The 60,948-nt window shown below is 26.3% G+C and overlaps 4 protein-coding genes across 7 annotated transcripts; 2 read left to right on the plus strand and 2 right to left on the minus strand.

The window, feature by feature from the left end:
- Positions 1-13,605: 13,605 nt before the first annotated feature.
- Positions 13,606-17,648, plus strand: LOC112685082 (UDP-glucose 4-epimerase-like). Its single transcript, XM_025556853.1, has 7 exons — positions 13,606-14,090; positions 15,601-16,105; positions 16,174-16,464; positions 16,556-16,736; positions 16,827-16,915; positions 17,219-17,411; positions 17,490-17,648. Exons 2-7 carry the CDS (start codon positions 15,869-15,871, stop codon positions 17,579-17,581), a joined length of 1,083 nt encoding a protein of 360 aa, XP_025412638.1. The 5' UTR covers positions 13,606-14,090; positions 15,601-15,868; the 3' UTR covers positions 17,582-17,648.
- Positions 15,947-25,157, minus strand: LOC112685081. 3 transcript variants are annotated; one of them, XM_025556850.1, is made up of 21 exons: positions 24,924-25,157; positions 24,777-24,842; positions 23,106-23,449; positions 22,880-23,042; positions 22,549-22,828; positions 22,344-22,481; positions 22,194-22,284; positions 21,842-22,115; positions 20,523-20,734; positions 20,263-20,457; positions 20,072-20,197; positions 19,884-20,014; positions 19,695-19,820; positions 19,325-19,635; positions 19,121-19,265; positions 18,922-19,055; positions 18,663-18,856; positions 18,438-18,564; positions 17,836-17,982; positions 17,602-17,768; positions 15,947-16,034 (listed from the first exon to the last, which is right to left on the minus strand). In XM_025556850.1, exons 1-20 carry the CDS (start codon positions 24,984-24,986, stop codon positions 17,616-17,618), a joined length of 3,420 nt encoding a protein of 1,139 aa, XP_025412635.1. In that variant the 5' UTR covers positions 24,987-25,157; the 3' UTR covers positions 15,947-16,034; positions 17,602-17,615. The 3 variants fall into 3 exon arrangements, with proteins under 3 accessions (XP_025412635.1, XP_025412636.1, XP_025412637.1); XM_025556851.1 differs by lacking the exons at positions 15,947-16,034; positions 17,602-17,768 and having other exon boundaries at positions 17,837-17,982; positions 18,485-18,564; XM_025556852.1 differs by lacking the exons at positions 15,947-16,034; positions 17,602-17,768 and having other exon boundaries at positions 17,905-17,982; positions 18,437-18,564.
- A 13,767-nt stretch (positions 25,158-38,924) lies between these two features.
- Positions 38,925-42,328, plus strand: LOC112685083. The gene is made up of 2 exons (XM_025556854.1): positions 38,925-39,990; positions 42,131-42,328. The coding sequence occupies exons 1-2, from the start codon at positions 39,075-39,077 to the stop codon at positions 42,301-42,303; spliced, it is 1,089 nt and encodes a 362-aa protein (XP_025412639.1). The 5' UTR covers positions 38,925-39,074; the 3' UTR covers positions 42,304-42,328.
- A 582-nt stretch (positions 42,329-42,910) lies between these two features.
- On the minus strand, positions 42,911-46,186 carry LOC112685084 (pleckstrin homology domain-containing family F member 2). 2 transcript variants are annotated; one of them, XM_025556856.1, is made up of 9 exons: positions 46,079-46,186; positions 45,970-46,006; positions 45,823-45,887; positions 44,601-44,738; positions 44,475-44,538; positions 44,138-44,370; positions 43,450-43,618; positions 43,302-43,387; positions 42,911-43,241 (listed from the first exon to the last, which is right to left on the minus strand). In XM_025556856.1, exons 2-9 carry the CDS (start codon positions 45,983-45,985, stop codon positions 43,227-43,229), a joined length of 786 nt encoding a protein of 261 aa, XP_025412641.1. In that variant the 5' UTR covers positions 45,986-46,006; positions 46,079-46,186; the 3' UTR covers positions 42,911-43,226. The 2 variants fall into 2 exon arrangements, with proteins under 2 accessions (XP_025412641.1, XP_025412640.1); XM_025556855.1 differs by having other exon boundaries at positions 45,970-46,009; positions 46,079-46,185.
- Between the last annotated feature and the right edge of the window lie 14,762 nt (positions 46,187-60,948).

Genomic DNA, 60,948 nt, shown 5'->3' on the forward strand with positions numbered 1-60,948 from the left:
TATGTATGATTTCATGACCATAATAATACAGAATTATTTATGTAACTAGTCTTTCATTATACATACTAGCAGTATTTAAAACAAAAACAATCATAATATAAATACGTTTCAAATGTGAAATGTAATTAAAATGTTTTAAATGTTTGTTAGTATTAAAAAACTAATTTTCATTTTCCTTGTTTGACGATAGTTTCAGGTGTAAAAAATGTTTTTCCATTGAATATCTCCGAAATAATAGTGAATTCAAATTTTTAAGTTAAATAGGTATACTTAGGTATTATTTTTTTTTTATAATATTATTTATTTTTCTTTAATTATATTTTTTATGGATTTAATAGTTACAAGTTTTTATGTTAGTTCTTCTCACTTCATTTTCTCAGCCAAATCAGATTCTATGCATAAAATTAATAAATTGGACATTTTTTCTTGTATTAATGACGATCTTAAATAATTTTTTTGAGACTATTTTATTTATGCCACCCCACTAAATTTGCCGCCCTGGAGCAAATGCTCCTAGGTTAATCCGGTCCTCCAACTAAGTAGTGGACGCATTCATCTAGACTGAAGTGGTCCTTGGTGTACCTATTTAACTCATGAGTCTTACCACATTTGACGTATCGAAATAGGTGATGATCGCAATTTTACGTGTGACCATAGTCTTAATACTTAAAACATTTCAGTGGACCGTACGTGACTTTATTTGGTTTTTTCTATTACAACTTTTATATTTAGTAATGAAGTGATGCTAAAGGTTTAGTTGTTTTTATCATTACATTCAAGGTCAACGACAATTATTGAAAGAAAATGGTTATTTTTTTTTAAATCGTGGACTTGCCTCACTATGATATACTCCGAAAATGCGACAGAAATATCATCACAGAAAGTGAAATGATAGAGATTTTTGATAATAATCCGAATAGGACTCCCAGAGTAAGAACGAAAAAAATTAAATCTGGCGTTGAATCTATCTATCTTCGTGAAACTATCACTCACGCTTCAGACGATAAAATGTCAAAAAGTAAACTTACATATAAGCCCGCTGGAAATTATGGTCTTAATAAATCGGATGCGGAGAATTTTAATATATTTTTTGTGTGAATATGCAGAGCATTACATTGAATCCGGTCCGTGAAATTAGGTGAATTTACTATAGTGTCATCATAGGAGAATGGAGCCGCATCTGATACGGTTTTGCCACTAATATCAATTGAAGAAAGAAAAGCGAAACGGTTTGGGGAGGTAAATATTATAGTTTTCTTTTCTCTAAAAAAAAAAGGTAGCTATAACCGATTTAATATTTTATCGAATTGAATATTTACAAAAAGAGATATTTCCTTGGCATTGATTACCAACGTACCCATGCGTTATTTTAGGAAAATTTAGTATGAAAACGCTAATTAAAACCAAAAGCTAGTATAGGAACTGAGTTGCCATGTGCACCACCCCCCCTCCCCCATCAATTCGAATATGTTATAGAGTAAATAGTAAATAAATATACCAAATGATGATTTTTTTCTCCGAAAAAATAATATAACCACTAATCATCGATAAACGAGGTCACGACATGGGGCTAACAACTACAAGGCTACATGTTTTTTATTTTTATGTATTATTAAAGGTCTTAGGTCAAAAAACAAATAAATTTTTTTAAAGAAAAAATATAAATAATAAACAAAATTAGTATAAGAGTATTAACAACAATTATTTATACAAAATGTTAAAAAAAATTAACAATTCTTCATTATTCACTCACACCATCTATTATAGTATGTTATTTAGTTAATATTTTTCAAATATTACTTATCATCGGGGTTCAAATTTTATCATAATATATTGATACATCTGAATTACCCGGTATCGTCTGGGATATATTTTACTATTTAGAATATTAGAGCAATTATTATTTCAATGTTTAAAATTATAAGTTGAATAAAAACACTATCTTCGTATTTATTCTTTTAACAGCCCAAAAGTTGGTTGGCAGAAATTTTCCACTCCTGAGGCGTCTCCGCTTTCTTATATTCCATCAAAATGATTTAGCTGATAATAAGACTTATGATGTCTAATGCCAATACGGACCCTACTTTCCTTATTTAACTATACGAGTATATAACTATAATATAAATATTACATTCATAATTTTTTATATTTTACATTTGTACTGTCACTTTTGTATATAATACAATTTTACTACTTTATTCTTATATATTTTATATAATTTATATGTCATATCTATAATTGTAATTCTATTTTAAGGGTTCAGCCCCTTAAAAATAAAATTAATATAGTTTTTGGTATAGTAGTATCGTTGCCAATTAGCTGATCATCGTTCAGTAAGTGAGTGGTATTTGAATTTTATATGTATATTTATAATATAAAATAGTTAGTACATTTATTAATTATAATTAAATATAATAATTGTTTTCTTATATAGTTCAGGAATTAAGTCATGCAATGAAAGTGTTACGTGAACATTATGTACAACATTGATTAGTTTCGCTGTAGCTTTAGCATAACAAAAACTTTCCGAGACATTTATTTTCTGTAACACCTCTTTTCACAATCCCTAAAAAAATTATATTTACAAAATTTATATTTTGTAACTTTTAGTCCTAATTTTGTACTGTCGAAATATATGCCATGAGTCAGGCGTATTCACGTAAACACGATAGGGAAATTAGGTCTTTGAAATTTTTTAAGAATAATAGAGGAACTCCTTAAATATGAGTCCTATCAGACTGCCAGACGTGTTGTACTTACCCTACCCTAAGCATTATTATATTTTGTACTTTTATGGACATTAATGTTTATTCATTTTCTTGAGTTCTAACCAAATTTTGTTTTGCTTCATCACCACAGTTTCCACATTACGTTTCGGAAAATGCATGTAGTTATTAAACAATTCCAGTAAACAAGATTGTCAATACAGATTATTTACTAAACCACAATCCGGTTACTTAAAACTACTCTGCCAAAACACGTTTATTATATTATAATAAATTATGCAATTTCTCACATGAACCAAAATAGGACAGTTAAAATGGGCAATACAATGATCGTTGTGTATTATAATTGCATAATACTTACATCTTCGGATTTACAATAACTATGGCGATAAATTTCACAGATGGTGAACTAAAATAATGCGTAAATAATATATATGTATAGGTTAGGATTTTTACGAAGGCATTTGTTTTCATAAATAATACGTTTCCAATCGTTTAATATCCGTGATCTATAATATTTCAATACCGTATGTAGTTATGCGCACGTGCTGAAATGCTCAAAAAATATATTAAATCTGGTTATCGTTATTTATTGAAATTTATATATTTTATGACGCGTCTATTTTATGTACATATGTTGTCTGTATACACGTAGGTACTGAAAATAAAAATAAATTAAAACATGATTTAATCGTGATAACGTAATCGACGTGTTGGTGCATTTATTAATATATACATACATAAGAATTATTTATTAATTTCAATACGTGATTAAAATTATTTTTTTTAGTCATTTGTCATATTAACGTTTGGAATATATTTGTATATACATATATATTACATTTAATACCGTTCACAAATAATTTGTGAATACAATTATTGTATTCAACAAGTCTTGAAAAAAACATTTCATAACGCAAACCATTATTTGATGCATTATAAATTCAGTAAACAAAATGAAAAATATAATATTAATAATAATAAACCATTGGCGAGATTTCGTTTTGTAAATCAAAAGCATGTACTAATAAAAAAAAGTAATTTAATGGCCAACGGGATAAGTACTCATCACTAATATTTTAACAATTGGATTATAAATATTAAAGGAACACATGTCGGAACACAGGTCGGTCGAAAATCTGCTTACGTCCCAAGTATGGTACACATCATTGCGGATGATTGATAACCCTGGTAGGTTGAGAATATTATTGATAATACCGCGAGTTTGGGGGCGTAGGTTGTTCAGAAGAATTCATATAGAAATAACATTTTGAGGCATAGCCGGAACTCCAGAATAAATAATATGTTTTACGGAGCATAACTATTATATGTTTTTCCAAGTTAACTATAACAAATTTATATTTTTATAGTTTTGCCGTTATTTTGACGATATTCTGCTTGACATTTATTTTATATTATTGAAACAATGGCCGTATACGTAAGTTATGTAAGTATACTACTATGAATACAAGCAGAGTTATTCGTGTGTATATATTTTATACAATATGAGACAAAATTGAATAGAAATTTCCGGCTCGAGTGTTCCACTTTTTTAGTTTCGTTATTAACTTCGTTAAATCTTCCATATTTACCAAGATGTATGTTTACCATGGGATGAAAATTTGAAATCACATTTAAAAAAAAACTTTATACTTAATAACATAAATTCAATAAAACAGTTTCTACCATACGTTTTAAGTGTAATATTATGAAAGACACTGCATAGGCGTGCGGACGGGTGTAGCACATGCAGCCTAGGCTGCATCTGCCATTTCTGGGATGACGATTTTAAAAATATAGTTATAGTTTATAAAAGGATTTATTTGTACATTATTGAAAAAAGTTTTTCTTTTTTACTTTTTTTTTTTTTTAATTTCTCATAAAGAATTTATTGCTGATATTATAATTTTAAAATGTATTACAAGTGTTCCAAATGACACATCAACAAAATCTAGATATATTGGCTAGATTTTTTTAAAAGAAAATTTAAAGGAAGACATTTTTCCAAATTTTAAAAAAGTCTTAATAGATTTTTCTACTGTACCTGTCACAAGCTGCAGCTGTGAGAGGGCATTTTCGAAGTTAATCATTGTAAAAACTAAACTCGGAAATACACTGAGGCAAGAAAGGCTGGAATCACTATTACTATTGTTTGTTGAACAAAATAATTTAAATAACATTAAAATTGGAACAGTAATAGACGAATTCAAAACAATGAATACTGGAGAACGCAGATTACAATTATAAATATAAAAGTGACACATATTAACATATTTCTATGCATATCAATACAATTATAATAAACATATTATTATTATTATTATGTATTATTATTACATTTTTAGTTTAAAATATAAATCATATATTACAGTAATATCAATTGATTTTTATATATTTTTTATATTATATTAGTATAAATATATTTTATTATGTGTACGTACGTCCCGCAAGTCATTTATGAAAAATTATGTGGCCTTCTGCCTAAAAAGTTGAAGATCCCTGCTATATACAGTAGTATACTCAATATATGTAATATATAATGAGTTTGCTACAAATGTTATCTTCTTAAAATAAAAGGTATCAAGACCGATAAAAATGTGTGCTGCACCTGACCAGGAACTCTGCGCACGCCTATGAGTCACTGTATGAGATACTTACACAACGCATTTTATTTTGAACTTACTCATGGGAAGCAACTAATGGACCTTGTTAGTCATCTTGCCTGTAGCACACCTTATTAACCGAAAAAATCATCTTCTCTCATTTACTTATGCGCAGTGGCGGACTGGCCCAAGTGGAGAATGGGAGAAATCCACCGGCGTCGCTGTCGTGAGAGGCCTCTTCGTCATGGTACACTTTTAATAAAAATATATTATATTATAATTTTATATTCAATTATGCTATAGTTAATAAATTAACAATAATAGATAATAACATACAAATACACAATCCTGGGGCACGAATTTTTTTACATAATATTATTTTATATATTTTATATATTTTATTATACATATAATTATTTAATTGTAATATCGTAGATATATCTACATTTTGCTCATATACCTAGTAATCTATAGCAAATATAAATCTTGTTCAATTAAAACTGGAATTTCAACATTGTTCAAAAGTCTACCCAAACATATCTAATCCAGTAGAGAAAAGAACAAAATTAATATACTCAGAGTCCGAAACCGAAGAGAAAAATGACATGGAAATCGAATTAGAAAACAATGAAGTTGATGGGATCTATAAAAATATGATTCCTTGTAAAATTGATAGAGTAAATATTCGTTTTATTTACAATGCTTATTTAATCATGATCAATAATATTTTTGTTTATGGTTTCAAGTAATGCAGTTTATAATAACCACGACAAAATAATTGCTTGCATTGTGTCTAAGTTTGATGTATAATTTAAATTTACATGTATCTGCTTATACTACACTATGCGTAGCGTATGCATTTTTTTTACTAACTTTATCAGTTACAAAAGTTATCTTTGAACATAAATTTAGTAAGCTAAAACTCATTAAAACTAGATTAAAATCCAATTAAAATCAGGAAAATTTGAAGTATCTGCTTTAAAAGTTAGTAAAAAACGAGCTGTTGGATGAAATAGATGTGTCGGAAGTCGTTAACTATTTAAAAGAATCATTATGCATCAAATGTTGAATTTATAAATTTAAATTTAAATAATAAGCATTTGATATTTCATTCATTCATTTATTACCTATTATACTCGTATTATTATTATAAACCATTTATGCGAAAATAAGGAATTCACTATTTTGTGGTAATAACTTATTTGATGAATTTTTGTGCTGCAATTATATTTGACGTAAAAGAAAACTAAATCTAGCCATCAAGGGTCGTTATAAATGTACGTAGAGGCTGTAAAATTTGCCAATCACAAACCTGTATTAAGGTGGGGGGGCATGGTCCCGGACCCACAACGTGATGGTGTGGCAAGTGCTCAATAATAATAGAGGGCTTGGCTTGTTCGCCGGTTAAATAAAAAGAATAAAACAATATAAATATTAAGGGAGTGTAATAAAAATAAATAATAATACAATAATATGGCCTGGTTGGCCCAACAATATAAATAAACAAATACAATAAATAATAATGAATTGCCTACAATGGCACACAGCAGTATTCAATAATGATAATAATAATAAATATAATTTGGCCCTACAGCGGAACAGTTAAATATATAAATAGTAATGTGTGGTTCACACGGCGCACACCAATAATAAATATAAAAAATAAATTCGTGTTAGCCCTACAACGGCACAACAAAATATAATAATAATAATAACGTGTGGCCCAACACGACTCACACTAATAAATAAATAACTCAAAATATCAACAAAATGTTGGTCACGAGATCCGTCGATCTCCACACAATAAAAATTAAATGGTGGTGCACCATCTACCTTGTACATTTATGATGTGCTACAATGCCGGAATCCGTAATTTAATAATAAAATTAATACAAATAACGACTGATTCACAACAAACCTGACAAGACAAAAAAACGTGGTATAACAAAAATGGCTGCAAACAGGAACAAAGTGACAACAGGTATTCACACTACGACGGACACGAACAGAGAGAGAATCGGTGCCGACGACATTTACCACGAAGGCTATGCCGCCGGTCACCACAAAATGAAGATAAATATCTCAGTGCCATCACACTAAAACTATAACACGAGAACTTATGAAACTTTGTGGCACTGAGAGCATGACATTGACTTTTACAGAAAACATAACTGAAAACTTGAAAATAACGGACACATTTACGCGCGACGATAACAACGCGATTACGTACCCGGCCGGTCGCACACGGAGGCTTATCACCGCCGCCGACGATGGCTACGGATACGCAACGCACCGCTATGCATCGCACGAAAATGGTAACATTCATTACAACAATCACACATAGTAACGATCTCACACGCGATAAGAATCGATACGAACAAATATACAAACATGCAATTAAACAGGGGTATTGGCACGAACACAACGAATGTCAAACAATAGTAGGCCCCTGGTGGATAATAGGTTTTTCCGTTTTTTTAACTCTTTATTTAGCTCGTATAAAAAACAAGTATAAAATAGTATATAGTTTTATGGTTTTGCGTTCAGAGATTAATGTTTTAGAGGTAATTAATACCGATGATATAATTAAAAGGTTTGCTTCCCAAAAAGAAAAAAAAATTATTTATATAAATAACATTTTTATTTTTTGTATTAAAAAAAGCATGAAATAAATTTATAAATTAGAATATAACTTTTTTTGTCTCTGAAATATATTTATTGCTTATGCGTACAGACTCTACATAAACTATTTGATTTTGCGTAAAAAAAAAAAAAAAAAAAAGAAAAAATAGAAATAAGGACACTACAAATATTACATTATACCATACACAAATTCTCACAGACGATATTATTACGATTTGACGATGAAAAAAAACAGGGAGTATACTTATCCACAAACAGTTTCTTTCTTCGTCGGAACAGTCGTTCATTCATCGTCCATATTGCACATTTACGATTTACGACATACGTTCACTTCTATATATTACAAAACAATGGTAAAATTATTATTTTTTTTTTTTCTGTAAATAATATGTGTTATAATTATTTATAAAATGTATATAAACGTCGTATTTATAGATAAAATATTGTTTCTATTAGTTCCGAACCTAATCTCTGTCACTTTATTACTGTGATTAAATTGCAAGATTTTTCATTTCAGATAAATATTATATACTTTTACTTTGTATATATTGTCTCAAATCAATTTGTACGAAAACATGTAATTTCTTTTTATAACTATCGTTAATATGTTTTATTTTCTTTATTTTCTTGTGTTCAAATATAATTACCATTTAGTAATACAGTTCATTGTTATTTTATAATACAAGACTGTAGGCAATGATTCGAACAAGGTTAGTTTTAATTCAACCAAAAGTTATAAAAATGTATGTTATTATGCCTTTTTATTTGTAAGACCACGAGTGATCATGTAGCAATATATACTTGGGGTTTTAGCAAATATTTTTCTTTTAATATAGATTTATAAGCGGAGAAATATAAACTAAGTGAAATAAACAACATGGTTCATGGAAATAAATAATTGTCTTGTACGGATATTTATCACAACTGAAAAATGTTGCAATAAATATAATGTTAAATGGCGAATTTCTTCAGATAAATATTTCAAACTGTTTTTATTTACTTTGCCTTAACATGTTTTAAAACATATAAAACGTACCAAATTTTTATAACAATTTTAATGTTTAAACGTTCGATGTATGAATCAAAAACTGTAGGTATAGGTATAGGTATTATACACTCAAAATATGTATTTTACGTTGAAATACCATTATTTAATAAACAGACGTATAGCCTCATTAAAATAAAAATTATAAAGTATAATATAGTATAGTTATATTATAGTTTGTGGCTATTTTTAATCTTTTTTTTTTTTTATTGTAATCTCATCATAATTTTATAGTAAAAGTTTCAGGCCATAATTGTATAATAAACTCAAATAATATCTATGGTGTTTTGTTCTACTTCATATCTGAAATTATATACGATACAGGGGTGAATTTATGGTGGTGGATGGTGAGGGGGTGATGTGTTTTACTTTTTGAACACAAGAAAGGAGCTTTCACTGTTTTGTGGTAGCGTATTCATTTTACGATATTTAAATTCGATAATCTAGCCGGATCATCACCAAAAATTTTTATGATATTAGTTGATTTATTACATGCTTACTGCCAAATAGTTTTTTATATAAACATATAAAGTTTAAGTATTTAAGGCACTGTTTGTAAGCGTCGTGTATTTGAAGTAGGTCTGTAATTAATTTGTAATAACAAATATAGTTGAAATTACTTTTGTTGCATTTTTAAATACATGTGTGTCAGTTAAGCTTATTGAAAATGCACAAACTACTCAACATTATACAACGCTCACCTCAATTGAAGAAAACCTCATTCCAGCGAAAATCTGAAACAACTTATTATAGTGACGTTATTTGTAAATCATGATAATATATAAATCGGTTGGATTAAAAATGAATTTTTCTACTCAATTAAATTTAATGTACAAATGTATACATTTCAATAAATTTACTGTTATTATAGGTTTTAACCAAAACCGAAGAGTTAATTATAATTAATCATAATTAATCATAATTAAGCGGTATAATATAAATAAATTATTTAAACTCCGAACTAAATAATACTATACCATTGATTTGTTTAACGATTTGCTTTTACTTTTAGGAAATTTCATATATAAACTTTTGAAAGAATTGGAAACTAAGTATAAAATATTTTTATGATTCCTATAGTTATTCCGAGAATGAATAGTAAATAAAATCTTAAAAAAATTAATTTTGTTATTATTATTTTCACTTAGTGTATGTAACTGTTTTAATATTGTTTTAAAGGATGCGCACTTTATGGAACACTCTTTATTTTATAATATATTTTTGTACTATTATACTTATTAGGTAAAATCAGCTATAAATAAATTTTAAATTTTTAACCATTCTAATATTCTGCCATCTTTAAACCTAATTCTAATATTGCCGCCAGGAACAACTACCATTTCAAACCCTCTCTTAAATACCGTTCTGACAATTTTTCATGAAACTACAAATTGAGGTGGTTTCTTAAAAATTACCATTGAAAAGTGTTTTAGAATTTGTCTTTCTTAAAATTAGTACATCCAACAATATATTTTATTTTAGTGAATTATATTACTATAGTATTACTATAGTACTAGAACACGAAAATTCGACATCATAAAGTTTACAAAATATTCTAAAAAACTTTATTCAGATTTATTGGACATAATATTACGATCTTATGAACTTGTTTTGTTACGAAATACATTAATACCCTTGAATTGCCTATACAAATAACCATATTACTTTCTGTTCTATTTTAAAATCCGTTCTCAAATGTTTCTTTTATATTATAATAATTTTTTGTTGGTCATGCTACGGACAACCATCACGGAATAAAATCAGTCTTGTTCTCGACTTATTATTTTATATTATATTTACATTATATTTTCTGAAAATCCTTGAAATCTTTCATCCATAAACCAACAACCATACTCAAATTACTTTTAATTACCACCAATAATGTTTATGTGAAACATTTTCTATCATTATTTTTCCATTGCGCTTTCATTACCATTATCATTATTGTTAATACCCCAACTATTTTTTTCTCATAATAACTTTTTACAACTTAAATTTATAGCATGGCAATTGCATCTGCTTATTATTTGCCAAATTTTAATTGTATTTTTTAAGAATGTAATTATTATGTGTACCTAATTGTTAATTTAAGCTACAAATATAAAAACAAATATTGTATGAAATTCGTGACAAACTATCGTTAAGTTAATAAGTTATTTCACCATAAAATGCACGTTAATGACGTAATTTTTGAAGAAAGTTGTTAATTAAATAGAAATAAAACTAACGATTTATTCAACAAATATAGAATGCTTATACATACCTACTTTTTTTTTTTTTTTAATTTACGTTCCATATAAATTTTAAGTTTGCTATAAATGTTATAATACATTAATATAAGATTAAAAATCCAAATAATTAACAGAAACTGTAAAGTTCTTTAAACTAAAAATATAAATTATTAACTACCTATATTAGGATATTCTCAATAAAAATATCTGATAGAAATTTTATGAAACAATTATAATCTACCCCAATTCTCCTCAGAATACGGAGATTTTTTCGGAAATGTTTTCATTGATACATGTTTGTTTATTTCAAAATTTTACTACGTGTGACCTTATACGGTTATTGATGATAACAACATTAATGCTATGATTACTATATATTTTTTTAATCAAGGAATGCTAGAAAAAAAATTATGTTGTTAAATAGCTATAAATTAGGCACTATGTATAAGTATTAACACAAATTATGTAACTTTATACATTTTAAAACTAAGAGTAAAAAAATTACAAGTAATAATTATAAAGAAATACCGAAAATGTATAGAATAACTTTCATAAATTCTGATACGCTCTTTAAAATAGAAGATTGCGTTTCTGCTATAAGATTGTTTTTGTACACTTATATGTGTGTACTATTCAAATTAAAAAATAAATTATCAAAGAAAAAAAAATTAATCAATAAAAAATACAAAATGATTTTAGTACTAAAATTTATATTCTAATATACTACTAAGAAACAACATTTAAGAATGCTCTCATTATTATTTATTAAAATAATGTATAGAACTTCTATTTAAAAATTGATTAAATCTAATTTATTTTTAAGTATATTGAATTAACTACTAAGCATAATATACTAGTAATAATTATAAAATGTTTATGGTAATTTGAAAATTCTCTTAAAAACTATTTCCGCTATATTAACTATTCTTATCCGAAAATATTTAATTTTTACGAGTCATTTTTCGGAATACTATAGTTGGAAATATTTACAGTCGTTAAATGTGAATGAATACACAACAAAATGTTATAATATTACCAACACTTTAATAATTACAAATTATTATTTAGATAATCAAAAAATAACAATTTGAGTAAACATTTAAAGATATAAGGTAAAGCTACCATATCATTTAAATACAAAAACATATGTCCTTCCTAAATATTTTAACTTAATGGGTGGTTTTTTAAACATAGTAAAATTGAAACAAGATTAAAATTGGATTTTCATTTTTTTTTGTTATAAAATTAGTTTTTCACATCACCTAGTTAAGAGTCTAAAGATAAATATAAGATATAGATACGGAAGTAGTTTAAGTGGTCTATGGATCATAAAAATTAATTTCCATAATTTTTTGTCCAATATATGTTATATATATACATACAATAAATGTTATGTTAAAGGACTTAGTGGACCTGAATTTGATAATATGGGTTTTATAAATTCCGATATAATGAGAGAAAAAAACTAAATTATACATTTTATTAAGTTAAACGTACCAATTATATTTATCAATAAAATACAAATTAATTAAATATTCATTTAATGTTCTCGCAAAATATTCCAATAAACTGTAATTATAATAGCGTTGGAAAATATGGTTGATTATTATATCCATCAATGATCAAAAATAGTCTGGGTAGAGTAGGATAAATTGTTTTTAGAATAGTTTACGAAATTTGTAGTGCCAACCAGGGGCGTATTTAGGGGAGAGGGGTGATATGGGTGTTAGAACACCCCCCATCGACCTTATTTTATAGTATTTCACCAAATTGTAAACTTACTTTGATTATTTGAAAAAACGTTGTATACAACTTGTAGGTTTTACATATGCTGTCTTAATGTAATAATTTTCGTTTATATAAATACATGGAATTTATTTAATACGGGGGAGGGGGCAGAGGCTCTTAATTTTAAAACACCCCCGTTAAATGAATCCTGAATACGCCACTGGTGCCAACTACACGTATCAATTTTTGTGACATGAAATTAAACGATATTAATCAGTGGCGGTTTTGGGGGTGAGGCAAGTGAGGCGCCGCCTAACCTACAATTTTAAGTAAAAAATACTATTAAAGTATATATTTTGGCCCACCGATAGCATATAAAAATTTGATATTAATTTTTAACGTTTTTATGATTTTATTTGAGAAAAAATCTTCTTTGCCAAGTTTAACAATATGAATTATCATTTATTATATTGTAAAATAATGGTAAATCATATCATTAGTGTTTATTACCAAAAATAGTGATAAACCGATAAGAAATGAATGAAAATATAAGTATTACGTAAACAAACGCTGGTGTTTCAACCGGCGGTAATGTTCCGATGACGTCAGAAGGCACCGTTCAACTCCGCCTCAGAGTATGTACTATTGTGTACATGAATTACACACACAAGCGTATGTACGCGAATGCACGCGACTATAAAATAACTAGAGTTGCGCATGCGTAATGATCATTGTGAGGCTCGACTTACATCGCCTATGAAATAAAAATAGACTCGGTATACAGGAATATATAGTCAGCCGGCATTTCAACGTAAAAACACATTATCAGTAAAGATGTTATTGTTACAATCGAGATTCGGGACAGTCCTAATTAAACCGTTGTCCGTTGTAATATCTATTGATAATAATTTTATATTTATCATTATTTATTCATTAGTCATTTCTGTCTTGACGTCTTGTACGAATATTCGCTTGTGTCTTACACTTTTTCCGTTTTCGGTGGTTTCGTCTTAACGTCTGCGTTAAAATATATGTGCGAGTGCTGCAGTTTATTGTAATAAACATTATTAAATTAATTACTGTTGGAGTTATGACGTATCCAGTGACAGACGTGGTAGTTTAATTTAGTTAATTAATAGTTTTAGAACTAGACATACTTAAAAGTCCTTTTCAGGACTAGACATACCTACTTGAAAAGTCCTTTTCAGGACTAGGCATACCTACTTAAAAAGTCCTATTCAGGACTAGGCATACCAACTTAAAAAGTAATTTTCAGGACTAGGCATACCTACTCAAAAGGTCCTTTTCAGGACCACCAAATTTTAAAATGCTCTGTTTATTACCTATCTATCACTTACTATACGAAACAAGTATATTATTAGCATTCATACAATTATAATTATTTTTGTTTTTAAATTACATTTATTGTGAATTCTAATTTTGTATGGAGGGAGGGGGGGTGATACATTATGTTGCCTCACCGAAAAAATACTACCAGAACCGCCACTGATATTAATATATACTTATAGTATAGGTATATAATATCATATATTATTAAGGTATACTTATAATATATATTCTTCTGCGATTAAATTTCAATAAAATACGATGGTAAGATACTAATGATCTCAATAGCCGTCAATGGTACCGTAAACAGTAACTATATCCGTTTCCATAAGACATAATTAATGGCTAACGTGACGACATGCATAATTCAATTACAACCACAATTTCCCACTTTTCACACTGCACTTTTTTATTTTATTAACGAATTTAAAATAATATTTAAAACAATTTAAAAAGATATACAAGGAAAAGACATGTCTATTATTATTATCAATTTATTGATTGTGTACCAAATTGTACTACATTATTTAATTTAATGATCAAATTTTATTTTATTTTTTTATGTAATATCTCATAAATATGGTACTAATACAATAACACTGATTCAGGTAAACATTGATAATTCTTTATTATTGAAAAGTTATAGTATACTTGCATGCAGATATTATATAGAACGTATTAAATTCCATACAACACCAACTCTTACACAATTTATAATAATAATTGCATCAAAGTTTAAGTCTCTAAAATTACTCACATGACATATATTAGTACATACAACAATTTATTATTATTGTTCTGTTTATTCAATTTATTCAATTATTTACTGATAAAACTGAAAATACCAGTATCTGTGCTCACATTCGTTAAAAAAGGAACGTTGAAATCCACATTTATTTTCTCATTAATTATTACTTATTACGTACCTATTATTTTTCATTAAAAATTAACGCATTTTAGTTTGTTATTTGTGTTAACATATACCACATAATCGTTATGCAACAAAAATATAACTTTAATCTTGATTTCAATAATATTAAATAATATTTTATGATATAAAAATCTTAAAATAAAATTGAGATAATGTAGTATTTTAATAATCTCATATGACGTGTTATGTACCTGTAATCTTGCATCGCACAACATGAATAACGAAGATAATCGCGTGGCATAAGGTAGAAACCAGTTCTGAGCTCAACATGAACTACTGTTAATCACAACTCTTAGATATTAGGTATACTCACTTCGACCATTGATTTTTATCGTCCCCACTTCAGATAGAATCATCTTCGGAGTACGGCCAAGGCCAAGGACAGTTATGTTAAGTTCCCATATCGAATACTACAATACGTGAGAGTACGTGTTTGTGGTGAGTCTTTTACCAAACGTGAAGTGTGTTGTATAAATGTACTTTGCGTAATAAGAAAAATATCGCTGTCTTTTACAAATTGAATAAAATATTATCTTTTTTTTAACGCATTCGTACATTAAATACAATTAATATTTATTAAATTAAAAAAATAAATAAAATAATTACAAATAATTATGACAATCATTAAAACGGTATTTGTTACCGGAGGAGCAGGATACATCGGTAGTCATTGTGTCTTATCTCTGCTAGACGCTGGATATGATGTAGTAGCCATCGATAACTTTGCCAACAGCGTTGGACAAAAGCAAGCCGCTAGTCTGGACAGGGTGCAAAAGATTACTGGAAAAGAAATCACATTCTATAAATGCGATCTACTGGATATTCAACAGCTGGACGAAATTTTCACTAAAGTAATATTTATGATTGTGATAAAAAAAAAAGGGTTAATGCATATTTGTTGTCCTAAATCAAAATATAGCATAAATTTGACTGTGTTATACACTTTGCTGCGATGAAATCTGTTGGTGAATCAATGAAACAGCCACTATTATACTACAAGAATAACATTATAGGCGCAATGAATCTTTTGGAAGTGATGGCTTCTCATAAATGTTATCGTTTGGTATTCTCAAGCTCATGTACTGTGTATGGAAATCCTACATTTTTACCAATAAGTGAAGATCACCCAATCGGCAATGTCACTAATGTGTACGGTCGAACGAAATATTTCATTGAAGATATACTTAAAGATGTTGTAAACTCTGATCAAGTAATAATGACAAATGTTTATAATGAAATGTTTTAAGCATACTGTATGATTAAAAGTGAAAAATGTTGGCTATTAATTTGCTTTATTTTAGAAATGGAATATTATAAGCCTAAGGTACTTTAATCCAGTAGGAGCTCATTCATCAGGATTGATTGGTGAAGACCCAACAACAAATTTTTCAAACTTAATGCCATACATAGCTCAAGTTGCGTTAGGTAAAAAGGCTAGTTTGTCTATTTATGGTGGAGATTATGCAACTCCTGATGGCACTGGTATATTACATAAAATAAATTGATAAATTGCTAGCTGACTGATAGCTATTAATATTTGTATATATATATATTTTTTTAAACATTTTAAAGGTATCAGAGATTATATTCATGTGATGGATTTAGCTGAAGGACACGTAGCAGCCTTAAAAAAATTGCAATCTAATCATTTACATTTACAGGTTATTATGATCAATTTTTAATATACATTTTTACTTTCAGGTATATGAATTGCAAAACTTAATCCTATGGTACTTATTGAAGAATATAATATATATATATATATATATATATATATATATATATATATATAAATTATTTTGAAATTTTCAGTGATTTTATAACTGATTTTTTATTATTAAAATCAAATATAATTTTTATTTACATATAAAATACATATTCCTTAATATTTAAAAACATAAGTTAATACTATTATACATTCAAGTTATATTTATTATAGTAGTATAATAAAATTTTAATTTTAGGTTTATAACTTAGGCAGTGGACAAGGTACTTCTGTATTAGAACTATTACAAACTTTTGAAAAAGTAACCGGTGTAAAAATACCATACACAATAGAAGCACGCCGAGAAGGTGACATAGTGTCAATGTATGCAAATTGTGATTTAGCAAAAAATGATCTTGGCTGGAGAGCAAACTACACTTTAGAAGATATGTGTAGGTTACATTATAAATTACACTTGGTTACATATAACTAATGATATACATTTAAATTTCGAGCTATAATTATTTCAGGTAAAGACTTTTGGAAATGGCATACCATGAATCCTAATGGTTATAAAACAAATGACCCAGCAAACACGAATGGAACAATAGATAACCATTGAGAAAATGTAAAAATGATTACCTTTAATATGACAATCAATATAATAAAATTTGTTTTCTGCTTGACCATTTTAATAAACATTTATCACTTTTAAATGCCACTAGACAGCAGTAAAATAGTCTAGAATATTCTTCAGGTAAATATTGGATAGTCCTCATAGTTTTCAGCCATTCCACAATCTTAGAAGACTTAAAAATAAAAAATAAAACAATATTCAGTAATAATTAACAAATACCATACACTATTCTAACCTACCTGAGACGAATGTTTGGCAAATGTTGCTAAAGCAAGGGGAAAAACTGAATGGTCACATTTTTTATCAACGATAGAACTAATACAGTCATAACCTGATAATGTTAAAATGAGATTTACAAAAATTGAGCATAAGACACCAAATAAATTCTGAAAAAATGAAACTGAATATTAATAAAAATGTTGTTAAATTACAACTTATGGGTGTACAAAATATTCATATTTATCTGGAAAAATTGTATAGATCTCAAATTCGAGATAAAATGTAAGTAAAATTCATAATTTTAATAAATATGACAGAATAAACAAATATTATATACATAAATACAAATTATATTTAATTCTGATATATTAAATAGGTAAATTTAAAATACAATTAATATTTTATTATTCTATATTGTATGACCCCTAAAAAAAATATTAAGGTTTTAAAAACTTTCTAAATATTAATCATAAATTACTATAAGTAAATCAAAAGAACCAGTTTTACTCCATCATATACATAAAAAGCATAATTACTTTTTATATATATGATAAACAATATATTTCAACTTTTTGCTTACTTAAAAAAATTAATAATTTTTAATAAACAAATAGTACTAACAATTTTTTTCTTTTTTCGAAAATCCTGCTAGATAAATCATGAAATTACCAATAAAATCGTGATGATAAGGAACTAAAACCTCAAGTTTAAAAACGTCAATAATTATGGCATACAAATAGTCATTTTCTCTAAAAAAAAAAATATATATATATATATATATACATACAAATAAGCAATAGTAACAGTTTTAAAGAAAAATTATAATATAATATTTTAAGTACTGTACTTGGCAAACTGATTACAAGCTTGAATACATTTAATTAATCCATCAAAAGAAACATTACTAAAAATAAAATTCTGTGCACAACAAAGAATAATAAATTTTGAGAGCATTGATTCTTGAATTGGATATGGTCTTAAATTATTTAACACATCTGTTGGCATTACTAAACAACAATCAAGAAATGCATAAAGTATTTTCTAGAAAAAAAAAAAAATTATCATAAATTAAATTTGAACTAGCATGCATTGACATCTGGTCAAACCTTATTATTTAAATATATTGTACACCAAATATTTTCCAAAATATCACATATAAAGTTCACGTTTGTCAAATGAGTTTCTGGACTTAGTAATATATGTTTACATTCCAATAAAATATGACATAGTAAATCAACACCTAGACATCAAAAGTAATGCAATCAGCTTTTAATAAATTATAGATTAATAGATAAATATTTGTACCTTTATTGTTGCTTAAGTTTGATTCATTTACAATGTTGTTCAAAACTTCATTTACAATATCTGTCACAAATTGCTTTTGTAAATCATGATATATAATATTGGAAACTTTATAAAGAGTTGTTAAGAGCAACTTTATATGAACTTCCTAAACAAATAATTCAAAATTATTGAAAAATAAATAATAATGTAATTCAATAATATTACATCTAAGTGTGAGTAATGTTTATAACATAAGTATAAAAGTCGAAAAGCAGAAGTAGATCTTGTTGCTTGTTTAGCAATTAAAACAACAGATTCTTTCCAAAGTTTGCTTTCAGACCCTTCTCTCAAATACTTCTCTAAAAAAGACCAGTCGAGAGGATACATTGGTTTATCAGCACCATTTATAATAGCTAAGCAAGTCACTTTGGTATCTTCGTCTGCTTCTGACATCTTTTTACGTTTTGGAGCTATAAACGATATTAATCCTCGAGCAATGCTATGATTAGAAAGATGTCTTAAATTCTTTGGTTCATCTACAATCATTTAACAAAAACTTTACTTAAGAATATAAATTTAACATTAGAAAACTTACGGTCAGATTGAACTCTAGTTATAACATTTTTTTCCAATTCTCGTCTCAGCCAAACCGATAACATTAATTGAGCTTCATTCATATACATTTTATTAATACTTTGAAGGAACTTAACCCAACATTCACCTAAAATAAAAAGGCAAAATATATTAATAAAAGAGATAATTAAATTATGTATCAAAATTGTACCTGGTATAGGGCCATTAAATAATTCAATTTTTTCTAAATCTTCTAATTGAGTAACAATTTTTGGAAAACTTTGAAATTTTTCTGGTAAAACATTTAGAGGTATGCATTCTAAATCTAATAAACACAAAGACCTAAAATAATTAAAATTAATGAGTATTTCATAAAAGATATTTAAGTTAAAAACTTACTTTAGAGCACATTTAACAGTATTATCATTTGGGTGTACTACCATAGACCAGAGATTCTGAAAAAATTCAATACGTTTTCTACTATCTGTAGATTGATTGGCACACACAGCTAGCAAATTGCAATAACTAAATAACATTGAAATTCAAATTTATTATTTTAATTCTTTTAGTAAAAATAATAAAAATTATACCTGGATATAACAGAGGGATGATGAATATTAACAATGTTTTTATCAATAATTTTTAGAAGGGCTTCTGGGTTCATATATTTAGTGATACACAGATCAACTAAAGATTCCAAAGCCAATTTCATTGGCAAGTACATAGATTGTTTAATATATAATTCAAGCATTTGTTTCAAAACAGCAACCAAGTCTGAATTTGGACTGAAAATTAAAATATAATTATTACAACATTACAATATTTATTTTAATTAAAATAGTATTTTTACTTTGATTCAACTAATTTTTTAATAGTGTATGCTTTCACAATATTCCATTGCAATCCTGATTTATCTTTAGATAGACAGTATAATAAAAATCTATAACATCTAACTTCAGTTATCCATAAATCATAAAACATATCGATACTTAGTATATTTAGTACTTCCTCATTGCTATTTTCAAAACGCTTTATCAAACTTATAATCAATGATATGTTTTCCTGAAAACATAAAAATAATTAAAATTATAAATGAAAATAAATGAAGTGACAATTTTAAATATTATAATGTATAATAATTAATATAAATTCAGAAATTAATTAAATGTTGGCTTTTAAAAATATTATATTGTAGTCAGTGATGTATTGGAGGGTATAGGGTGTATACCCAATATGCTATTTTTATCCATGGCGTATAGCTTAGAAGAAATTTATGATACGCGGGTATACGACCGTACCCTAGTGTATAACTTGTAATTTGACAAATATAAATAATACAACTTGTAGTTATATTTATGATGTGATTCGATATCAGATATATTATTATTATTTTTCTTTTTTTTTTTTTTTTATGAAAAATTCAAATTTGTAATAATTTAATAAGTTTTTATTAGAAAAGTGGGATCCCAAAGATTATGTGAAATTGTGAATAATAAATCATAGTCCATTTGTTAAACATAAAGAAGTATTATAGAATAAATACAAAAATATGATATTCTATCTGGTTTTGAGTGAATATAAGTAAAGTGAATATTGTTCAAGCAAAGCAAGAAAAAAATTTGTTGGTTCCTACCATATGATAGTTACTACATAAAATAAGGCATATACCCATGATTTATTTTAGCAATACATCACTAATTGTAGTCCAAATTGAAACAAATTATGGTATGAATTAATCAAATGATTATTTAAGCTATCAAATTTAAATTTTTATTTAAATAAAAATTCTTGTAACTATAAAAAGTAAAACATATAAGAATAACCAAATATAAAATATTTTCACCTTAGTTTTTAATGATTTTCATTAACAATAATGTAATAAAACATATATTTAAATCATTTTCTACAGTTATGGATAAAGAATGCTACAAGCCTTAGTTAAAAAAATATTAAAAAAAATAGTTAAATATTCTCCTCTGAATTATGAACAAATAAAATATTGAATGTTAATTTTGTATTCCAGAACTAGAGCTTATTGTTTCGTTTTAAACTTTATATTATACTAGGTATTATTCCTTGGTTATTAATTTATTATATATATTATTCTTACATTAAAAGTAAAATTGAAAATTTGCATGCAAAAAAAAAAAGTAATAATAAAATATTAACCTGTGTGCAAGCTGTTGTTGGAATTGCTTTTATTAAATCAAATCTGTTATAATGACTTGTTTCAAGATCTACAGCATAAGCTATAAGTGGTAATAATATTTTTTTATTTAACAATTTTAATATTGCTTGTTGTTGAGAGTGGTCACCAATTTTACTTAAGTAAAGACCAGCCAAATAGAAACCAAAAGTAGTATCATTTATTAACTCACTAGATGAATTAATTTCAGACAACCATTTAGAGAAAAACTGCTTACTGTAAAATTCTGAAGATAACCTAAAAAAATGTAAAATAACTTCATAATAAATTAATTTGAAAATATTATGTGCATTAAAAACAAACAAAATGGCTTACTTTATCAATAAGTAAGGTATTATTAAACTTGAATCAGTCGTTAAATATAATGATAACTTATGATTTTGTGTACATGATCTAGATACCGTTACTAAACATTTAAATATAAATGTAATATATATTTTAAGAAAAATATAATTGAAATCTTACAATCAGAATTAACAGTTGATAAAAACAAATTCATTGTATCACAATCAATAACTTTTGCACGATTCCACTGTAAAATACTTGCTATAACAGTCTGAGCAACTATTTTATGACACCCAAAGTTTTTAATAACTTTCAAGCCTAAACATAAATGAATAGTCAGATGATATTTTGAAACAATTAAAAGAAAAAAAATTATATGTATTACAAAAGTTCATCATTTTTAGTACAAATTTTGAAGGACTTTGACTCAAAGATGAAGAAATACATAGCAATGAAATATCAGAAGCACATGGACAGGTTTTCAAAAGACTGTTTAAGCGCAGTAACATATGAGTTGGATCAAAACCATATGATATAAGTTGAGTAGCTGTTTGAACTAAACATAAACATAAATTATATTTTATTTCATGTAATGTATCAGGAATCTTGTCACAAAATTCTTCAAGAATATTGTATTGAATTATAGTGTCATCCAAGTTATCAACCTGCAAATTAATATATTAGCGAAATAATAAAAAAAAAATTCTATATTTTACCTGTAGCCAAGAATGAACTTCAAATAGCGAATCATAATCAGAGACAAAGCAGATTATTTCAATAAATAATTTCACAAATGAAGCACGATAATTGGATGAAGTTGGTGATAAAAAAATAAATTTAAACAAACGTTTAGTGACTTTCAACCAATTTGTAATAAACCTAAAACATTTATTGTTTAATACATTGTAATAATTAAAACAGTTTTAATAAAATAATTTTTACTTGTGATTATCAAAATTTGTACTGATTTGCATGTGAAATAAAACTATACGCCAATCATCAAGATCTTCATCCATTATTTTTATAATGAGATCAATCAGTGTATTGGTACATTCATTATTAATATTTTCATCATTATTCAATAAAAAAACAATTAACTCAAATATTTCCTGTATAAATCCTGTTTTACACTTAGTTTGGGGTCTTAGAAGAACCAGCCAATCAATCAATAATTGATTTTGATAATTATTAGATATCATGAATGTACATAAAGCTTTAAAATTGGTAGTACAAATTATTGGATTTTGATGACAACAATATTCTTGGAGGAGTAACATTTCAGGTATCTATAAAAAAAAATAATAATAAAATTACCAAAGAAATCATTTTCAGTTAATATTTTTGAAATTTATACTTCTTTTAAAAACCTCTATAAGATATTATAAACTAGAGTTCCTATTAGTCCTCATTCAATTTTTAATAAACTCCTTTTAAACCTTGGATGTAAAAAAAGTTCTGATTTTCAAAAATAAATCATGTATTTTGATTGTATGATTATACTTAAATAGATGTTGGAATTGTTTATCAAAATTTAGTCATTTAGTCCAATGATTTAATATAATCTATATTTTACAGGTAATGTCAACATTAACCATCTGTTATGGCTAATGTGTAATTTTTCGTTTATAAACAGGAATTATTAACATTACCCGGATAATGTTAACCTTAACCAGTCAATATTGGATAATGTTAAAAATTGTATATTAAAAAGACTATAGAGTTTTTATTAGCATTTTATACAATAATAAAGTGTTGGACTTCCAAAGTATAATGTTTTATCTTGACTTGTAACTGAGTTAGTCAGTTATCTTACTAATAAAGTGAATATATCGATATATCGATGTATAAATGCAAATCATCTAGCATTTAGTGCAGTTCAAAATGTCATGAAAGCATACCATGAAATAATAAAGGTTAAAACATTAGGTTAAAGACATTAGCGTTTTAATTCTATAGGTACTTAAAATAATATTTTAAGAAATAATTTATAATATAAAATGAAATTCAATATTGTATTATTAGTAGGTTAGATTATTAAAAATGAAAAATAAATTCATATTAATAATATTATGTATTTTATGGTAATTACTAATTTATTGTATGTTAAATATATTTAATATTATTAATGATTTATAATGATTTTATTTAATGCACGTTAAATTTTTATGGTTATTAAAACATTATCCAAAAGTTCTTGATTAATATCATATTAACCGGTTGATGTTAACATTAGCCAACATTTAATAATATGCATGGCGGGTAATGATTACAATTGGCTAATGTTGACTTTAGCCGGATAATGTCGACATTATCCAAATGTTAACATTACCTGTAACATATATATTACTACAAAATACTACTCCTAATGTTTACTTTATCTAACTTAGGGTCACTAGCTGGTTAGATGTAATAATATATAGTTAAAGCTTAACTAAGGAATGAAATTCATAAAAATTGCCCGAGAAAATAATGGTGTAAGGTAATGGATTTTTTTAAATATATGCCAATTATATTTTTACTAATATAATTGTGCCCAAAATTAATACAAATAAAAATAAATTAAAGATCCTTAGAAAAAAATAAATAATAAAAAAATTATATATGAATAATTACATTTGTCATATCTGTACGGGTTCCTTTGATTTTACATTTAATAATATTGACCAAACTGTCCGTGGCCTAAAAACGAATAAAATATTTCATTAGGTGATATAGAATTAAAATAAAAAATAATCAAGTGAATGTTATTGAAAAATTTACAGCGGCAACTAGTATTGTGTTCCCGGTGTCCATTTTTCGTTTGATCTCTGATAGAGTGTCCATCGTGAAAAGAATATTAGTGCGTCACAATTGAAACAATTTCTACACTATTCAGTAAAGTCTGAATTTTCACATTTAAACAGCATCTAAACAAAATAATATACATTACAAGAATTCAAATTTTTAAATAGAGCTAAGTTAGGACGTTGTGAACATTATAAAATGATAATAACAATTGAAGATACCGTGGTTAACAAGTTTTATAACAACCTAACCGGCTACCCACGGTTGATGATATCGTACACTGTGCCCCTCCTACCATAGCTTTTACAACAGTGGTTCCCAACCTGTGGCTAATTACCCCCAAGGGGTAACAGGACTTTTTTATGGGGTAATTTTATGGACTAATTTTTTTTTTATTAAGTATTTATTTTATTATGTATAACGCCTTATTATAATTATTGTTATTGGTTTATTATTTTCAAATTATATTTATACAGTGTACTCTTAATTATCTTCTGCGGAACGAACTTTTTACATAAGTACAAACAAAAAAATAAAAAAATACAATTTTTCATTACATATCGGTTTATATGGGTTGCGATAACCGATAATACAGGTTTTACGTAAAGCCTAACACACCTTTTAGATAGTAGGGGTATTTACTAATATCTTACACAGATTTTGTATTCTGTGCAGTGGTGCATTTAGAAATTTCAGGGTAAGGTTCCTTCCAGTCAAAAAAAAAATGTTGTTACTAATTAATATTATTTATTAAAACCTCTATTAACTGCTAGATATACAACATAAATACAAAATTTAAATATTTTTCTTCCTTAATTCAGAACTAGCAAAATCATTAATTATTTTTTCAAAATCTAATAAAATGGTTATTTCAGTTTCAATTGTTAATACCGCTAAAGCCAAGCACCGGTCTTGTGCCACTGTAGAGCGAAAATAGTTTTTTATTATTTTTAGTGTGGAAAAAGAACGCCCTGCACTATAATTTGTAGATGGTATACACAACAAAATACGTAAAGTTACTCCAGCATAAGGATAAACACTAGTAAAATTGTGTTCTCTTATAAACTGTAACATCTGTATTGTTGTAAGTTTAACTTTAATATTTTTTATATGGCCTTAAATTTGTACACAATCATTTAGAAAACATGTTGCTAAATCATTTGCGTAAGTTGCATCAATGTGTAAAGTACAAAATAAAAATTGTCTGTCCCTCTAAATATTTAAAAATGTGCCACTCTGGACAACGGGACCCATGGCCCCTATCTAAACACACCCCTGATTCTGTGGTAATAGTCTGGAAAATTTTAATAGATTATAATCCATAAACCTTGGGAACTGCTGTTCTACAATCTAGATCAGTGTTTCCCAACTTGTGTTCCGCGGAACCTAATGGTTTCGTGAGCTTGCGCGAAGGGTTCCGTGAGAAATTTGGGAAAATATAAATTAATTAGCAATATTTTGATTTGAATTATGATTTGAACATAGAACTAATATAGAACTGGAATTGACACATTTCCCGATGTGAGGTGCGTAGTTTGTAGCTTTTCGTTGTTTCCGTCATTTTTCCCGAATGGTATTTTTTTCGAAAGTCCACATGCCCGAAACCTTTTTTTCCGAATCGAAATTTCCGAATGACATTTTTCCCGAATGGTATTTTTCCCGAAAGTTTTTTTTCCGACGGTTATTGTTAAATTTAAAATACTAATATTATTGTAAGGTGATAAAAATATATTTTATTATTTTATTTATAAAACATTTTAAGCTTATAGAAAATAAATAATAATCCATATAAATTATACATAAACTATGTACGTATGAATTTGAATAATATAAATCAAAAAATACATAGGTACATCAGCTATATAATTAAAACTACACTATTAAAAATCTACAATTTTACTTACTAAATAAAATGCACAAAACACCATTATTATTTGCAACGCAATTATTATTTGTAATAGTTTTTGTAAAACTCATTTTATACAAATCTATTCACATACTATCTCCAATATCGTAATCAAATAATAAATACTTCGATTAAACTTTTTGAACATTGAGTTTTTGAACAATATAATACTAATAATTAGCAATTGTAAGCAGGGACGGTATGGGAGAAAAATTCAGGCCTGGAAAATTTATTACCCAGGTCTCAAATTAATGTTTAGCTTATAGGTTGTTACTATAGTGTGGAGGGGTGGAGAGGTGGAAGAGGGCTGAGCTTGTGTTCTACCTTCCCCCAACAACACTACAAATGTATTTAATAATTATTTATTTATCTAATCTTTTAGTTTTTATTATATGTAAAAGAACATAAAAAAAAAGAAAAAAATAAACCTTCAATAAGTATCAATATTTTTTGTGAGACTATTGTCTGTTCATGTCAATTCAATTTCGAAGGCCTAGTTACACCTATCTCTGTGATTATATGTATTCTCTTTAAACAACTGAAAAAAGTTCAATTAGTCATTGATTTTTATAAATAAGAAATACCTACTATAAGATTGAATTTTTTATAATAAATTATATTTTATAAGCAAACCAAAAAGAATATACATACATCAATTAAGCTTATATAATTAATTATATATTTCAAATATAAATAATAAGTTAAGACATTTTAAAGACATGTTGAAAGAAGCTTAGTTTTTTGTGACAATAAATCAATTATTTGATCATTATCAATATTTATTGAAATTTCTTTTTCGACTGACATTAACATAAACGCTTTAGTATTTTTTATTAGTAAGTTTACTTCTTAACCTATTTATTATATAATTTAAAGTAGAAAAAGATCGTTCACAGGGAACTTGGGTAACAGGAAGACACAATAAATACTTATAAGTAACTGTTAAGACTTGATGAGCGTTACTGTATAAATTATATTTTATCAATACTTTTAACAATACAGTGTAAAGTTTCTACAACTATTACACATAACTTGACTTAATTCCTCAGCAACCCCTGCCCCTCATTTGTGTCGACGAAGCGTACACAATAATAATAATACTTTTCTGTATCCCAAAATATCCATATTAACCTTCCAGCGGGCGTGCCATTTTATTTATATTTGTTTATTCAACTTATATTAATCCGTATCCCGATGGGCCAGGCCGTCCTTGATTTTAAGTTAATTTTGTTAATATTGTGTTCTTTTGATTTTTTTTTGTTTCCATTTCGGGAACAATAACCGTCGGGAAAAAAGCATTCGGGAAAAATGTAGTAAGCCCAAGGCTAGGCGTATTTTATAATCAGCATTTAATTAATTAATATCTAATAATCAAAAATAACTTATTACGCATATTAATAAATTCGCCAAGGTCCAGCTAAATTTAATAATCAAAATAATATTTTGATTATTTAATAGATTAAAATAGTATATGTGTAAAATAGATAATATATTAAATTCGCATATACGCAGGAAAACCAGGGTAAAGGTGAAAACAACACGTAGTTTCACGTTTTTACATAATAATGCTAAATAGAGGGCAAAATAAAGTAATATTAGAATTAGGCCACTCTTACGTCATTGGAACCTGTATAAATACGGGTTGAGCATTTAGCATTATTCAGATGTAGATAGGTAGTTAGACTGATCATTTCCTCTGTTAAATAAATTATTGCTCGTCGTGGACTTTGTTACAGCCACATCGCCGCGAGTATATAATTCTTAGCCCAGAATAACTTGTTATTTAATTTTTTTGTGTTTTAACTGTTTGTTAATTTATTGTGATAAATTAATAAAAACAGTAAGTTTATAAGTTTAATGTACCAGTGTTAAATTTATTCACCTACCTATCTCTCTCAACCCACGTCTCAAGATTTCATACAACGTGCTACGTCGTTAAATAATTAATGTGTCAGTGATCGTAGTGTTCTGCACGAAGCTCGCTACATAAGCTTGGTGTCAGGTGTGGGGTTAACCTAACCTGCACGAGGTCGCTACAAAAAGAACATTCGGGAATTTCGATTCGGAAAAAACACCGGTAACCACTTTTCGGCGTATACAAAGATTAAGAATATGTTTTGAAATCAACTAAACGCGGCTCCAGACTTACGAATCCAATTTTCAGGAATAACTTCAAATTTAAAAACAGTTTTGAATAAAACTATGGAAAGATTCCAATATTCTCATTGAATCTATCTTAGAAGTAATGAGAGACAAATATTAAATTTTAAGCTTTGACATGTACATTTATAATATTATAATAGTAATAAAAAAAATAAAATGATAAAGCCGTCTTGTTTTTTTTATATTAATGACACTCTTGTGCCGGAAGTGTCCGATAACCCACTCATTTAAGTGTACAAAACATATGTCTGTATTAATATTATAGAAAAAATATTGGGGTTTCACAAAACGTTAAGGCTCCTGCAAAGGTTCCGCGGATAAAAGAAGTTGGGAAACACTGATATAGATTATACAAAATCTTATCACCTTATCTGTTTATTCCCCAAAGGGGCCTCAACTTAGATCATATACATAATCATATATCATTGTATATGATCTAAGGACCTCAATCAGTTATTCCCCTTGATAACAAATCGTGATAATAACACGAGATAATAAAAAAATAAAAAATCAAAAGTACCAATATCAAAATGTAAAAATCCCATCAATCTTGCCGCCGCAATGACACCAACCTAAAATATTTATTTATTTTTCAATTCAAATATTATTGTATAAAATGTATTCAAGATTAGTGGAATGACCAAAATTATCAGTTGGGACGATTTAGCGGATTTTAGGCCCCGCTATTGCAGGGCCAATAACAAAAATTTGATATGACAAATTAATATTTAAATAAAGGCTTACCAGGTGTGGGCCAGTGGCAAAGGTTCATTGTTATTTCGACTTTATATCTTAAATTAACTCATGTTGAAATTAGCAGATCTAAAAAGAAATTTCTATTGATAATTGTATTTATTTGAATAATAATAATATTAATACTATAATTATAATGTGAAATTATATTAACTCCATATAGATCCACGTTACTTACAAATCAAGTGAAATAAAAGATGTATGAAATATTTTGAGTTTTTAACTGATGGGTACTCAACAGTACCTTTTACCGATTAAATAAACATTACCTATTTTAAAATCTGTTGTGGTATTTTTTATACATTTCATCGATTTAATTTCGGGGACTGCAGTATTCAACACATAAACATGACGATGTTTTTTCTTTTTGTTTATAAGTACAGTGGCATACATATGGAGGGATTTCGGGATGAATTTCCCCTCAGGAACACAAAAAAAGTATTATGATTTATGATAAACATATACAATAATATGTCATTTAAATTCCCCGTTCATAAGAAAATTGAATTAACATCACTGAATTGATTACCTTAAACCTTATTGCATTTGCAATAACCGAAATTACATTAGACACATGCTAAATATTAACATACAGATTAATTTTGTCAAATATGGTTTAGAGATTATATTAAGAAGACACTCGAATCGCGAAGCCAACCAATGAAGGTATGGATTGGGCACTGCAAATGTAGATACTTTCGAACGGGATCTTAAATGTTAATGTCTTTAGACATTATGTCCGGATCAACTATTCCATAGGAACAAGGTATAAAAGGTTAATTATCATTATTTATTATTGTATTATCAATTTTTTTTTATTTGAATATTATGATATATACTATTATTGTTATTAGACAGTAGGTACTATGCCCAGACCCGTATTTACAAAAATTGCCGCCAGGGGCAACATACATTTTGCCGCCTCCCCTCTCCACCAAAAAAAAAGAAAAAAAATTACTTTATTGATATTACACAATATGTAGTAGTAAATAGGAGGTACATTAATATAAAATAAAACTCAGGTATAAGTTGTATAACTAATAACCAATACATTACTTAAAACAATTTTTAAAACATTCTTTAAAATAATATAACAACTTAAAAATAAAAATATTAAATTATAACTTCATAACTTTTTTAAACTTTTCTGCGAGATTGTTTTGATGCAAATGATTTAATAATATCATTGTAATCAATCATTTTGGTTATAGATGACTCTATGTTTAATATGGCTAAACTATTTAATCTTTCAGATGACATGGTTGATCTTAAATATGATTTAATTCTTCGTAGAGTGGAAAATGATCTTTCCGTTGAACAGTTAGAAGCAGGAGTACATAGAAACATTCGGAGAGCTACATAAACATAAGAAAAAATAGCTTCTATGTTTTTTTCTTTAATAAATTTACACATATTAATGATATTTGTTGGAGGGTTTTTAATTGTTTTAAGCAAGCTCTGAAAATGAACACACTCGTTTTCAAATGTTTCATCCAAATCATTTTTGTATATTTTTCTTAATTTTTTTACACCATCACGAACTTCTGAGATTTTTTGTTCACTAATATTTAAGAAAAATAAGTATTTAGATATTATATCATCATAAGAAATTTTTCTTTTTTTTAGTTCTTATTCTTCTATTAAATTATCACTAATAATGTAAATGGTATTAATTTTGAAATTTTCGCGTCCGTTGAAAATAGCATCTGGTTCAATAGATTCATCATTACGTTTCTTACGTTTTCTATTTTTGTGTTCATAGTCAGGAATTAAGTCATCATTGTCAAACATAGTTTTTGCCAACTTTTCATAATCATTAAACATTGATCGTAAAGTTTGAACATATTCAATTAACGAATTATACAAACTAACTATAGTGCTTATATCAATATCAACAGATTGTAATAGAAGACTAGTTTTGTTAAATGTATGTAAAATATCACTCCAAAATACAGTCATGTATGCTGTTTCTAATTTATTCATTTGTCTAATTAAACCTCTGACTTCAGACCGTACAAATGGTTTTTCATAATCATCATTTAATAGTTCTTCTAATACTTGTTTTATAGAACTCCAGTTTTTTTTTAAACTGTGGCAAGCGTCTTCTCTTGCTGACCATCGCGTGGTGGATAAACTTTTTACAGTTGAGATAGAATATTGACTTAATTTATGCCATCGATGTGTGGATGAAGAAAAAAATACAAATATATTTTGAATAAAAAGAAAAAAATCATTTGCTTCTTTACAGCAATTTACAGCACACGATCCAACTAAGTTCAAAGAATGCGCCGAACATGGTACAAAATCAGCTAATGGCGAAACTTGCTTTATTCTTGCTTGAACTCCTGAATAAATACCAGACATGTTTTTAGCATTGTCATAAGATTGACCTCTCAAATAACAAACATCTAAATTATATTTTTTTAAAACTGTGTTATGGGCTACCACAAAAACATGTATAAATAGAATTGTGCGTAACACAATATCACAGGTGTTACACACCTATATTTGATCATAGACTATCTATAATCATTAATTTAAAATATTATAAGATTAATATATATTCCTAGAAACACCTACATTTAATAAGACCAGTAATATATATTAAAAGATGTAATCTATAAAATGATAAAGTAGGTCGAACGAACGTGGCCTATTGCTAAATAAGGAGTTATGCCGAAACAACAAGACCAATGACGTCAATCAATCCATATAAAAGAGGGATCAAAATGACCACAATGCAGATGAATTCTAGTCACGGAACAACAAGCTACTTCACGTCACTTTGTATTAGAATTTTGTTAAACACTTTGAGTATTAAAATAAATGTATTAATGTATTAAAAGTTTCATGTTTATTTACATTAAATACATCTTCGACTTGCAACACTTGAAATCGAGCCGGTGGCACGTAACAACTGATAAAACTGATTCTGCTAGATTTTCTGATTTATGTCCAACATTTTCTAAAAAACCAATAAATCTTTCAATTGGCTCACCGTTCGATAGCACATACCTAATAACGAAAGACAGTTGGTCAGTGTGTGATATATCTGGAGTGGAATCTATGCTGATAGAAAAATATTTCGATGATTTAATTTCATCAACTATGGTATTAATGACTTTTTCAGACATGATTTTAATGAACTGTTCATAAGTCTACGATTCGTAGAACTAAATTCGAATCATATGTTTACAACATCAATAGTCTTATGTATGACCAAACCATTTTATTGACATTCGAGTTGAAAACTTTATTAGGTACATTCTATATTCAAAATCTATTTTGGTATAATTATATTATTATAGACTAATAGACTATAGTTATTATATATTATATTTTCGTATCATACTCATTAAGTAAAATGAGCTACAAATAAATTTTACATTTTTGACCATTTCAATATTTTGCCGCCCCTAAACCTAATTTCAATATTGCCGCCAGGGGCAATTGCCCCTCCGAGCCCTCCCTTAAATACGGGCCTGACTACGCCCTTCAACTAAAATTGTAAGAGCAGGAATTGTAATTATAAATGATTACCTCATAAGAGAATGTAGTACATTTATCGAAGATAAGAAAAACAAAAAGAAAAGACGTTATTGGGTAAAACCTTGGGTTAGTCGCCGTAACAGTATGGGAATATCATTAACATTATGGACAGAATGGGCTGCAGAAAATGAAGTTTGTTCAAAAATCACTTGCGGATGTCTCAAACACTTTTTGAAAATTTGTTGTCAAAAGTAACACCATTAATAGAAAAACAGGACACATTGATAAGAGTGTATACCTGTTAAAATTAAATTACAAATTACTTTAAGATACCTTGCCACGGGAGATTCTTATTCAACCCTTGAAGCTTTGTATCGTGTTCCAAGATCAACCATTTGTAAATTTTTAGCTGAAGTACTAACAGCTATCTATGTGGTTTTAGAGAATCAAATAAAGGTAATTGTACATGATATTACATCAATAATAGGTTTATTTATTTATAAGTTATAACTTTATATTTATTTTCAGTTAACCTACTGTACAATAAACAACAAAAATGTTAAATAAACTATGTTTTATAGCTATACCCAAAGCTTGAGACAGTATATCATTCGTTTCACTAAAGCTAGAACTCGAGATGTTTTCAGATATGATTGGTGATACTGATGGATAGTGATCCTAACAAATATGACGATTTTTCACATTATTCATTAATGTTTGTTGTGTAAATTGAAACATACGTTTTCCGTTCATAACTTTTTGTAGTTTTTCTTGGCATATTAATTAATTGAACTGCTACACTTTTGGCGAAATAATCAAACTCATTATCAGTAACTTTGTTTTCTGAAGAAATTTTACTCAACTTGTCTATAGCTTTTTCCACTGAAGAGATTTCACTAAAAGCACGTTTTCTTGAAGTAATAGACACTATTGTTTTTTTTTGAATTTGTAAATGAATGTTCAGTATTTTGAGTTGTATTATCATTTGTTTCGATGGGATTATAGTCACCAGGGGGATCAGTAGGAGGATCATTCACATAATAAACATCATTGTCAGCTAAATTTTCTTCTCCAAAAGTTGAAATCTGAAATAAAAATAATATATAATTGGTATTATTGGTATATAATTTGGTATTAATTTAATTTATATTATTTTTCTAAGTGCCATCAACAACAAATGACTGGAAAATTATAATGAATGACTTTAATACCCTATGGAATTTTCCTAACTGTTGTGAAGCGATTGATGGCAAGCATATTATCATAAAATGTCCCGAGAAAAATGGTTCAGAGTTTTTCAATTATAAAAAATCATTTAGTATAAATCTATTGGCTGTTGTAGATGCAAACTACAAATTTATATACATCAATGTTGACACAAATGGTAGAACAAATAATGCATTAGTATTTTCTAAGAGCTCGTTTAATTTTGCATTAGAGAACAATGCTTTAAACATTCCTATAGATGGAGTTTTTGTTGCCGATGATGCTTTTCCACTAAGGTATTATTTTTTGAAACCCTATAGTCAAAGAGGACCACTGACAAAAGAAGAAAAAGTTTTCAACTATCGCCTTTCACGAGCACGTCGTGTGTTATAAAATGCTTTTGGCATCATGGTTTCATGTTTTCGGATATTTGAAAAACCAATAGCAGTACAACCTGATAGAGTATAATTAATTGTAAAAACTAACCGGCTCCTTTATAATTGGCTCCAGACTATGTCAAGCCGTAGTAATCCATGCATAACTGAGCGAATGACTACCATGGAAAATTGGGAAGGCATAAATTTACCTGGAGCTTGGCAACAAACCACACATTATGGTGTTATGAATTTAAATATAGATTCAAGTAACAACTATATAAGAAGAGCTTCTGAAGTTCGTAACAATCATGCGCAGCAATTTTGTTCATCGAATATTGTACCATGGCAGTAACAAATGATTTGACATATTTATTTCTTAATTTAAAATCTGATTGTTTCAATATATTAAATGTAAAATATTTATAATTAAATATTTTTTGAAAATATTACATGTATGTCTATCATTTTTTTTTTTAAACCATAGTTCTTATCTCCTTATAAGTAGGTATTAATGTTCACTATTTTTATTTCTAAGTTTTATTATAATTTGTTTCAATGGGATTATAGTCAACAACATACTAACCTGAGTTTATGTGCTTTTTCGTGGAACACAAACAGATCTTAAAAATATGTCGGCTTGCTTTTACCAAAACAAATTAGGAATGTAAACGTCATCAGTGCCAGCTCCACTTTTTAAAGAATTTTGAACTTTTGACAATTCTGAAGCATAACGTGTGCGGATTGTTTTAATTTTAAATTTTAGGTCATCAATCGTTACTCCATCTAAATTCAGCTCTACCACTATTTGTCCTAACGCTCTATCTCTTGCTACCTAATTTTGATACAAACCATAGGCATGAAATTAATTTCATTGTAAAATAAAAACATAATATTATACTTACTTTATTCTTATACTCTGGTACTTTTGTGTTCCACAAACATTGCCGATCTTCCAGTAGACTCAATATTAATGGAGTGTGGTCGTCTTTCCATTTAAAAACCATTGTAGTTGTAGGTGTTATAGCAATTAATAATTATTAATACGTAATGGAATTGTGTGATAACTAGGGCTCGGATTTATATGTAAATACATATTTTTATTGTAACTTGATAAATTAATTTAGGTAAGAGATTAATTCGTTTCAAGGAATTTCCAATCAAATGAACTATATTTTATTTTACATATTTTTACATATTTTGCCATAAGTACATGTTTTTATATATTTCTCAATAATTCTATTTTTCCTACATATTTCCACAATTTGTTCATTTACGATTTATTATTTATTAATACAGACTTTCTCCCATGTTTCCAAAATTACAAACTAGTACCAATTATTAAATTTAATCTAATCTACTGTCGATATATGTTCGATTACAATTTATTAAGACATGTTTGTGTTTGAAGTACTGACCGTGGGTCAGTATACTTAAGTAACGAACGGACTGTGTTTTAATTTCGTGGGTTTAATCTGTGTTTGTTGTTCGTTATTTTATATTTACGTGTAAATTACCAATAATGCCGAAAGTACGATCGTCTAAAACTTGCAAAGCAATAAAATATGTTTCTGAATTTCCAAATGAACATTTACAAAGTGTCGGTCAAATTTTATAATGTGCTGCTAGTGAAAAATCGATAGCAATAGAACAACGATTTCAGGTAACACAACATTTACAAACTAATAAGCACAAAGAGAACAAAAATAGATAGCTGAAATTCAAACAAAATTTTTTGTTATCTACGTCTTCCTCAGTTTCTAATATATTCAACATCGATTTATGTCAAGATTTTATTAAAGCTGATATTCCGCTAGTAAAACTTCAAAATTCTAATTTAAAATCATTCTTGGAAAAATATACTGCACAATCGATTCCCGATGAAAGCACTCTAAAAAAAAAATTACATTTAACCAATTTACAAAGAAATTCTTGTTTCTATAAGAAATTTAATTGGTGATGGACCCATATGGGTATCAATCGATGAAACAACTACTAAACCTAACTAACTAGCTCCTAGCCGTGTCAAAATATTTAAAAATATGTACCCAGATCTAAGCCTTCCTTCACAACCAATTGTAACTAGATGAGGCACTTGGTTGAATGCCGCTAATTATTATTGCCAAAACTTCCAAGAAATCAAAAATGTTGTTGCCAAACTCGATGCGACTACTTCAATGTATATTGAAGAAGCTGAAATTCTTTTAGAAAATAATGATTTAAAAAATGAAATAATAAAAATTTCTGTTAATTATTAGTTTTTGGTTGACATCATTACGAAAAAAGAAACTCAAGACTTAATTTTAGTAGAAAGTTTAAGTGTAGTAGAGGAAGCGGTAAAAAGACTTGAAAAAGTCCAAGGACCAATTGGTGATATTATAAACGTCAAAGTTAAAAATGTATTACAAAAAAATTCCGGTATAGCAAAAATGAAAGTTATTAAAAATATTCTGACTGGTACTTCGACTGAAGCTTCATTGGATGTAGAACTTTCTCCTTCAGACATAGTCAACGTGCAATATTGTCCTATAACATCAGTCGAAGTTGAGAGATCTTTCAGTCGATATAAAGCAATTTTACGACAGAATCGGCGATCTTTCGAATTCGAGAATTTAAAAATGCATGTTGTTATTAATTGTAATCAAGATAATTAGATAGTTAGATAAATATTTTTATTTTTTTTTATTACATTTCATTCTATTATTCATTTAATTATTATTATTATTATTATTTTTTTTTTTTTTTGATAATACAAATTATACATTTTTTAGCACATATTTATGTACATATTTTTGTTATATAAATACATACTTTAGTTAAATAAATACATATAAATCCGAGCCCTAGTGATAACTATTTACTGCGATTTTCTTATCAGAGCAAGTTATCAAAAATAAAAACATTTATTTGAACATTCACTGATATTGAAGATGAAAGTAGTAGACATGGTCTTAATGCTTATGATTTTGAGTTGATTACATTATTAATGGTTGATGATTTTGGTTCTGGATTTCCGTGTTGTTTTATGTTCACAAATTTAAAGGATACAAAAATGTACTCACATATGTTTTCAATTATAAAAAATAAAGTAGGTAAAATAAGTCCAGATACTTTTATGACTGATATAGTTGATACGTTTTATTCGGTTTGGGAAAATACAATGGGCTCAGTTTCTCATCGTTTATTATGTTCATAGCATGTAGATAGAGCTTGGAGACAAAACATTTGCAAGATAACTGGACCTATACTCAAGGAAAAAACAAGGAACTATATATAAATCTCTAAAAGTTCTTCAATCAATGTGTGATGAAAACGATTTTAATAATGCTTTAAAAGAATTTAACCATGAGCTAATAAATGATCCAGACACTAGAGACTTTGGTATATATTTTGATCGCATGTATGGAAATAGAGTTGGTTGGTGGGCATATTGTCATCGGAAAGGTCTTGGTGTAGATTATAATATGAATCTAGAATCTATGCACAAAACAATAAAATATTACTATTTAAATGGTTGCAAAGTTGGGCGATTAGTTAAAAGTATAATGGCTATTAGAAGATATACCCGTGATAAAAAATTTGAAAGAATTATAAAATTAACTAAGGGAAAAACAAGTACAAGGATACAAGAAATAAAAAAAAGACACAATAAGAGTAAATAAGAGTACATAACTTGATCTTGCAATCAATCAGGATAGTGTTAATGACTGGATTGTTGAAAGTGAATATACACCGTCAGTTTTATAAAATAAAATAAAATAATGATAATGTATGTTATCCAACGATATGTTCTATTTGTAAATTGGATAACCTATGAACCTCGATCAGGGTGGTTTTGATCCGCTCGTTATATAAGACTACTTATATTATCTATGTTATTCCCCTACATTACAGTTAAAACCACGGTCTTAAAAGATATCTATTTTCTTAGATGGTAGATAACCGTCTTCTTAACCGTGCCCTACATTAACTATTTTGATAAAACGTTATCAAAATTAGAATAATACAGATTACCTAGTTATGTGTAATCTGTAATAATAATATATTTTATTTTTCCTTTTAACTGTATTTTAATATTTAGCTATTTAGTATTAATTAATTAAAATATAATATTATCTATAATAACTGTACTAGTTCAGTTGTACAATATTCTTTCTATACGAATTCTAAAATAAAGTATATGTTAGTTTACTCTTATAACCATATTCAGTGCTCAATTTTAATATATTATTTTAGATGTTTAGATTATGTAACAAATATATTTTTTATACTTCTTGTTCCAAGTGCAAAATCACAAGTAATGTTTGCTTGAATTTGGTTTTCCATAAAAGTACACTGTCTGCGCAAAATAAAAAACAAAAATTGGAAAAAAACATTTGTAAGTTTCACTATGATGCATTGGATATATTTACTAATACTTTAATTTTGAAAAATATTACAAAATGGAATACACATAAATTATCACACACAAATGAGTTGTTTAAAGTCAAATCAGATTCTATTTTTAAATTATGTGATGATACCGATCTTCTAATAAAATATCTACAGCAGTGCGTTGATGGTTATTCTACAGTGACTGAGAGTACATTAAAACATTTTATGTTAACTATGGCAAAACATGGCCAAATTGATGGCTTAATATTAATTGAGAAACTCAATAAAAAGTACAATTATAGTATCAAGAAATCTGCATTGCAACTGAATTTTGCAGAGGCATATTGGACAAATGATAATTTAGACAGTATGTTTAATATTTTTGAGGAAATTTACCCAACAGAATCTACAAAAATTAACTATGTATTAGAGCCAATTATCAATACTATAGTCAAATCACGTGGTATTGCATCAGTAATTATGGTTTCAAAATTTGTCAACTCCATAGTCATCAAATATGACAATTATCATCCAATGTGCACTTTGTGGAAGTATTTTTTTTTAAGTGACTTATATAATGATAACTTAGAAGCTGAAAAATTATTACGACAAAATAAAGATTTAATGAAATATATACAATACCTTGTTCCAATAATTACCAATTACTCATTGAAAAAACATAACGTTGACTGTGTTCGAAGACTTATGGTAATACTTCTGAAGTACAATCAAATTGAAATTTATCAATGGGTTCTAAGATCATTATTTGAATATTATTGTAAGTAAATTGTTGAATAATTATACCTTTATTATTTTGATTTTAATTCAAGACTATATTGCAGACAAATTTAGTAATACCCCTAAAAAAATACATTATTGAACATAATTATTGTTTCTTTTCATCCAAATATAAATAACAAAATATATATTTTTGAGTATTTCATTGAAACATCAATTAATTTATGTATATTTTATGGAATAAGTACTTATTTCTATGTATAGTTCATTGGTAAATATAGTATACTATTGATCCAGTCTTAATAGTTATAACTAGGCTTAGGGACTTCTAGCATTTGCATACTTTTTTTAATTATTGTTAAATATAGTAGAGTGCAAAATAAATTCGTTTCTCAGTGTCATGATATCAGATCTAAAATTTGAATGTTCATATTTTTGCATATTTGATAGATTTTGCAGGAGAGTGCATATTTTAAAATTTTTATGCTTATTCTGCATATTTTGACAAATTTTTCAAATTTTATTATTTAAATTTAAAAACTATAGTTACAAATAAAATATGTACATATTTCAACTGATCGAAAAAAAAAAATGTACAAATAGGTCTTAATACTTCCAGTAATATGCTATCTGCAAACTACCTCTCATATCTCGTTATAATTTTTATGTAAGTATAAATATTACTATGAGCCTGATCCGTATAACCCGCTGGATATCAACCGCATATCGATAAAGATAATAGTCAATATAGAATAATAGATTATTTGTTTAGTGTTCAGTTCAATCGATTATTATCCATGGCTGTTTTTGCGTCTCGCAACCACTCAAAGTCAAATTATACTTAAAACGTTGTACGCATATATTTTGTAACATTGTGTAATGCCGAAAGTACAACAGTCTACGAGTAGCCGACTAAAAATTTTTGTTTTGGAGTTTAAAGAAACATTTACATCTGATGAACACGTTTTATTTTATGTGCTATATGGTCATTTTTTTTTTTTTTTTAATGCATATAAATGTTTATTGTAATGCATATTTTAATGATTTTAATAGCATATTTGCATGTATATTTGTGTATTTTTTAGAGCTATAAGTCCCTAAGTCTAGTTATAACTAATAAGTAATTTCATAAGTTTTTTTAAATGTTCAATTCTTCATTCTTATTTTCTGATTATGTATCTTTTTAATAATACAAGGAATATTAAAATTTGCTGTTTATTACCATTAAAAATAAGCATATTTTTTTAAAAATTAATTAATTAATAATAAATCTAGATTTTTATTATAAATTAATACATAATTTTAGGTTCTTATCGGTAAGTTTGAAAAATTGAATACTTCTATTGCTTTTCATGACTTTTCTAAAACTTATTGACTTATAAAAATATGACGTTATAAATTATATTTTAATAAAACATACAGCAAAATATTTTAAGATTTTTCAATAATAAAAAATAAAACTAAAAAAATTAAATTCTTAATACATTTATATATTAATTACAATATTATTAAAAATTGATTCACATAATTGTTTTCAATTTCAATATTTAAATATTGAATGAACATTCAATTGATGAGCAAAAAATAAATTTAAAAAACTAGAATATAATTTAGAAGTAGCCTATTTATGATAAAGTATTCATAACAATTTCAATGAATTATTTATTTTCCTATGTTAGTCATATTATAAGTTAAGTTTTGTGTTATAAAAGTTAATTTTAATGAAAAGTTTTTTATGTATTATTTAGCAATACAAACCCAGGTTTGTTATAATATCTTGATATGAAAATAATTAGGAACTAACATGATCCTAATATTCTTAATATATTTGTTTAAGTTATAAAAAATTAAATAACATCATCATGTGAGTTTACATGTTTTTTTCTACAATAATTAAAACAATTTTTATTATTACCATAAAACATAATGCTGCAAAGCTGTGTTGTAAGCTCTCTTTTTAAGACTAAATTAAAACTAAATTATAAACCGTAACATAAAAAAATAATTCAAATATATTTTATTGTGTTAAAAACCAATTGATATTTACAAAAAAAAAAAAAAAATAATAGTCATACATGTTTTTTTTACAAATTCTTATTATTTTGAAATCAAAGTAATATTTTCATTTACAACGTATACAGTCCGTATTGATTAAAAAAAATATGTTTAAACATTTTCAGATACTTTGGGAAATGTTGGTCAATGCAAAGAAATAATGAAACACTCCATTGCATTGAATATACCAATAACAAAAAAACACCAATCACAATTAATCAACATGGTACTCAAAAATAAACAACCACAACAGATCAACAAAGAAGTTACCGAAACAATTTTTAAACTTATGTTTTAAATTGTATTAAAGCATAATAATTGTATTAGTTTTTTCTTTTTAAGAGTTAAAAACAAAAATAAATGTTATTTTATTTTTGGAGTTAAAACATTTCATAGTACTCACTAGAAGTATAAAATTATGAATACTCAAAAGCACAAGGAAAATGTTCTCAAAATTAAGTTAGTTTATGATACAATATAAAATATACAATTTCATGCACCTTTTAATCTGTAGCTTTTCAAAAATTAAATACATGGTAATATAAAGAATATCAAATAGTTGGACCACAAAAGAGCATTAAAAAAAAAAAATAGTTATTTTTTTAAATTTAATATATCATTTAGAATATTTGTTGATACACACATATAGTTTTATGATTGTTAATTCTTCTGGGTTTTTTTTTTTTTTTTATTGAAAGATTTAATAATAGGCAAAAAATTAATTCAGTTTAAAAAAATAACAATAATAATTAGTTAAAATGTTATAAAAATAAATTCATCCCTTTCCAATATTAAAAGTTGACTTATGTATAAATTATTAAATATTAAGGACCCAAGTAGATTATTAATATTTGGTATTTTTCATTATAAAAATAAATTATCATAAAAAATACTTTGACTGCAAATAAATAGATATAATAGACTTATATTTAATTTTAACTAGGTATTGAACAAATAAATATCAATAAGATTAACTTAACAATACTATTAACAAGGTATCACAAATACATAATTCGGAGTTTACAAATTAATGAAATAATATATGTACATTTTTAATTTGCATTATTTGATAGTTAAAATAGTAAAATATATTTTTTTTAGAATATAAACAATTATTATTACTCTGAAACATTATATAGTTCCACGAATCACATATTTCATAGAGAATATTAGTGAAACAAAAATAAAAAAAATACTTACGAACATGGTAAAATAATACAATCAGTAAAACTTTGGCTGTAAATTAAATATACATTATAAATAAATAATACAATACTAAGGTCATAAACTATTTACCTGCTCTGGTGTAGTAGTCGATGGAACAAAATTATCATCATCATCAGAGTCATCATCACCAGATGATTCACTACGATCTTTCAATGCTATAAATTAAAATTCATTATGAAAAAAATTTAAATTATGTGAGGTATATTGTAAAACATACAATTTTTAAAATAATTAAAATTAGTACTGTTTTGTTGAGCTTTATCTCTTGACAATTTATCAAAACAATTTAGACAAACACGTAATGGTTTGGATGATTGATTTGGTAGTAAGAATCGTTTACTAGAACATGGACCACATACTACAGTACCACAACTACGACAATGATGCTGAAACAAAGAAAACTATTACTAAAAATTATTTAATAAGAACTAAAATAAAAACAAAATTAGTCATAAATTATCTAATTTATTTGTATGATATGTTATATTTTTTTTATTTTCACCACAATCCACAAAAAACAAAATACCATAACCATCTGATATTACACTCCTTGCTATATACGCAAATTCTTTAAATGTAATTAATTAAATATTATTACATAATAATAACAGAACAATAATGAAATATATTTTGGATTAGTCAACAAAATCTGCTATACTATCAAATGGAATTTAATATTTTTATATCTTTCATCATATTAATGTTTGTTTTTTGTTATTATATTAAATCCATAAGCTATTTAAATACATTAATCTATTGGTAATCATGTAGGTGCTAGTGTTGATTAGATCTTAATATTGAAATATATTGACTGATCACTAATGATATTCAAGCTATTTTTATTACATATCACAAAAAAAAAAAGCAGTTCACATGTATTAATGTATGTGTAAATCTACACTTACTCTTCGATTGAGTACAGTAAACTGAGTCTTTTTACAATGCATACAAACATTTGCTTCTGAATCTGGTACCCATACTGCAGCATGAACTTCTACTGCTTTTTTACCACTTTTTCTTAACAAATCTTCAATGCATTTATTAATATGTGCCATCCACTCTTGTTTTTCTGTTGAAGTTGCAGCATAAACTGCAAATGACTTAGACGCCGTACGAATTAACCAGCCATTTCTCAGTTCTATATATTAAATATTACAATAGACTCATATTAGTAAATTAATTTAGTTTACCTTTATAAAAGTTAATACTAATTAATATTTTAATAACAATATTTCAACTTACGTCCTTCATCTTGTAATGATTCCAATTTTACTTCTTCTAATGGTATTATATGTTGTTTATTATATTAAAAAAAAAAAAAGACAATATATAAAATAGTTGACTACATTTATGTACAATGATATTTACTTTTTTTTTGTTAATAAGTATATTTCCATATACTAAAATATCGTTAAACAAAAAGAATTGCCTAGGTTTTGGTTTCTTGCGACAAATTTTGGTCAAAACACCTTCACCAACTAATACACGTCCAGGAACAGCTAAAGGCTGGATTAATAAATATAAATATTACAGTACATTTAAATAAAATGTTTACATTCACTCAGATAAAATGACATAGCTTGTTTGTTTTATTTTATTCTTATTAAGATTAAGAAACTATTAGCATTCTAAGGGTTATCCTTAGGGCTTAAAGTGGAAGGGGGCACAAGGTGACTCAGTCCATCTACCTCTTACAGTTCTTATAAAGAGTCCCCTTGAACATCTTCAAAAATTTTAGTGAAACGCTCAATTGTTTGTTAAAAATAATTATACACAATAAAATGGTTAATAAATTGACTTTGCAATTGCATTGATGTCATTACGTGATAGTGTTTTACAAAAAAAAAATAATAATAATAATAATAATAATAACTAATAATAAATATAAATTGTTCAGTTATATATAGTTATTTTTATTTTATTTAAAGAATTTTTACAATCTGTTATTTAAAACAATAATTCAGTAATTTACAAATTTGTACATTTTTACAGCGCATGAAAAGTTTGTGGAGGAAATTGTTCATTAATACCTCATAATATATAAACTTATTTATAATTAATTACCTAGATATTGTATGGGAATATGTGTAACATTAATAATGATATATGGATTAGAGTCTCCCTGCACTTTTTTTGCCACTTTAAACCTTGGTAACCCTAGATAAAAATATAATTTTTTTGTTTTCAAACAAATTCAAAATCAATTGTTATCGTGTACATAAATATTTTAAAGTTAAAACTTAAATACTTCAAAGTAATATATTTAATCTACATTTCAATAAATACTAATTGATAAAAAAAAATCATATAACAAAAGTACACATTTGAAAATATGTTAATGGTTATTTATTTATTTATTGTTATAAAATTATTAATATTTATTTAAAAATTAATGAATATTTAATATGATAACAAACTAAAATCATAAGGCTAAGTAGTATCCAACCTTAGTGGATATATTATAAGTGATTTATGCACAGTAATTTCTTATTTGAGCCTAATTAAATGTATGTTTTACTAATCTCAATATTAATTAGATGTTAGTGTTTACTTAATATTTTAAAATAACAATAATTATAATCCTACTTACTCCTCCTGAGCTACCAAAACAACTTTCAACCATAGCAATGCGTCGAGCATTTGCCTCGCTATTTACTGAAAATATTAAAATTTTATTTCATTGAAATACAAATAGATGAAAATTAATTTAAAACTAAATTAATAAAATATTACTTACCTAATCGGTCTACCATTGTTAAAACACTGTTACAGATCTACTAGAAGTAAATATTGTCCAAATCAGTCAATACGATAATTTATCTAAGAATTATAAAATAAATTAATACCTCAAGGCCTAATGGTAACTATAAAGGAAGTGAATATTATAGGAATATTGAATACTCTTAACTAAATGATTTTGAAAACAATAAAGCCCATGTCATAATCAAAATCACAATATTTATCAAATTCTTATCATTTTTACGTCATTTCATTTATATATATATATATATATATATGCAATATCGTAGTTTTCTACAGTTTACACAATCACTGTTGACAGTAATAACATAGAACAACGGTAATAACATTATGATAATAAATTAAAAAGTAAAATAATAATTTGAGCTAAAATTATTTTATATTTAAGACTATATGATTTATAACCATTTCATAAAATGTATAAAAAAAACCGTTTTGTTTCAAATAATAATATTATAGATACTCAATGATTAGGTGTGTATGTTACTTACTTACCTCAATTTTTAAAAAAATTATTAATCTATCATTAATCTCAGGAGTTGATAGACCTAATATGTAATTAACTAATATAGTTATTCTACTGTCTATTTTTTACATATTATTTTAATTTTGTACTTATTGTAGTTATTTTTTTTAAAGTTGTAATTTACTTATTATAAATGGTCATTTTAACTGATATTCGAAGTTATAAACAGATGGAAAACGATATATAAACTATTTTAATGTTCTGTTGTCATACACAGCGTATTTGTATTATAGTGTTAATTTTTTGAGCCATTTGAATTGCCGGTTGACAGTTGCCGCCATTATAACTTTTTTTTTTATTACAATATTTTTGTATGTTATTGCGTCATGTGAGTTTCTAGTATCACCATTATATGCCCATAATATGCTGTTTCATATTTATCTACATTAATTTGCCATACTCGTATATACTTATACTGTATTGAAATTTGCAAAATTCAATTATCGCGTCAAATCGTCACTCTCGAAAACAAAAACAAACGATTGCTCTGCGTATGAACGATCAAAAAATCGTAACACTTGGAATCGTAAGAACAACAGTGTAATAGCTTACCTACCGTTCGATACCGTACCTACTTGGCGCGTGAAATTGTGTATGTAGGTACGTTTATCGAAAGCAAATGCTCTTTCAGACCCCGGCTTTATATGGAATACCTTTGGTTTTCGTAACAATTTCACTGCGACGCGACACAACATTTCATCACTCACGCATGACTCATGCAATTATGAATTGTAGATATTATTTGTACGGTTATCGTAATTGCACACAATTGTCGTCCAATGCGGATTACTTGTCCGCGTCATTGAGACCGCTATGTGTTTACGTTGCACGAAGAAGCGTTTAACCCGCAGCACGCACAAGCGGCTGCATCCGAATTGGATCCCGAATTTAAAATTACTACACTAGTTGGGTCCCGAATTATTTTAGGTACTACTCAAGTTGGGTTCCAAATTATTTTAGGTACTACACTAGTTGGGTCCTGAATTATTTTAGTTATACACTAGTTCCTGAATATTTTTTGACAAGCACTACATTATACTAACATTTTCCTTCCTATTTTAATAGACTTAGGAATGTCTATGATCTATTTAGACCACAGGACCACATTTTTTTAAAATTCTATAATTTATTTGATATTTTTATATAATAGAATTGGAAAATTAGTATAGCATAGACGTGTCTAGACCTCCATGGCTGTAGAGTAGGGTGACCATACGTCCTGTTTTTTACAGGATTGTCCTTTATTTCAGTATTGTGTCCTATTGTCCTGACAAACTTCTTTCAGGACACTTTTTGTCCTGTTTTTTTGATCAAACGAAATTAATTTGAAAACGAAACTTACGAAAGTAATGAATAATGATTATAATTATAATCTTGTGATTGTTTGAATTTATCAGTATGAGAAGAATGTTTACGAGTTATCGGAACTTATCTGAGTTATCGAAATGACCATTTTGGAAAAATGGGGATATCAATTTGAACCACTAAAAGTTTTTCGTTGGATTCAAGTACTAGATTTTCCAATTTGGATTGACATTTAAGAGAGTTTGAAATATATTATTAAGAATAATCCAACATTGAAATTCGATGAAAATGAACTTTTTGACGAATTTAATCATGTGATAAATGTAATGAAGGTTAATTTTAAAAACTAGTAATGGTTTAAAAGCCGAAGATAGGTGTTGTGAAATATTTAAAATTCTAGAAAAAATTACATTCCAATTAAATATTTTACGGTTATTTTAGAGCATTCAATGGCTATTCCCGGAACTAACGCGTCGGTAGAAAGAGTATTTTAAATTACAAATGTTTTATGGACAGATGAGAAAAGTCGATTTCTCGTGGACACAATTAGATCGATAATGATCGTAAAACAACATTTTAAAAAATGTTTCTTGTACAGAATTTCATATATTTCTTTAAGAAAATCCACAATTATTAAAGCTAATTACTTCTTCAGAAAAATATGAAAGATCAAATAGTGAAAACATGTCTGAACAATCGTCATCAAAATGAATTGAGAAGTTTTATAAAAAAGTAAAGTACATGAATTTAATGTTATACAGTGTTATTAAAAATTGTGTTTTTTCACAATTAAAAATTAATATATATATATATATATATATATATATATATATATGTCCTGTATTTTTTTTTTACATATGGTCACCCTACTGTAGAGGCCAGTTAAAAAATTTAAATTTTTTATTAACTACAGCGTTCTATAATCTATATCTATATTTGTGACTTATTTTTGTTGTATGGAAATTATATAGCACCTAGAATTTTTTCACCCCGTCAAATTAAAGATTTTCTTGATCTTAAAATTGGTTTCCTATGCCATTACAACTATGAACTAATAAATAAGGCTTATTAACTAATGTGCTACTTATTTATTATTTATAAATATTTTATCAATTATACATCAACCTTCTATACACATCTTATTATGTTAATTACACTATAAACAGTTATTTATCAGTTTGGTTAAACAAGTAATTTATTAAAATATTACAAATAATAAAATTCAATGAATTTAAAATTTAAATTCACCTTCTACCTAAAATTACTTACTGTTACTATTTCAACCACGGATATAGATACTATATGTTCGTGGTTTCACCATTATAAGCCAAGAGGCCAAGAACATCGCTGGGGAGGCCGGTGCCCACCCTGCCACCCCCGTAAACACGCCTATGTAAGTATAATGTAATAAAAATATTATAATAATTAAAAATATTGTACAATAATATTAATACAATTTTAATATTTTTACCAACACAATTCTAATAATTTATATTTCAATGGAAAAGAAACTATATAAAAAAAACTATAAAAAACATTTTTCGCTATACCTGTGGTCTAACATAGAAAATCCTAAGTCTGTTAAAATGGGAAGGAAAATGTTAGTATAATGTAGTTTTCACCAAAAAATATTCATGAACTAGTGTCATACCCAAAATAATTCAGGACCCAACTAGTGTAATACCTATACAAATCCGGGCCCCAACTAGTACACTACCTGCGATTAGCCCCTAATACTGGGGACCCAACTCGGATTCTCCGACACAAGCCCATTTCGACCGTACTTGTGACGAAAGCGAATCCAATTAAAAATCTTTGTAACGCGATCGACAAATGAAGATGGTAATGCCCCGGGTGTTTTAAGTGTGTCCGTATGTTCAACACGCATTCGTATATCCGCGAACGGTAAAGGTATTATTTCATAAACATTTTTGACTTAAACATGGGGCACAGGTAAAATCGTACGCCGCATGTCGCATTGAACGTTATTTCTGAACAACGGTTTCGTCTAGGTATAGACTACGGAAACACTTGATTCGTTCGACCGGGAAATTCAGAGACGGCGCGAGGGGGTGGGCAATAGGGGCAGTTTCCCAGAGCCCCCTCACCTTAAATTATAATTAGAGCCCCGCGGTTCTGATTTAACTGAATTTAAAATATTTTATTAATATAAATTATAAGACCCAACATTTATTTTACTTAGGGCCTTGCAAACTCTAGCACCGTCACTGGGGAAATTATTATTATTATTATTGTATACAAAGTTAATCTCTATGTCAGTGTTTCTTAAACTGTGCCCCGCGGAACTCGAAACATTTTTTTCAAAACACTCGAAAATAGTAACTCGATAAATCTATCTAAGATCAGAGGTGGGAAAAATTTACGTTAGGCGTGCACATTTATAAAACATTATTATATTACATAACGGTATGCAATGCACAATAAATAATAATATACAGTCAACAATAGTGTTATATACTTGAGCAATATAAGGTCGTATAACGACCGTCAACAACGAAAAATCGGTACGTGCCACGAACCCACGTGATTGTAACAGATAAAACAACGGTTTGGTTTCAATATCGTTGATATTAAGTTTCAGAAGTCGCAATTAATTGTAAGTTTACGATTTTAGTAACGTGTATGTAGATTAAAATATCCGTTCAAAGGCGTTCTGATTATATTTAAATATTTTAAATACATATTTTATCTCTTGTATCAAATTCCTAACATTCGAAAATAAATACTTTTTTTACACAAAAAATTAATGGGTATATGTATTGTATAATTATATATTATGTAATAATAGGTACAAGTATTGATTTTAAAATAAAAACAGTTATCACAGCTAAATATTTTAAATATAAATAGATTGAATATAGAAATTTATTTTTATAATAATACATATTTTGAAGAGTAAGGGTAGGTACCTAATTCGATTTTTTGGATAAATCAAACTTTTTCTTCAACTCGGAATTAACTAAGTTCTACTGTATGTAATTTTAAATATTTAAAAGACAAAACCTACTATATAATAATAAATTACTAAGGTTATATAATTAACAAAAAGTTAGAACAATCAATTACCGTTATCATTTGTTAAAATAAATGTTTTTTTTCCTTTTTGATTTTATAGGATGTTCTACAGTAAAGATAGCGTTTTAAATATAGGTTATAAAAATTAATTCTCGTCACACAAGGTGAAATGCGAATCCTATGCTACTAGAGGGGTATATATTTTCCACAGGAAACGACTAGGTCCTTCGTTCGTAATTATATTACTGGGCCGGAACAATTTCGCCAGGAAGATGGTAACATTACAGTCGTGATTTATGGTGATTGCGTGAGTCCATCTGATAGGGACTCTTTAAATTAATTGGTGTTACCAGCCCTACCTCAAACATTCCTTTATATGCAACTATGATGTTATATAGACGCCCCGGACATTTTGAATATTGTTTTCGTTTCTGTCAGGACTCATGTCGTGAAATCAATTGTTAAAAATAAGTTATACATAGTAAATATACTTAAAGCGACTTTAACTCTCGGGAGTATAGGCTATTGGTTAATATTATATATTTAGAAAGGAAACATATTATTTTAAGGTCTATAGTTTCGAAATGATTTATAAATTAGAAGTTTTTATGTTTTTAATACATTAATCCAATATCCAGGAATTATAAATAACATATATATATACATACATATAAATAAATATATAGTTAATGTATGAAAATAAATAAATACATTTTTAACTTGGAGTATTATTTTATTTGTGAAGTACGACCGGTTTTGAATTAATAATTCATCATCAAGTAAGTATATAAAAGTCAATAAAATCGTGTCTGAATATGAAAAAATTGGAAATAATTTATTGTAATAGGAGAGATTATTTATAATGAATTCTTATTAGACATTGACATGTTAAGAAATATAAATAATTTGGTTATTATTATTTATTATTATCTAAAATGTATTACATTTAAGTTTATATATACCAGCATTTTTAAAAGAAGGGGGATAATTTGTGAAGTTTTTAGTTATATTATTTATATATTTGTTAAATTATTATTAGTTTTACTAGCGATTTCTTTATTATTAATTTTATTTTTTAGAATTTTAGCGAATTTGTTAAATTATATCTAATAAATATATTATATTATTTTAATATTCATGTTACTATAAGTAGTTAACAACATTGTTTGATGAGTTGTGTTTTCTTTTTTCTTGTGTTTATGTATTTATGGATTTTTTTTTTATAATATTTAAATTTAAATTATTTTAATGGACTGCATTATAGAAAATATTGAGCCCGTGTTAATAATTATATTTATTTAATGTAATACGTACATGCCTATAGAATATAAAATTAAAACATGATATTTTTTGAGAATATGGATTATTTGAACTAAATTATAATTTTTTATCTATTATGAAAATTTTAAGATCTAAGAAATTAATTATAGAATGTTTTTACTTATTTTGTTTAGTTATTTAACTACATTTTCTACTTATTTATTTGAACTTCCAAATAGAATTATAGTGTTATTATAAATACCATTATTCAGCAATTATTATAACTAATTTATTATGATATAAAACTACGAGTATATTCAAAATTATATTGTGATAGTGGATTGAAATAAGTTTATATTAAATATATTACATAGTCACCAAATAACAACTAAAATAAAAGAATTTGAATATATTATTTTTAACAAAAATTGTAATGACTAATATCTAAATAAAAGTAATCAAAGTTAATTTGATTTATTGGAGTAAAAATAAAAACAAATTTGATCAGTCTTTATATATCTTTATATGATCTTTTGGACAATTCTATCTATTTATTATTAATTAACTAACCTTATTTGAGATTTATAACGAATATGTTCTATATTAACTTACTATGGATTTATATTCTCGTATTAACGCCAGTAAAATATAAAATAATGGTTTGATCTTAAGAATGTGGTTGTTATTTATGTATAATGTGGTTTATATAAAGTGATTAAAACTAAAATTATGTTTAGAATTTTATAAACGATTTAGAATTAATAAGGAGTTCAATTTATTAAAAATGATTGCATAGTGATTGGAAACTTCAATATAAAAATTTTAATGTACGGAGACAAATTATTCAAAAATTATTGACATATTTTAACTGAAGTTTTTTTAATAATAATAAGATATTTATAACATAAAAAAAAACGTAAATGTATATGTAAAAAATAATATATATATAAATATATACAGTGCCGGATTACCCATTAGGCGGAGTAGACGCCCGCCTTAGGGCCTCACTCATTTAAGAGGCCCTGTAAAAACGGAAAACTATATATTTTTTTATTTAATAATACATGTATTTTATTTACGAATTTACGGTATAAAAGTTATTATGAAATAAAATATATATATATATATATATATATAAAGTTATAGGCGTTATAGGCAGTAATAATAATACAATTATTAAAAAAAAAAAATAGAAATAATATAATAAGTTATTGATTTTTCTTGCAAATAAAAAAATTCAATAAACACGATTTTATTTATAAATAATTGTTGGTTATTATTAAAACTGTTGTTAATTATTGGATAATTATGTTAAAAATTTATGTAAAAAATTATTTTGTAGGGCCCAATATTTTAATTGCCTAGAGGCCCACAAGTGTTTAATCCGGCACTATATATATATCAACTTCTTATCAAACATGTTTTATTTTTAAGTAGAATATATGTCAAATAATAATTACCATTATTTTTGTTTGAGTATTAATTTTGATAATTGAAATATTTATTAACGATTAAATGTTGATTGTAAAATTTGATAATCTCTTAACTCAAGCCACCATTGAAGCTAATATTAATAATAAATATAACAGAACTATAATTACTTATTATTTTATATGATAAGACTAATAATTACATAATATTGATTTGTTACAATTGTAAATCGTAATCGTATCTGAAAACTTTCTCTATAATTACTAATTGTTCTAAAAATAAAAAATTTGCGTAATTTTAAGTGGCACTCTTTAGAAATTGAAAAAACCGTTAAAAATCAATGTTTTTGAACTTTTATATTAGTCAGGGGTACTTAAATTTTGTATTAAAAATATTGAAAATAAAAAAAAAATACGAATACTACATCAAAATATTTTTTAAGTATACGCTATAATTCAATGAGATATATATGAAAGTAATAAAAATATTTACTAAAAAGCTATACTGTACACTTAAATTTGTACTTGGACGGTTGTAACTCTGTATTAGTATTCCCTTTAATGTATAGATAATTATTTCATTATAAAAATACATTAAAATATAAGTCTAAAATATTGAGTTTTGGCCGTGTAAAATGACGTTTCGGACCACTGTGTGCCGGCACGGATCGGACAATACGACTTGTACGAGCTTGTCCCACGTACGTGTGACGTGTTAATATTATCAAAGTAGAATCCGTGCCACTGATTCGTGGTTCACGGACGTGGCTACTTTGATAAGTGTAAACCGGCCTTAACTAGTGAAGGATAATATTATAAATATTTACCATTTTCAGCGAATAAACCAAACCACCTATGCGATTTATATATAAATCATATAAAAAATATTTATACGTATATATAGTGTATACATAATATTTATGAAGTACAAAACGTACAATATTTTAAATTTCTAATAATTGTACCTTATTCAAAATTAAAACTCGTCATTTATTGTTTGTCCGTTCTATGAGAAATACGAGAGCTTAATTTTTAACTATGGCGAATAAAAAATTGATGGTAAAGCGTACCAACAGAAAAAAAAATTACTAGGTCTTTAGTTAAAAATCGGTGGTCCATCCGTACAGAAAGGTAAACTATTGATTTTATATAAAACTTTTGTATAATTAAATAATTTCTACAGTTGTTTTATTGTAATATTTATTTATAATAATAAAAACATAAAAAAATCAATTTTTTTTATAAATTTATATCTTTTTTTTCATTTCGGATTATTGGGACAAAATAACATGTAACCGATGTGTCCCAATAAAGCGAAATCGACTTTAGAATTTAAATTTACTTGTTGAAATGTAATATAAATTCCTAGTACCTATAATATAATAAACTAGCATCTATAAAAATATTGTACCCAAAAACTAAAGCAGTGAAAGCATCTCTATAAAGAACCTTTATTGGCAGATTTTTCTTTTAAACTTTATTTTAAATATATTTAAATTTATAATATATATATGTTAGTCATATTCAGTGCGTAATTTTATTATGTTAGTGTTATTATTGGATTCTATTGATTATATTGGCATTGTAATTACGTAATTAGTAACATTTAACGTATCTTAAAATAAAGTGATAAACGAGCGTACAGCGTGCTTACAAATTATAGCCAGATATAAATACGCAAAGAAAATTTGATATCACTATTTGTGGAATCATAATTTGCCCCTTCCGAAACTACGGCAGACGGACCATCACGGTCGAGTTGGGGGCAGTTGTCTGAAAAATGATAAGGACTGGAATCGAAAGACGGCGGCATAAAATGTGTTGCCAACATAAAATTTCTAAAAATTTTATTATAAAATTATTTTTTTGTTTAAGAAGTTATACTGTTGCATTTGAATGATAATTATTATATTTTTCGATAATAATTATATTCAATTTAAACTATACTATAGTTCACATTTTATAACCAACCAATCCCTGTGTATTTAACATATAAAGACACCAGTGGCGTAATTTTATGGAGATATATCCCCCCCAGACGCTTTTTTTTTTTAGAATAATTATAATTAAATTTCCGTAAGTACTAAGCTTTAAAAGATTTTGAGATAAGAAATAAGAATATATGGATATTATCATAGTTGAAATTTTTTTTATTTTACTAATATAAAACTACGATAGTTCAACAATTATAATATATGACAAGAAAATTGTATAGCTCAGAGTTAAAATATAACACTGATAAATCTACAATTTACCACTCTTGTTTAATGCTTAAAGCATGCAATATTTCACAAAAACGTGAAACATTGAAATTTTTTTATAACAAATATTAATGTTACTTATTTATCAATTATTTATTATATAATCTAAAAGTTCTTATTATAATCATTAATATTAATGAAATGAGTACAGTGGTTGACATATTACTATAATAACTATATATATTGGGTCTTATTTTCGACTATTTATAGAATTATAGCATTATTACTTGGTTTATTTTCCTAGGAAATTGCTTTCGACAACGTCGACAAACAATGTATCATTATATTATTTTATTAAGTGACATAAGGTATTAACCAGTGATGCCATGTTGGCCTTTTTAAGTCTAAATCTGACCTTTTTAAGGCTAAATCTGGCCTTTTTCATTTCAATCTGACTGAAAAAATACACAATCTTGCTCCTAGTTTTTTTTCTAGCCATTAATTGTTTTTAACTAGCTTAATTCTGATTTAAGTTATATATAATATATTTTAATTAATTGTTTGTGTATATAAGTATAATTACACGACATTGATATCATGAGTTTTTCCCTTCGTTTTCGTTATCATCCCATATGATAAACCATATTTATGGTTGTTATCATAACAAATTATATTTATCTGTGGTGGTTGTTAACTACGAATCGGATTTATATTCATATCTAGGAAATAGTTATCACTTTACACCTTGGACTAGTATATCTTAGTTTGTTTTACGATTGTAGATTCGTGATTCAAAAGACTTTAATTCACTATTTTAACATTTTTTAAGTATTATCTATTAAGTTTGTTTTGTTATTTTTATTACTTATTATTTTATTTCTTTGTTTGTTATTTTAATGTTGGACTGCTCAGAACATTAAAATTTAATAAACTATGAATTATGATTATTTAATATCTTTATTTATTATATTTAATGTTCTAATAATATTATTTACTTGTAAAATATGGTAAAAAGATTAATAGCTTTACTAAAGAAAAAAATAGAAACTATCAACAATTTTAATAGTATTAATATTTTTATTTTTGCGTTAATATATTTGTTATTAATCGATTTTTTTTCAGCTGATTTCCGGCTTTTTGTGATAGTACTCATAGCTTTTTAAAAAAATTATAACTGGCAACACTGGTATGAACTATTTTGAAATATTATAAAACTGTAAACGATCAGCAATAGTACAACACCAATGTCTATTATTATTTATATTATATATAATAAAACGAGTAATAAAATAATATTATTTTTTCTTTAACTGTGGATATGTGTCTATAGTGCGATAATGTAAATTTAATATATTACTAAATTACATATTCAATTATTAAATTAAAAATGAAAAGGCAGTCGAATGCTTTTATTTATTTTTTTCAAAAAAATTTAAAGAAACTGATCAAGAAAACAGCTTGTCAAAATGTAATTCAGATCAAGACCAACCTAGCAAAAAACTTGTCGTTATAATAATAAATTAATATAATATTGAGATATATGAGATTTAATAGTTAAAGGGGGTGTGGAGGGCATAGTCCCACTAGAATGATAGTATAAATTTATATCGCAATTCCACCCCAAAACCAATTCCAAATTACGCCACTGAAAGACACAGATATATAATATTATAGTGCATATTTTAGTGCCTAATTTAATATCTGAAATTTCCTATTTAAAGATGAATTTAATTTCAATTAATTTATTTAAATTTAAATAATGTTAAGGATTTTTTTTTACATGAGTTTTAGTACCTATTTATTTATATGCTAATTTTTAATTATCGTGTTAATTAGTTACATATAAAATAAACATGTATCAATTATATGAAATAATTTATAATAATATATTTAAATAATATATTTTTAAATACTTATTTTTCAGTACACACTTAAAACTAAAACGTAATATTTTATACTATTTACATATTAGCACATAGAAAATTAAAAAATGTATGAAAAAACATGTATATTTTAAGAAAGGTTTACATAAAATTAAATATTAAGCTAGATATTTATAAACATACTTGATGCATTACATAGATTTATAACATGGATATTAAGAAGAATTACGAGAACAGAAAATTATTACCCTTCTCTAATTACATTGGTTACTAAAATAATACAAGTTAAAGTCTTAATCCGAAAACATATCCATGATTTAATGTTATACATAATTATATGTTACCATAGTTTAAAATTTGGTCCATTTTTGTAGAAAATAAATATAAATAAAATAAAAAGTAAAAGCAATCAAAGTAAAATAAAATAAATAAAAAGTAAATGTAATCAAAATTTTTGTTGAAAACAGTATAATTTATTAGTATTTTTCCCGCTTTGAAAATCGGTGGACATTGTATAACTTTTATTAATATAAATTATATAATTGGAATAGGTAATTTTCAATTTAGTCAGTTGGTACTGCTTTTTCAAATTTCGGACCTTATCGTTTCTTAGGTCCTTATCATTTTTCGGACAACTGCCAAACACTCGTCACGGTCGATGATAATAGGTGTGATTAGGGCCTGCCGCGGCGCATTCTAGAGTATGGTTAAATTTAGAATGTGTTATTCTCAATCAAAAACTGGCTGATGTAGAGGCCCCTTAATGAATTATGTACTAAAATAAGTAAAATAATACTACAAAGATATATTTCAAATATTTAAAAACTTACTTTGTTGGCCATCATTTAAAGAAATAGAAAACTATTTATTTTTCTTACATGAGATAGGACACAAATATATCAATAGAATCACAGAACACCGAATGACTATTATCAAAATAAATAATTCGAAATATATCAAATATAACTTGAATAAATATTTTTATATTAAATAATTTCTAAGTTTAGAAACAAAGTAAAGAACCCATTAAAATAAATGAATATGTGGAAAGAGTATACTCAGAATTCATCAATTGTTAAAATGTATTTTAGTCAAAATGAATATTTTAAATATTTTCTGAATTGAGAATAAGATTATTATTATAATCATAATCATATAATAAAATATACTACATACATATTACAAGTCTAACCAGTGGCGTAACTGGGAAAAAATGTAGGGTAGGCAATATAATATATTATTACCAAAACCCTGACACTCGTCCCCCTCACCAGTTAAAACATATTTTTATTGTATGTATTTTATACAGTATATCTAATTGTTTGATTTTACATAAGTCTTTTAACTCATTTTGTGGTTTAGATTAACATAAATTGTAGGTAGCAGGTACTAGGTACCAATATTGTTAAATAATACCCATAAGATTTCATTAATAAAAGGTGCTATTTGTACTGTTGGATTATCTGGGGGGGGGGGCAAAATTATACCTTTATCTCTCAAAAAATTGTCAGGGGGTACTTGCCCCCTTGTCCCCTCCATAATTACACCACTGAGTCTAACTAAAAGATAATATTAAACTATAAATAAAGTAGTATAAATTATAAATTCTTGCTATAATATAAAAATATATGTACTTAATTAGTTAATAATTACTTAACTATGTTTAATACTATATGAATACAACTTTTTGTTTACATTTTTATAGAAAAAAAAAAATAAAATGCTATTATTAGCTAACTATTATTTGATTTCTATTTTCAAAAAATTCCTGGGGATTTACAAATTTTGAAACTATATATTTATAATTTTACTTACAATTATTTGCAATTTGTTTAAAGCCTTTAGGACAAATTGAGTGAATTAGTGAGTGGTTGACAATGATTTGCAAAATATTCGCCAACAATAAAAAATTTGTTTTCTAATCATGGAAATTGATTTTTTATTATTTTGTATTTATTTAATATTTATTAACACTGGTAGGACAATTCTTTAAAAAATTAGCAAAAAATACTTATATAAATTTGCTATTAGTGAGACACGATTTGCAATTATTTGCAATTAATTTGCAATTACTTGACGGTATTTGGAAGTCGATCGGTCAAATTGGGGGGCCAACTTCATGGACATTCATTTCATTACTGTCGTAAACTTGAAGTTTATAATATTGATATTTATTATAAATGTAATAGAAAATTACAAAGTTAATTTTGCTGTTAAATTGATTCATCAAGTATAAATACAAGTAAAATAATATAAACATAATATTCTAAAATTCAAAGCCTTAAATGAGTACCTATAATAAAAATTAAATTGTTTGATTATTTTACCTATATTATTAATATACTACATAATATATTGGACTTAAGTTTCATCTTAGAAGTCATAACAAAATGCTACATAGCTATAACAGGTAGATATTAAGTTTTTTTTTATATTTTGTGAAAATAGCAAGTCTTATAAGAGCCTTGTTCAAGACCAAAACCAAGACTGGGTCTGCAAGACCAAGACCATGATTTTGAAAGACTTGGTCTTGTTTTGACCATCACTGTTTGCCATTAATGATTAAATTATTAAAGACAATTTCATCCAGCTATACATGTTTTAAATATTGTGAAACGTATAGTACTTAAAGTTATATAGATTACATTTTGTTAAAATGTTGTTAGTTAGTATTTTTATTTTTTAGTTTGTATATTCAACATTTTTTTATAAAAGTACGTATTTATAAGTACTAATTTTTCTATAAATATTTTAATATTCAAACGTTAATTAAACTCATGAAAAACTACATCATTATTGTAGTTAAAAATTTAAAAAACTTTTAATTTTAATATTTCAGGCTTGAAAATTAAATGCAATATTCTTCACACATTTTTATTTTTAATTAATAAAAAAAATTAAAAGGAAAGTTCCAAAAAAAAAAAAAATTAAACATTAGAATATAACATTTTGACTGAACACTTTAACATTATATGTTTATTATAATAATAAATTTAACTACTGCCATTAATTTAATTCAATAAAATGCAAGGGTTATACTTATAAGGAAGTTTATATATATATATATATATATATATATATATAATAATTATTAGGGAACAGATTTATATGCCCTAAAAAACCTTGAATATAATAACTGTTCTTAAAATATGCAAAGATGAATTGAAAATGCCATAGATATGTTCTTAAAGATGTTTATATATGCATTTATTTTCAAAAAAATCATAAAATATACATTTGTAATACAAATATGCTTTAAAATGTATATATTTATATTTATTATTATTTATATAGATATTATTATTATATTATTTA

Source organism: Sipha flava, unplaced genomic scaffold (assembly GCF_003268045.1).
Source record: "Sipha flava isolate LNK unplaced genomic scaffold, YSA_version1 265_pilon_pilon, whole genome shotgun sequence".
NCBI lineage: Eukaryota > Metazoa > Arthropoda > Insecta > Hemiptera > Aphididae > Sipha > Sipha flava.

Excerpts from the sequence above, each read along its gene's own strand:
- LOC112685082 (XM_025556853.1), top strand. The coding sequence starts at position 15,869 with ATGACAATCATTAAAACGGTATTTGTTACCGGAGGAGCAGGATACATC. Across the intron at positions 16,465-16,555 it reads ATGTTGTAAACTCTGATCAA|AAATGGAATATTATAAGCCT; the intron begins GTAATAATGACA and ends GCTTTATTTTAG. Across the intron at positions 16,916-17,218 it reads CTAATCATTTACATTTACAG|GTTTATAACTTAGGCAGTGG; the intron begins GTTATTATGATC and ends TTTTAATTTTAG.
- LOC112685081 (XM_025556850.1), bottom strand. The coding sequence starts at position 24,986 with ATGGACACTCTATCAGAGATCAAACGAAAAATGGACACCGGGAACACA. Across the intron at positions 20,735-21,841 it reads CAACAACAGCTTGCACACAG|GAAAACATATCATTGATTAT; the intron begins GTTAATATTTTA and ends TTATGTTTTCAG. Across the intron at positions 17,983-18,437 it reads TTTCGAAAAAAGAAAAAAAT|AATTTATTTGGTGTCTTATG; the intron begins TGTTAGTACTAT and ends TCATTTTTTCAG.
- LOC112685083 (XM_025556854.1), top strand. The coding sequence starts at position 39,075 with ATGTTTAGATTATGTAACAAATATATTTTTTATACTTCTTGTTCCAAG. Across the intron at positions 39,991-42,130 it reads ATCATTATTTGAATATTATT|ATACTTTGGGAAATGTTGGT; the intron begins GTAAGTAAATTG and ends AAACATTTTCAG.
- LOC112685084 (XM_025556856.1), bottom strand. Across the intron at positions 44,739-45,822 it reads GTTTTGGTAGCTCAGGAGGA|CCTTTAGCTGTTCCTGGACG; the intron begins GTAAGTAGGATT and ends TTATTAATCCAG. Across the intron at positions 44,539-44,600 it reads TACTTATTAACAAAAAAAAA|TATAATAAACAACATATAAT; the intron begins GTAAATATCATT and ends TTTTTTTTTTAA.